This window comes from Mesoplodon mirus (assembly GCF_964341445.2).
Source record: "Mesoplodon mirus genome assembly, chromosome: 16".
In the NCBI taxonomy this organism is placed as follows: domain Eukaryota; kingdom Metazoa; phylum Chordata; class Mammalia; order Artiodactyla; family Ziphiidae; genus Mesoplodon; species Mesoplodon mirus.
The window spans coordinates 32808292-32880380 of record NC_138992.1 but is presented as its reverse complement, the minus strand read 5'-3'; the positions used below and the strand labels follow the sequence as shown (position 1 = coordinate 32880380).

Here is a 72089-nt window from a genome sequence, read left to right as displayed (position 1 = left end):
GACATCAGGACTTGGTCTCTCTACATCTCTGTCCTTTGACTCCACTTCCTCTGTGTAATTTCATTTGAACAGGCTCCTCCCACTTGGAGGTGAAATGGCCATCAGCCATTTCAGGCTCACATTCCAGTATCCCTGGGGAAGGCGGGCTTCTCTTCACAACCCTACACTGAGTCTAATTGGGCCATCTGTGGCAAGTACTCATGCCTGCGTCATCTCTTTGACTAGGGCGTACATTAGACAGCCTGTCAAGGTTTGGATTACGTGGTGGCCCATGGAGCAGAGAGGAGGCGGTGTTGGTAGCAGGGAGGTGGATTCAGCTACTCAAACCACATGCACTCAGAGTGGGGAATAAGTGATTCCCCAAGGAAAACAGGTGCTTTTTTAAAAAACTGAATGAACACAGAGTAAGCAAACATGACAAATGCCCACTACTCTCCCAATTTGTAAACTGAATGCCATTGTGTACAAGCCTGAAATAGACGTATATGGTTCAGTGCAAATGCATCATTACTCTTAGAGAGGGGAGGGCAATTTAGAGTGTAGGAAGGACCTTCTCATAGGGGTAAGGGGTCAATAACATCATCTAGGTATACAGAAATAAATTAAGTCCCATGAAGGAGAAGCTGAGGATGCTCTAGGAAATCATCCTGAATATTTACATTCAATTAGAATCTGTAATACTTAACAATCTGTCAATTTAAGGTGTAGTGTTGGACATTAATCAGACTGTCTGGTTTGATGTTTGGAGGGCATTCCAAACATCAGAAATATTAAATGAGGTCTAAGGTCCCTTTCTATTTAATGGCTATCATTGGTCATACAAATTACACAGCTCATTTGTGAAGAATGGTATGAGGTATGAGTGTTTGGGATGATTTTTGAGGTGATACTTTTGGCTTCCACTTAAATAAGGACGTTAACCTACTGGTAAATATACATTAACCTTACCAGCTGAAGAGGAGGAAGAAAAAAGAAGTCCTTTAAAGTTGGTAGTAGCCACACGGACCTGTGGGCATGTCACCAAGCAACAGCTTTAACTAGTGCCGTTGTTCATGGTTTGAGAGGAAAAGACAATTGCTAAAATGATTTGATCCCATAGATGGAAATAGTCTTCTCCATATAGTTCTATATAGTATGTGAGCATCTCACACCAACACCCTAAACTTTGCCTTTTGTATATCTTCAATTTTTCACCAGAGTATAACAAACACCCCTGCATTCTGTTACACCAGGTCCACGCACTGGCAAAGAAGAGCTCCAGTTCACAATGATATATGACTTGGATTCATTCTGGGCTTATTTCCCCAGCAAACTTCTATCTTGCCCTTGAAGATGACCCTTCTATTACTCAGCCATAAAAAAGAATGAAATAATGCCATTTGTAGCAACATGGATGGACCTAGAGATTATCATACTAAGTGAAGTCAGTCAGACAGAGAGAGACAAATATCATATGATATCACTTATATGTGGAATCTTAAAAAATGATACAAATGAACTTTTCACAAAACAAACAGACTCACAGACATAGAAAACAAACTTATGGTTACCAAAGGGGAAAGAGGATGGGGGAGGGATAAATTAGAAGTTTGGAATTAACAGATACGCACTACTATATATGAAACAGATAAACAACAAGGACCTACTATATAGCACAGGGAACTATATTCAATATCTTGTAATAACCTATAATGGTACAAATCGGAAGAAGGATATATATAGCTGAATCACTTTGCTGTCCACCTGAAACACTGTAAATCAACTACACTTCAATTAAAAAAAAAAAAAGACCCTTCTAAAAAGGACTGAGGAGTATGGAGAACTCCAACCTGCTCTCCCAGAAATGGCATGGTGGTGGGAGCCATGTATTAGGTGTGCATTCTTTGGAGGGCAAGGTTCACAATATCAAGTTCTCTGTCTCTGGTGCCTCCCCAGACATGCAACTCTGTGCCCAGCATGCGCTTTTAGTTACTGCTTCGTTGGAGAGAGAAAAACCAAGTGCATCTCACACATACTTTCTCCCTCTAAGATTCCCTGAAATTTAGGGACGTGTCATCTGCCTGGAAATGCTTAAAGGCTTCCAGGTGTCAAAGCAACACTTGAGTGGGCTGGGCACCCAGGTGTTTAGAGAGCTGTGATACTCTAAATTACTTCTCAGTGTTGTGAGTTCTCATACTGTCATATTCTTCTCTGCTTTTTACTGCATATTGATTATTGAAAAGATACATAGATCTGGCACGAAGAGGTCTTGGAAAATATCAAGAATCAAAGTTATGTATAAATAAATATATTCTTCTGCTTGAATGTCAATAATAACAATTACAGTAACTAACACATTCTGTCCCAGACACTCTGCTGATTACTTGAGATATAATATTTCATTTAATCCTCACAATAACTCAGTGAGGTACCTACCTATTATTCCCATTTTACAGATACAGAGAATGAGGCTAAAGAGGCCAAATAACTTGCCCAAGATCACATGGTAAGTGACAACACTGGGATTTGAACCCAGCCAGTTTGACTTTTCACTACTATCCAGTTCTAACCCTTACCATGTATGGGACCATACATAGTATATCAGTTTTGATTAATAATACATTCTGTTAAAATAAGGTTGAGATGCCTTCCATGATGGTTATTTCTAATAATTACAGGAAATCTCTAATTTCCATATACTTCAGGTTCCAGGAACTGGGAAGACTGGGAACAGTGAGGGATCAAGCTGAACAGAGCTCATCAGCCCAGCCCAGGGCCTCATACACCCAACAGAGGCTCTGACAGTGCAAGTTGGGTCTTGAGTTTCGGGCCCTAAGGAGCATCCCAGGCAGAGCAACAGGGGATGGGAAGGTGAAAGGACCATTCATTATCTCTGGGCCCAGGCAGCTGGGGACTGTCAGACACCCTTTCCTATCTAGATCAGGGTCAGAAATTCTCCTAAAAATTGCCAGGCTGTGCCAGCTCTGGAAGTCAACACCGCATCAAAGGTTTATTAAAGTTCACAAAACTCTGGGGCAGCCAAAGCCCTCCCTTAGGGGTCAGCAAGGAGTCCAGAAATAGTGCCTATGTTTCTTTAAAACCTATTCAAATAAGTGCCCTCCCCGGACCTTTGGGTCCAAAGTTTGATCCTTCTTGTTACATGGAGGTGGGTGGAAGAGCAGGGGAGGGTGTTCCAGCTCACTGCTCCGTCCGGAAGGAGGGGGCAGGCTGAGCCACAGGTGATGGGGACTGGCTCCAGGACTCCAGGAAGGCACCTGGTCTGCCCCCCGATCCCGGGACCATGATGTTCCAAGACAGGACTGTGGCTCTGTTCTTCCTGCCAGCAGAAACCCTGTGTCTTTGATCATTACTCATGGTTCCAGCAGTTAAAGAAAAAAAATACACTGCTAGGAAAAGAATATATAAATCTTCCAACAACAGTTTGAGCTCACATCTTTTTGTCTGCTCTCTGTTAATGGAGGTTGTAGCCTGTCATCTGCATCTCCAGGGCAAGAGGAAGTACCTGAAGCCACTTCTCACTTTCCTCCATTCTCTTTCCTCCATGATAATCTCTGATTCTCCAGGGCCTAACAGCTCAGTGAAGTGTAGACATATGCACTCACATGTGACTCTGACAAGAAGCTGTTTGGGGCTGACTATAAGAGAAGGGTGCTTCCCAAACTGCCCAAGGAATGGGTTTACTTCTTTTTTTGGCGGGTGGGGGGTAAAATATACATAACGAAATTTACCATTTTAACCACTTTGAGTACAGTCCAGTGGCACTAAGTACATTCACATTGTGCAACCATCACCACTCCTCATCTCTAGAACGTTTTCATTTCACTTCCCCCAACCCCTCGAAATCTCCTTTCTACTTTCTGTCTCTATGAATTTACTGACACTAGGTACCTCATGGAAGTGGAATTATATAGTATTTATCCTTTTGAGACTCGCTTCTTTCACTTAGCATGATGTTTTCAGGGTTTATCCATGTCTTAGCACGTGTCAGAGTCTCCTCTCTCTTTTTTTTTTTTTTTTTTTTTGCGGTACGCGGGCCTCTCACTGTTGTGGCCTCTCCCGTTGTGGAGCACAGGCTCCGGACGCGCAGGCTCAGCGGCCATGGCTCACGGGCCCAGCCGCTCCGCGGCATGTGGGATCTTCCCGGACCGGGGCACGAACCCGTGTCCCCTGCATCGGCAGGCAGACTCTCAACCACTGTGCCACGAGGGAAGCCCGAGTCTCCTCTCTTTTTTTAAGGCTGAATAATATTCCATTATATGAAACACCAGTTTTTATGTATCCATTCATCCGTCCACAGACATTTGTGTTCTTTCCACCTTTTGGCTATTGTGAATAATGCTGCTATGCGCATGGGTGTACAAATATCTGTTCGAGTACTGCTTCCAATTTATTTGGGTATATACCCACAGGTGGATCAGGTTTACTTTTAAATCATGTTATTATTGACCCAGACAGCCTGTAGTGTATGCTCATCCTTAGACTTTGCCCTTCCACTCTTGAAGACGAGACAAAGCCAGTACATAAATAGCAGCCTTACACAGCAAAGTGTGGCATAGGCCACACAAAGTGGCAAAGTGTGGCACAGGCATCTGTGATATTGTGATTTATGATAAGAAACATCTATTTGGTCTTCTGCCCTGGCACTATCTCCTAAAACCTTTGTAATTTCCTAAGTGATACGAGCTATGGGGACATTTTTTTTTCTTTTTTTTTTCTTTTTTTTGGGGGGCGGGGGGGAGTGCTGCAAGGCTTGTGGGATCTTAGTTCCCCAACCAGGGATTGAACCTGTGCCCTCAGCAGTGAAAGCACAGAGTCCTAACCACTGGACTGCCAGGGAATTCCCAAGATGTTTTCATTTGACACAATCCCATGAGACAATGGAAAAAGCTCTAAAACAGCCAAAGCAAGAATGAACTAAGCACCCAAATACTGTACGGTTGAATTATAACCACAAGTATAAAATAACTATTCAGGTGTCCACACTAGTAAAATAAATAATTACAAACACTTTTTATGAGTTGGGTTAAATAGGAATGTCCTATGCAGAACAATTCCAAATAATTGATGTAGACACATAGGCATCCATCGAGGAAGTAACCCTAACCCTCTTCTGAAGTGTGGGTTCCACATAGTGACTTCTTCCTAAATAAGACGTACAGTATGGACATGAGAAAAATAACTTCACAGCAGGGAAAACTGACAAACACGACCTCAGTCACGTGACCAAAGTTAACATAAACAGTGATAAGTTGCCTTGAGAGCCTGTTCCCTTGACATAAAATGATGAGAATGCACTTGACCTCTGTGACCTGCCTCCTCAAAACCCATAAACCCAGTCTAATCACGAGAAAAACGACAAGAAACGGTGGGATTTTTGAATTCCAATTTTCCGCATCATTCCACCAAAAAACTATTAGAAATAATAAATGAATTCAGTAAAGTTACAAAATCAGTACACAGAAATCAATTGCTTTTCTAAACACCAATCAGAAAATGAAAAAAAAAAACCTAACCCTATTTACAATTGTATCAAAAAGAACAAAATACCTAGGAATAAATTTAACCAAGGGCGTGAAAGGCCTGCACACTGAAAACTTAAAGACATTGAAGAATAAATTGAAAGACACAAATAAATGGAACGACATCTCGTTCTCGTGGAATGGAAGAATATTGTTAAAATGTCCATTCTACTCAAAGCAATGTACACAGTGAATGCAATCCCTACCAAAATTCCAATGGTGTTTTTCACAGAAATAGAGCAAATCATCCTAATATTTGTGTGGAACCAAAAGGATCCCAAATAGCCAAAGCAACCCTGAGAAAGGACAACAGGCTGGAGGCATCTTCCTCCCAACTCCACACTACATTATGAAGCTACAGTCACCAAAAAAGTGTGGAACTGGCACAAAAACAGGCTCACGGATCAGAGGAACAGAACAGAGAGCTCAGTATTCAACCCATATGGCTGGGGTCAGTTAATTTATGACAAAGGGGCCAAGAACACACCAAGGGGAAGGACAGTGCCCACAATAAACAGCGCTAGGAAAACTGGACGCCACACGCCACATAACGACACTCGACACCATCTACACTGCACACAAAACTGACTAAAAACCCAGTTTTCCACATCAAGCCCTTCCTGGGTCGCATGAAGACGGACTTCCCTCAACAGTCAGTCGCACACAGGAAGCTTCTCCCCACCTTTCCTCACTTCTCCTCACCTTTTCCTCTCGGCTTCACCTGGGTCGTCAGGAAACTCAGCTCCTGTCAGTATGGACGCAGCCCCAAGCTGTCCTGAAGCCGAAACCCTGGTGAGTCCTAAGGAGACTGAGCTCCTGTCGTTAGAGATGCTGACCTGGGGCATCCGAAGGCGAAGCCCAGTCGGTGCCTGAGGAGACATAACTCTTCTCGTCTCCGCGGAGCCAAGTCCTCAGTGGAATGCGCATGCTCTGCGGGTCAGAGAGGCGGTCTCGGCTCCCCTGTGGTCAGTGCAGGAAGTGCAGGCCGTGCCTACCTCACAGTTCCCTGGAGACAACGCCCCCTACTGGCAGAACTGCTGAATCTGTTAAACTGTGGAAATTCAAACCTAAATGGAGACAGCCTCCCATAATTTCTCCCAAAATACTTAAGGAACAACTAATTGGAAACCGTATGGAATGAAATGAATGTTTATAACTTACACCAAATCCACCCCAAATTATTCATAGACAAATCTTAAATGCAAAGCTATTCAAAATTATAGAAGAAGACATAGAGGAAAATCGACAGGAGGTTGGGTTTGGTTATGTACATCATGAGCTCTGAGTTTTAACACAGAACACAAAAAGGCAATCTACAAAGAAAAACAAGGAATACCACGGGCTTTGTAAAATTAAAGATTTCTACTCTGTGAAAGGCCTTACTCAGAAAATCAAAAGTCACAAACTGAGAGAAAAATATTTGCAAACAAATGTCTAACAAAGGATTTGTTTCAAAACATACAAAGAACTCTAACACAAACAACCCCATTAAAAATAGGAAAAGCTCTGAACAAACACCTGGTCAAAGAAGGTACACAGATAGTACACAAAACTATGCCCAGGATTGAGGGGCAGAGAAACATTGGCCCAGCTCAAATCTCTGAGTCATGTGTGACCCTGGACTAGTCCTGTCCTTCCTGGAGGCCTCAGAAAGATGGAGAGGGACAAAGGGAGTGAGGGAAGGTTATGCTTTAACCTAACTCTAATTCTAACCTATAACCCTAACACCCTAACCTATAGCCCTAAACCTAACAACCTTAGACCCTTGATCCTGACACCTCAGCTCTAATCCCTGACCCTGACCATTACCCTCTACCCTGACTATCCAACCCTGACCATAACCCTAAACCCTGACACCTAAGCCCTGACACTGACTCTGACAGCAGACCTTAATCCTAGCAAAGTGGATACCAAGGAATGACTCTATAATCTCTCAAATAAACCAAGGGAATAAATCTTCATGATCTTGCATTTAGCAACGGTTTCTTAGATCGGACATCAAAGCACAAGCAATGAAAGAAAAAATAGATATATTGGATTTCCTCAAAGTTAAAAAAATTTATTGCATCAAAACTGCTATCCAGAAAGTAAAAAGACAGCCCACAGAAGAAAATATTTGCACATTATATATCTAATGAGTCTGTTATCCAGAACATATCAAGAAACTCAACAACAAAAACACAAAGAACTCAGTTTTTAAAATGCACAAAGGACTTGACCAGACTCTTCTCCAGACAAGACATACAAATGGTCAACATACAATGGAAAAGATGTCAAACATCAGTAGTCATGATGGAAATTCATACCATAATTCAATACCCCTTCAAACACACTAGAATTGTTATAGTCAAGAAAAATAAAAAATAACTAATACTGGCAACAATGTAGAGCAAATGGAACTGTAAACATTGTTTGTGAAAATGTAAAATGATGCAACCTATGTGCACAATACTTTGACATTTCCTCAAAATGATAAGTGTACAAAATGATAAGTGTACAATATGATAGGATTCAACAACTCCACTCCTAGTGAGAATTAAAAACAGGTGTTCAAACAAAAAGTTGTACACGAATATTCATAGCAGCACTGTTCACAATAGCTAAGAGGTAGAAACAATTAAAATGTCAATCAACAGGTGAATAGATAAACAAAATGCAGCACATCCATGAACTGCCATATTATTCTAACATATAAATGAATAGAGTAAAATGGTGCAACCACTGTGAAAAAAATATGGCAGCTCCTCAAAAAGTTAAACACAGAGTTAACATATGATCCATCAATTCCACTTCAGGGTGTTTACTCAAAATATTTGAAAGCAGGGACTGGAACAGATATTTGTACACTCATATTCATAGCAGCATCATCCACAATAACAAAAGGTGGAAGCAACCCAAGTGTCCATTGATGGATAAATGGGTAAATGGAATGTGGTATATTCATAAGGAAATATTATTCAAGGAAATATTATTTCCTTGAAAACTAAGGAAATTCTGACACATGCTACAACATGGATGAACCTTGAAGTTACTATGCTAAGTGAAATAAGTTACTTACAGAAGGACAAATTATTTGATTCCACTTACATAAGGTATCCAGAGGAGTCAAATTCAAAGACAGAAAGAATGTGGTGGCAGGAGCTGAGAAGAGTTAGTGTTTAATGGATACAGTTTCACTTGGGGAAAATGAAAAAGTTTGGGAGATGAATGGTGAGGATATTTTTGTAACGATGTAAATGCAATGAATGTCACAGAACTGTATATGTAAAATGGTTTAAATGGTAAATGTTATGTTATGTGTTTTTAATCACAAAGGAAAAGATGAAGTACTGATACATGCTACAACATGGATGATCCTAAGTGAAAGAAGCCATACAGGAAAGGCCACCAGGTCACATACCCATCTTGTACTTTAAATCCATCAAGATTTTGAATATGAGGGAAAGTCTCAGTTAGGGTTCCAGAGGGGAAAAAAAAGAAAGAAAACTGGATCACAATGAAAAAAGACATTTTCATAGAGTTGGAGCAGATGGTGAAAGTTGAAGTGGACCTGTGGATTGGATTATTATAAGAAATTGTAATGATTCTCTTTTGGTAATGAAGTGCTTGTTCCCTGAGAGTGTATCTGTGTTTTGGGTAAAACACACTGGAGTGTTTTGTGTGAAGTGCCAAATGTGACTACTTTGTGCTGCTATTGAAATTTTTCTATACATTTGAAATTACTGGAAAATAAATTATATTTCAAAACAATCACGTCAATAAAAGGACAGAAAAGTAGAGAAGACATGAAACTTTGTATAGAGGCCAAGCTTTACCCAGATCCTGCTCACCCAAAGTGATGATGTAATTTGCCCTTATAAGATTTCACATGTTTTTAAGGGGCACTGTGGGAAGATTATAATAGTAGCCACTATGTCTTGGGTGTTGTGGATGACCTGGATGTGGTAGAAATAGTGGGATTTCTAATTCCAGTTTTGTACACCAAATCACCAAAAAACTATTAGAACTAATAAATGAATTCAGTAAAGCTGCAGGATACAAAATCAATACACTAAAATCAGTTGTGTTTCTATACATAAATAATGAACCATCAGAGAGAGAAATTAAGAAAACAATCCCATTTACAATAACGTCAAAAGAACCAAATAACTGGGAATGAATTTAACCCAAGGGTGTGAAAGAGTTGCACATTGAAAACCCTAAGGCATCGATGAAGAAACTGAAGAAACAAATAAATGGAAAGATATCCTGTGCTTTTGGATGGAAATAATTAATAGTGCTAAAATGTCCATTCTACCCAAAACAGTATGCACTTCAATGACATTCCAACCAAAATTCCAAAGGCATTTTTCACAGAAACTGAACAATCCTGACATGTGTATGGAACCACAAAGGACCCTGAACAGCCAAGGGGATCCTGAGAAAGGAGAACAGCAGCTGGAGGAAACTCACTCACTGACTTGAAACCATATTACAGAGCTACAGGAACCAAACAGTGTAGAAATGGCACTAAAAGAGGCACATGGGCCAGAGGAATAGAACAGAAAGCCCAGGAATAAGCCCATACATATGTTGTCAGTTAATTTATGACAAAGCTGCCAAGAACATACACCAGGGAAAGGACAGTCCCCTCCATAAATTGTGTGTGTTATAAAGAGAAGGGAGAGAATTACTGTGTTGGTGACTTAGGGACATTTGGAGGAGTTTCTCACAGCGGGGATGCAATCTGTCTGTCTTTTCCTTCCTTGGTAGAAATCTCCATATGACCTGAGCCTCTCTAAGAATCTTTTCTGAATTGGGGCCTGAAGACATCAGAGCTGAGATTCAAGTTGTCTTCACAGACAGTATCTCAAGGTTGAGTATAAGTATCATTTCAACAACGTAATTTAAAATGCTATTTTTGCCCTTTGTTCCAAACGTGTAAGAGGGGAAGTGTTGGTAAGGGCCTAGTGTTTAGAGCTATCTGATTTGACTGGACCTGTTCATTCATCCCAACTGGCCTCACACCCATTTGAGTTACTGGCAATGACCAAGCCGAATCCAGAGACTCGCTAGCGGGAAGGACACTGATGGCAACTTTCCTATTACCTGTCCTGTTGGTTTCTCTGCACTTTCTGTTCACTGTGCACTGTGTCATTTCCTATGGTGCCTGGGTATCAGGTTTTTAATATGGTTTTCACCAATTATGAGACTAGAAAGAACAGAAATCAGGCCATTCCATGAAATCTCTCTGAAACTGGAGGACAGAGTCACTTTCTTTATTCTCCTGGTTTAACAGGTCAATTAGTTGCTGCTCATTACCACCTAGCCCTGTTTTACCATCACACCAGTCAGTCAACTGAGATTTACCCATATTTATATTTACACTGGTTCTACCTCAAAGAGCCTTCTTGATCAAACATGTGAACGACTTCACCTCAATCTGGAAATACTGGAAAGGTAGAATAAATCCAGTTTAATGTAATTTATGTAAATAATTTATTACAGGGAATTCCCTTAGTGGTAAAGGTCAATATTTACCATCAAGTAAAAATAAATATAATACCGATACATGTGTTCACATGTCCAATCATGTAAGTTAGTTCACGTGTCTGGCGTACACTGTCACGTGCATGCAGCCTCTACAAGTGGTTGTGCTTTTGTGTACATTACTGTACAGTACTGTATAGAATACAGTACAGTATCTTTATTTCAAGCCCAGCATGTCCAGAAGCGAGCATAAAAGCAGTGGTGACGTAGCTGGTACTACTGTACTTTTCAAGGTACTCTACTGCAAGATTAAAAATGTTTTCTTTATTTTTTGTGCTTGTTATGTATTATTTGTGTGAAAAGTATTATAAACCTATTACAGTGCAGTACTATATAGCTGATTGTGTTAGTTGGGTACCTAGGCTAACTTTGCTGGACTTACAAACAAATTGGACTTACAAACACACTCTTGGAACAGAACTCATTCTTATGTAGGGGACTTACTCTATATGCACATACAAACACACACACAATGATGTGGGCACACACACACGTGCACACGGGCAGACACACACCCTCTGCTAAAGTTACCAATAGCTTTTGACGTCAGTGAAACCCCACAATTTTACAAGTTTACTCTGTGGAATGAGCTGGCTCTGGGTTTAAATCCTGCCTCTGGCTGTAGGACAGGGCACAGATCACTTCACCTCCTTGCACAGTTTTCCTCTTCTATTAAACAACACTCACTACAGAAGGGTTAATGTTGGGATCAGACAGAATAGTGCCTAATAAACCGGTGCTTCTCAAACTCCAAAGTGCACATGAATCATCTGGAAATCTTGTTACAGTGCAGATGCTGATTCAGATTCTTAAGTGGGGCTTGAAGTTCTAAGTTACTAGGTGACGTTATGCTGCTAGTCCATGGACCAAACTTTGCGTAGAGAGGCACATACTCAAATTTTACAAAAGGGAAACCAAATCACTATCTGGTGGTCCTGCCAGCCAAGTAAGAGAAGAAAGCTAAGAAAGGATTTTTTTGGTGCCCAGCGTAAGCTTGGCATGCACTCAGTTTCTCTAGGTGTGGAGAGGATAACATATTTGGGGCCAGGCTTTATTCTGTCCCCTCATGAGCCTCAGCATAACTTCATTTCCATTCTTCCGCCCTGGGCTAGACAGGGGCCACAGGAACCCACAGAGATGGGGAGTCTCATACCTGTCAGAGTCTTGGCAAATCTCCACCACAGCCACCAAGGCCTTCAGGTGCTCGTTGGGTTGGTAGGAGTGGATGTAGTCAGGGGACAGCTGTTCCTGGGGTCCCCATTCGAGGCCGTGGAATCTATAGCTACCTGGAAGAGAAGATAGGCAAATGGGTGAATTTAAAGTGAACACACTTCAGGACTTCCCTGGTGGTCCAGTGGTAAAGAATCCACCTTCCAATGCAAGGGATGTGAGTTAAATCCCTCATCAGGGAATGAAGATCCCACATGCCACAGCGCAACTAAGTCTGCACGCCACGACTACTGAGCTCGCGTCTCAAGGAGAGCCTGCAACTACAGAGCCACAAACTATAGAGCCCACGTGCCCTGGAGTCCGTGTGCCACAACTAGAGAGAAGCCCAAATGCCGCAATGAAGAGACCTCGTGCTGCAAGGGAAGATCCCGCATGCCTCAACTAAGACCTGACGCAGCCAAGAAAATAAAATAAAATAAATAAATAAATAAAATAAATATTAAAAAAAAAATAAAGTGAACACATCTCGTAAGAATCGTGATCAGCCCTGAGAGAGACATGGCCTGAGGGGGAGGAAAGCAGTATGTTACACACCCTGCTGATAAGCAGAGTGTGAGAAAAAAATTCATTAGCTTTAAAAACTAGTTATTAACTTGGTTGAGGCCATTTCTGTAGTCTTCAGTCTCCCTCTCCCCCATGCCCTCTCTTCTCTGTGTCCAAAATGGAATTTGAGACTGATGTACAGGTCAGAAAGCCCAGCCACTCAAATCCACGACGTCACCAGGCAGCAAGGTCAGGGCTGGAATATCATAATTCACTAAGAAAAGTCTTCTGTGCTCTCCGGGCAGGATGATTCCGTGTCTGAGGCCTAGGTAAACTCCCTTAAAACTAAAGATGTTAAAGATGCGGTCTGTATATCAAAGCTATTGTTGTTGTTTTTTTGTTTTTTTTAACATCCAACTATTACTTTGTTTATGTTACTATGCTTAATTTACATGGAAAAGACAACCAAGCAGTTCTGCCCCATATCAGGAAAAGTTTCCAATCAACACCAATTATGTGGTGACAAATAACTAGGAATGGTGACATCTTTGGATCAAGACTGACAAGGAAGAATGGGCTTTGATGCTACGGTTCATCTCCAACAAGAATATGGCACAATGGCCAGCACAAACCATACTAACACTGAACCTTTAGCGCTGGTCACAAATTCGGATCTCTTCTCCGAAGCTAGCAAATCAACTGAAACACCTGGGTTAAAAGAAGTTTTTAAATGAAGCCCGAATTAATTTAAGAACCATGCTCTCGACACATTTTCCTTTCAGAATTTACATAAAACACTTTTTCACTCTAATAGCCCAGGTTTTTTTCCTCACGTAGCCCACCATGTAGCTGCAGATAGATTGTTCTGCCTCAAGATGTAAACATAGAGAAAAAAAAATTTAACGGCATCTGCATAATATTCTCTCTACACACTGCTGTTGGATGGGAAATAGAAAATTAAAAAAAGAAAGGAAGAAAGAAAGGAAGGAAGGAAGGAAGGAAAAGAAAGAAAGAAGGAAAGAAAGGAAGAAGGGAAGAAAGAAAGAAAGAAAGAAAGAGAAAGAAAGAAAGAAAGAAAGGTTCCATTATAGATTCTCACAACCTCTTGTTCCACAGTTCATGAATCTTACACTGATGCTAAGGTGACAATGTATGTAAGTGGACTTTTGTTTTCAGTGAAGAAGACCTGGGAAAAAGATGGATTTATCTCTTTTTCTTCAAGAGTTATCAGATGGTACATGCTCCCCAAAGCCCTCACTTTCTCGAACTAGAGCACTTTCTAGGATCACACGGCCTTCCTTATAACGTTGGGTGTCTTCAGTGGCAAACTCATAAATCCATCCCAGTTTGCTATTGCAGTTTTTGCAGCTCACATCTCGAACCATGTGGCAGCAAGTGAGCATGACCGGTCTTGAACTTCACTGTACTGCAGGTTAACTACCTTGTTAAAAGGTAGTTAAAAAAGAAATGCTCGGGCCTCCCTGGTGGCGCAGTGGTTGAGAGTCCGCCTGCCGATGCAGGGGATACGGGTTCGTGCCCCGGTCTGGGAGGATCCCATATGCCGCGGAGCGGCTGGGCCCGTGAGCCATGGCCGCTGAGCCTGTGCGTCCGGAGCCTGTGCTCCGCAACGGGAGAGGCCACAACAGTGAGAGGCCCGCGTACAGCAAAAAAAAAAAAAAAAAAGAAATGCTCTGCCAGTGGCTCCTGTGAATCGAGTGGAGATGAGTTCTGAGTGGCTGGTTGGGATTGTATCGCAGCTTGCACAGGAAAACAGATGGGTACCACCGATATGATCAAGGAAAATCCTGCCCATTTTTATAGTTGAAGTTCTAAAAACCCCGAGCAGCTGCGAGATCCAAGGCCACCAGCGGCTCTTCGGTCCTTGGCTGAGATGAAGCCGCAAAGCCACTGTTACTTTCATGAGTGGCAAGTTGCAAAGAGATGCGTTGAATTGGTTATAACAAAATTTCTGCCAGAAGAAGCTCTGTGTAAGGCTCCATTCATGTAAAAACTCCTGCCCACGCCAGAGAAGATGCCTGAATGCTATGGCATTGTCAGTGGCAAGTGGAGAAGAGAAACCTCTGCAGACAGAGGTCACCAAGTTGTCATCATCTTTGAACTTCCTAAATTTTTTCTGACCCCCAACATCATCATCATCTAAATAAAAGTTGACTCACCCAACACTTCTTTTTTTAACATATATATATATATATATATTCTTTTTCATATTCTTTTCCATTATGATTTGTCACAGAATATTGAATATAGTTCCCTGTGCCATAAGTAGGATCTTGTTGTTTATCCATTCTGCACACAATAGTTTGCCTCTGTTAATCCCAAACTCCCATTCCTTTCCTCCCCTCCCCCCTACCTTGGCAACCACAGATCTGTTCTCTATGTCTGTGAGTCTGTTTTTTTTCATAGATACATTGATTTGCATTGTATTTTAGATTCCACATATATGTGCTATCATATGGTATTTGTCTTTCTCTTTCTGACTTACTTCACTTAGTATGAAAATCTTTAGGTCCATCTATGCTGCTGCAAATGACATTATTTCATTGTTTTTTATGGCTGAGTAGTATTCCACTGTACATATGTACCCCATCTTCTTTATCCATTCCTCCGTCAATGGACATTTAGGTTGTTTACATGTCTTGGCTATTGTGAATCGTGCTGCTGTGAACATAGAGGTGCATGTATCTTTTCAAATTATAGTTTTGTCTGGGTAAATGCCTAAGAGTGGGATTGCTGGATCGTGTGGCAACTCTATTTTTGGTTTTTTGAGGAACCTCCATATTGTTTTCCATAGTTCACCCAACACTTCTTAACAACAACAATGACAAAATGATTAAGCCTGGGGGGTGGGGCTAAACCGGGAAGACGCATTTCTTCTGATTTCTAACATCATCACCATTTCAATGAAAGTTAGCCCAGCAAACACCTCTCCAAAGAAATGCTTAAGCCTGGGGGTGGAGAGTAGGGAGAGAGGGATTAAAATGAAAGGAGTTGTAGAGAAAGAAAGGAGTGTTCATGGTGCATCCGGCCCAGCAGAATCCATTCACTGGCTGACTGATGACAGAAGAGCTCTATTTTCTCTTAAGATCTTTTGAATATGAAACATTATTTTGTATAATTTTTGGCAAAATTCTATTATAACAAATAACTGGAATATCCCATTGGACTTAAGGTGGGATGTTAGCTCTGGAAGGACAGTGGAAAGGGGCTACATGCTCTGTGTCTGCTTCTGAGGGACCCGATGCTAAGAGCAACGTTGATGGAAAAAAAATGCCACCATGTCTTATATTGTAAGCCTGCAATCAAACCAAAGTAACTAGAAGAGAAAAAACAATAGGCTAACAGTAATTCACTTACAACCTCTCTTTTTTTCTTTCATAAAGTTTTTTTTTTCTCATCACTGAGTTTTCCCCCTTTTCATCCTTACCCTTCCACAGGACTATGTTGAAAATAAATTTAAGCAGGATTCACATTCTATTTTCAGAATCTCCAGATGTTTTCAACAAGGTAGTGCAAACTGATAAAATGCTAGTACTAAGTGTTTCAAAAGGAAAGGTCATGTGAAGAAAAATTGTACAGTATTTCCCCAACCCTTAGACGCTCTTACTTTGGACAACAAAGGGAAGAAGGGAGGGGTAACCTCTGTTAAAACCCTACTATGTGTCAGACACCTGTGCTGACTGCTTTATAGGCACTGTGTTATTTCATTTTCATGAAAACTCTGCAAGGTAGAGATTGTTATTCCTTTTCATTAATGAAGAGCCTGATACCCAAAGGTGATGAAAATCACAAGGTCATAGGGGATGGAGCTGGGTTTAAACCCAAGTCTACATGGTTTCAAAGACTTTACTTCTCCATTGTATCATTATACACCCAAGAGAATGAGTAAGTCTGTGACCGGCATATCCAGACATCTCATGGGTATGTTTTATTCCTATAAAGAATGAGGGGATTTGGCCTGGAGGCAGGGAGACTAACCAGGAGACAACGACAGTAATTTAGGAGAGAAGAAATGTCTTGAATAAACAGCTCTTTATAACAAGTGAGACACAGTATCTTCTGAGACAGATTTTTATCCTGAAAGTGAAAGCCAATCCACTGGAAAAAAGAGAGGAAGACAACAGGTGAAGGGCCTTTTTGTCATGAACTGTGTGAAAAGCTAGTGGTGGCGGGAGCCTACATGCATTTTGTGAACAAGAAGAAGGTGGAAAGCACTCCAGGACCCACCCATGGGGCCCCAGCCAGATAGAGGTCTGGATACATGTAGACAATCCCTGGAAAACTCCAAGGAGAACACTCAAGAGGTACCCGAGAGATAGTGTTTGGAGAAATCAAACATCTCAAGGCCTCCTGGATTTACTAAGCTCCAACACAAACCCACCATTCTCTGCCTTTTTGTCCTGACGAGGCACACTTAAGAGATCATGTCACCTCACGTATGTGTACATAGTGTTTAAAAGGTAAAAATAGTGCTGGGAAGGCTAGAAGTAAAGCCCCCTCTTTCTCTCCTACTGAGGAAAGCAGTTTAAAACTCCAGAGAATTCTAGAGAATGCAAGGATGTTATTATGAAGATAACCTTGATTCTGCTCTGATTTATTAATATCGCTGCAAGTATTGCAAATCATTGACAGGTGTTGATACTTTATTATTAATAACAAGTACCTGTGACTCCTGTCACTACTGTTTATGATGCCCCTCATTGTGAGGCATCTCACTCATGTTTCTTTCTTCCTTTCCCCCTCCCTTCCTTCCTTCCTTCCTTCCTTCCTTCCTTCCTTCCTTTCTTCCTTTCTTCCTTTCTTTTCTTTCTTTCTTTCTTTCTTCTTTCTTTCTTTCGTTCGTTCATTCGTTCGTTCTTTCTTTCTTTCTTTCTTTCTCTCTTTCTCTCTTTCCCATGGCACGTTAATTCCCAGACTAAGGATTGAACCTGTGCCCCCTGCACGGGAAACGAATATACACAATATTAACTACTCACCTCCAACATGTTTACTTCCAAATGGAAAAATCCTTTCTTTATGTGAATAAAGGTGACCATGGAGGCCCAGAGTGTTCTCTTTCAGGGAACTTGTGAAGAGAAGATAGAGAAACGCATGGTGCAAACCATACATTGAGATTGATTCCAAAAGATTCAGATGCAGATGAGAATAAATATTCCACCATTAACCTATTTTTTTCTCTGTGATGATTCCTTATAGTCAGTGTAATCTAAAGGTTTTCACTCATTATGGTGGACTCCAATCATCTGATGATGGGAAGAATCAAAGCCTCTATTTCCAGGGCTTCCCTGGTGGCGCAGTGGTTGAGAATCTGCCTGCTAATGCAGGGGACACGGGTTCAAGCTCTGGTCTGGGAGGATCCCACATTCCACGGAGCAACTGGGTCCGTGAGCCACAACTACTGAGCCTGAGCGTCCAGAGCCTGTGCTCCGCAACAAGAGAGGCCGCGACAGTGAGAGGCCTGCGCACCGCGATGAAGAGTGGCCCCCGCTCACCGCAACTGGAGAAAGCCCTTGCACAGAAACGAAGACCCAACACAGCCAAAAATAAATTTTTAAAAAAGCCTCTATTTCCTGGAATACTACATAAAACTTCTCTGGAAACATAATATCTCTGCTTTCTACTAACTGGAATGTGGTATTTTAAAGTCAGAAGTCCACATGCATATCAAGAAACCCTATCATACAAGACACTTTTTAATCCAAACCTGTAAAAGCAGGATCTCCTTAAGACAAACCAAGGGTTCAAGCAAAATACCATGTTGCTACCAGAGACCTGGAGAGAAACAGGAAGTCTTTTAAGTACAATGAAAAAACAACTCACAAACCTCAGAGCAACTATTTTAAAGAAATATTTAGAAGCTCTAGGAAAGCGCTTGTCTCCTGCTGGGAAGCTCACTGGACCCCATCAGCTCCTGCTTCCAATAAATAATGCTGGGATTGTGTCTGGAAGAATAAACATGAGACTGAGCATGCACAGGAACGGTATAGGTTTGATGTCTGAGTGTTTTCACACAGTAACACGTGAGTGAGCAGACATTTGGTTCCATTCTAGGCAAGCTCTTCTCATCAGACCATTGAAAACTGCCCAGGATTCAACAGCCACTCCTACCATGGACAGATGCTTCCTTTTATGGAATGCACAGAGGAAATCACTTGGTTTGGATGCAGTTTGAGTTTGATCCTGTGAAACCATCAGAACTTCCCACCAGAGATAAATGAGGAGATTCTGGCCTTTATTAGTATGTGTGATGAACACAGGTGTCCTGGCTGTACTTGCCAACCCTTCTATTTTTATCCATCTCCCTACATGTGAGCACCTTTGACCTACTCTGAGCTCAGACCCCTGATCTGTTAGAGTGACTCTGTCAGTCTTTCTTTAAAAATGGACAGGCAATAAAATGAATTAAACCTAGAAGCAGCAGATCAGCAAGGGAAATGAAAACATCAGAAGTTATCTAATCACAGCCACAGCCATTCAGGGCTCTGTCTTATCTGCTGGGTAATAAAAATGGGATGTTCCTAAACTTGAAGGGCATCCAATCAAATAAGTAAAGTTGTTGCTTACCTCTGGCTCTTGGGGGGATTTCTATGTAGTTTAACCCATGTATATTAACTACAAAACATTGGCATGGGTTTGAAACACCTATGTTCTAGGAAAGTTTTTTTTGGCAGGGGGCAGGGGTGTGCAGGGGGAAGTTTGTCTTGACAGAAAGCAAAAAATAAAACACAAACGTCTTTGAGAACAAGGATTGTTAAGAGGGTGGTAGAAAAAAAGGAATGGGGAGAAAAGAATATCTCCTCTGAAGTCAAGGTAGCTTTTCCAGAAAAGTAGGGTTTAGTCTCAGCTTAAGAACACTTTTAAAAAGCTTGGACAGCTCAAACGTGCTGTTTAGGGAACTGAAAACCAAGTGAGCCAAGAACAACATTTCTTTAAAAAATCCTGGCAAAGGAGCAAGAGGATAAAGAGTTGGTTTTGCATAGTTTTGGAGACACGATAACGAAGCAGAGGCATCTTCTCCCCAAAGGCACTGAAATCCTAAGGCATCAGTGGGTCAGTTGCAGGGAGAGAGGGTAGGGGCGGGGGTGAGGGGTATTTCTCTCTCAAAGTCTCCCAGGGCACTCACCTCTCTCTGCTCCACCCCACTACACCATTCACCCTTCCTCCCTCCTGGAACCTCAGGGGGCAGCACTTCTTAAGAGCCCCCAGGGACCATCTCTGTAGCCCAGATTCTTCCCAGAGCCTGGCAAGTTCTGGGAGCAGAAGCTGGGCTTGCAAGGCCATGGCAGGTGCAGTGGGACCTGGGAGGATTAGTAAGTATATATCTGGTTCTGCCAAAGGGAGAGTCATTCCTCCCCCTGGAAGCCTGAGCTTCCTGGTCCTGGACAAGGACCCTCCCTCATGTGGCAGAAACTGGTAGCTCTTCCCCAAACCAGTTTTCTAGTCATCCTGGGCACAACCCGATGACATTTTCCAGCGTAATTAGGCCATGTGACTACTTTCTGGAAAGCGGGCATGAGAAGGGCACCATACCCAGGTATGTCCCTGTAGTGGAATGCAGTGTCCCCCAGAGTTCATGTCCACCCAGAACCTCAGAATGTAATTAAAAGGAAACTTTTTCTATGCCCACAGAATACTTTCGATACCAAATGTGTGTGGGATGGTGGTTCCCAAACCAACAAATTCTCCAGTTCTCAGTGGACACCAACTGGGTGTCCTCTAAGTTAACTCAATTCTAATACTAACTGCCTGGAATGAGCACAGATGCCACAGCTTAAGGGCTCAGTCCCACAAGACTGTCCCCCACTTCAGATACCAATTGCAAGTCCCAGTTGTCACCTGTACTTCTGACCAATCAGCTATAAATTGGGAGTTTCCATGACCCCCTCCTCCGGTTTGAGAATTTGTTAGAACTGCTCACAGAACTTACTTATGTATTTACTGGTTTACTGTAAAGGATATAATAAAGGATACAGGTGAACAGCCAGATGAAGTGGTACATGGGTTGAGGTCTGGACGGTCCCAAGTGCAGGAGCTTTTGCCCCCATGGAGTTGGAGTGCAACACCCTCCCAGCACATGGATGTGTTCACCAACCCGGAAGCTCTCCAAACCCTGTATTTTAGGGATTTTTATGGAGACTTCATCATGTAGGCATGATCCATTATCACCTCATCTCCAGTCCCTCTTCCCTGCCCAGAGGAAAGGGGATGGGACTGAAAACTCCAAGCTTCTAATCATGACTTGGATTTTCTGGTGACCAGCCCTCATTCGGAATCATCCAGTTGCCCAAAAAGAGTCACCTCATTAGAACAAACGATGCTCCTGTCACCCGGGAAATTCCTAGAGATTTAGGAGCTCTGTGTCAGGAACTGGGGGCAGAGACCAAATATATAGTTCTTACGTCACAGCGACCTTATTTGGAAGAAACATCTTTACAGATGTAATTAAGGCAAGGATCTTGAGATGAGATCCTCCTGGATTAGACTGAGTCCTAAATCTAATGACAAGTATCCTTGTAAGACAGCACAGGAGAAGACAGACAGACACACAGGGGAGAAGGGCATGTGAACACAGGCAGAGATTGAAGTGATGCCTCTGTAAGTCAAGGAATGTTAAGGATTGGTAGACATCCCCCGAAACTAGGAGAGGGGCATGGAAAAGATTTTTCTGCAGAGCTTCCGGAAGGAATCAACTCTGCTGACACCCTGATTTTGGATTTCAGGTCTCCAGAACTGTGAGACAATACATTTTTGTTCTTTTAAGCCGCCCAGGTTGTGGTAATTTGTTACAGCAGCTCTAGGATAAGCTCCTCCCACGTACAACTTTCCTGCTCTTTCCCCGTCAGGCTGGCTGGTGTGAAGACAATTGCTCGGGTCATCTTGCTGAGGCCAAAGGAGCCTCAAGATGGAATGAGCCTAGATTCCTGAATCACTGCTCGGAAGGGGCAGGAACACCTGTGGGGCAGAGGCCACGTTAACTGTGGTAAACGTCTGTTTTCTGGATTTAACTGTTACAGCGGCTGGCGAAAACGATCTTCAATACCCCCCGTCTGTCGCCACCATCACCACCACGCATAAAGCAATAAATTGACATGCTAGTTTGCACAGCAGTCCTGCGGAATTTATCATTCTAGTCTCTCACTGAACATGCTGATAAGTCCTGTTGTCAGAACTGGAAAGCTGAGAATCAGACCCTCTCCCTCCAGATAAAAAAAACAAAACAAAACAAAACTGGGGGCCAGGGGCCCAGCCTGCACTCTGCCAGCACCTTGCAGGTACCCCCATCAGCGCTGTCTCTCCTGGTTGCACCAGTAGAGGCCTGAAGCAGGAAGGATACGTAAACCCAGGGCGAGTTCCCCATTTCTGCCACTCCTGGGTGGAAGCACACAACATGTGGCTGAGAGGCATCCTGCACTCCAAGAGGAAACCCCTCGCCCGCTGTGGGGCTGGGTAGGGAAAGTGGCAGCCGGCTAGTCCGGAGGACAGGAGAGGAAGCACGAAGCCAGGGAGGACGGGCCCGGAGCTGGAGTATCCGAGAGGCAGGCTGGGCTCCACTGCCCAGGGCTCCAGCTGCCTCAGTTCTTGTCACCATGCACAGCATAAGTGGCCCTAGGGAGCCTGGCCAGGTAGACTTGATCTGTGGTGGTGTGACAAGGCCCCTGCCCATCCCAGCACTGAGCTCCTTGGAGGCAGGAATGCATTCTGTGGACACTCTGCCCCTGGCCTCTGTAGATTGTAGGAGCTGTGGTGGTGGATGATTCTGGAACAGGAGGCTAAGGTCAGATTGTGAAATGCCCTGGATGCCATGAGATGTTTGGACCCCGCCCTGTGGACAGTGGGGTAACTCTCAGTAGTGGGTTTTAAGATCTGCGTTTTAGAATATTATCCCTGGGAACGGTGCCTGCACAGAGTAAGACCACAATAAACACTTGTGTGTAGCCAAAGGAAAGCAAAATTCAATATTAATGCTCATCACGTAACATGTTTCAGCCTGTCTCTCTTACACACACAGGTGTCCCCGCCCCTGTCCGCCCCTAAAGGCCAGGACATTATATGGATGTCTGGTTTCCAATGGGCTCCCTAGACAGCAGGCTGGATGCAGCTTTCTGCTGCCGTAGAATCCGCCAGTGAAGACAGAGCTCACAGGTACGGATTGCAGTGCCCCCTCTGCTATCGGAAAAAGGTTACCGCAACCACACAGATAAGGCCACGTCATCCTCAGTTTGTGCTCCATGAATGTAGGCACCCACCTGTGGGCAGGGGTGCCAGCCAGGGGCACTGCCTACCAGCTAATGTGGAGTAGGTTTCAGCCCAGTGACGTTTCCCTGGAATCCAGGTGTGGGGCTCCCCCCACCCCAAGCCCGCTATCTATTTTACTTCCTTTCCTTCCTTCTCTTTTCTGGCCCTGAGAATGTTCTTGGAAGCCTGTGGTCCAGAGAAGTCTTGGAGGGTCATTTGTACCAGCAATAAATCCCTCCATTCATGCAGGGAAGTCGAGGGAGAGTCCTGGGTAGTTCACTGGGTTGAGTCCATTCCTATTGGCGCAGCCCAAAGATCTGCCCAGGGAGTGAGACAAAAATAGCATCAGATATTGTCCCTGCCCAGAGAGGTGAGAGTTCCCAGAGAAGATGACAATGGGTTATGGGTCAACGTGACAACAGGTCAGGACAGGATTTAGCTAGGGCCTGAGAAACTTAGGACAGTGGACCATCAGGAAATAGAGAGACTGGCCGGGAGGGCAGAGAAGCCTGAGAAAACGTAATGGAAAGAATGGGGCTCCAGGTAAGCATCTTAAGAACGGGTGGCAGGGCTTCCCTGGTGGCGCAGTGGTTGAGATCTGCCTGCTAATGCAGGGGACACGGGTTCGAGCCCTGGTCTGGGAGAATCCCACATTCCACGGAGCAACTGGGTCCGTGAGCCACAACTACTGAGCCTGAGCGTCCAGAGCCTGTGCTCCATAACAAGAGAGGCCGCGACAGTGAGAGGCCCGTGCACCGCGATGAAGAGTGGCCCCCGCTTGCCGCAACTAGAGAAAGCCCTCGCACAGAAACGAAGACCCAACACAGCAAAAATAAATAAATAAAGTAATAAACTCCTACCCCCAACATCTTAAAAAATAAAATAAAATAAAAAATTGAATGGGTGGCATCTAAGCTGCCCATGGTCCAACTAGAGGAGGGGTCAGAATGGGCCACATGGGGACAAAGATCCACCCTACAGAAACCCAGAATTCCTCAAATTCCAACTCCTTCCTCCGGGCGAGGCTCAGACTCTGGCCCCGCCAACCTCCCCCGAGCTTCTGCCGCCCTCTCTGCAGGCCTCACGGGCCTCAGTCCTACCTCTACACTGCCTCGGTTGCTCCGCTGGCTCCCCTCCAGCCTCTGACACCCTCGGGGAGGAACCCTCTCCCGCCGCCTGGCTGGGCCTTCAGACAGCGTGTGCCAGCAGTGTCCACACCTCAACTTCCGCTCCTAAGGCAGGCCATCCTCAGGGGAGCAGGTCTTCAGGGCCTTTTCTCCAGGCAGATCAAAAGCAGAAGGGGACTTTGATGAGCCCGGTTTCTGGAAATAAACAGGGAGCACAGGGGTTCAAACGGCCCCCAGGGACTACCTTGGGAGCAGACACGGGGCTGGAGTCAGGAGCATAGGGCAGGAAAACCAGTAACAGATCTCACTGGTAACTGCCACAAACCAGTCTAGGATACTAAGCATGCCAGGGGGTCTTTTTTTTTTTTTAAGATTTTTTTGATGTGGACCATTTTTTAAGTCTTTATTGAATTTGTTGCAATATTGCTTCTGTTTTATGTTTTGGTTTTTTGGCCACGAGGCATGTGGGATCTTAGCTCCCTGACCAGGGATCGAACTCACTCCCCCTGTATTGGAAGGCGAAGTCTTAACCACTGGACCACCAGGGAAGTCCCAGGAGGTCACGTTTTATCAGTCAAATCCAATCTATCAAGCTTCTTACCGAAGTGGGGAAAAGCCTGAAGTCAATGCTTTTGGAGGCTCCCTTCACTCATACTGTGCAAGAAACCTTGGCGCTTACTTAGTTCAGACGAAAACAGGTGAGCCGTCTATGTGATGCCTATGCTGAGTGCTGGTCAGCGAACTCGGCAGTTGCTCCTGGAGGGTCCCAGTTCCTCCAAGGGGACACCCCACACACACCCTAGAAACTTTGGCCCATTGGCCTCAAGTATCAAAACTCCAGTTTGGGGCCTGTCTTTCCCAGCAATCCCACAACCTCGACCATCCCAAGACAAAATAGCACATCATCACTTAATGGGCTTAGAAGTTCTAAACTGGCAACCACCACAATAAAAAAATGTATAAAAGATCTAGATTTCCGGCTTCTTTGAAAAATTAGAATACTGGGCAAAGTACATGAGGAATCTCTTTGTATTATTTCCTATAATTGTATGTGAATCTATAATTATCTCAAGAAACATTTCGATTAAAAAATGTGAAAAAAACCCCAAAACTATTCCACAAAACTGTCTTCCTACACAGCAACATTAGCACCTTGGCCATCTCTGCTCATTTCCTATACATGAGACTTGTTTCCTTTATAGGATCTACCCAACTCTTCGTGTAGACATTTGGGTTTGAGACCCTGGACTCACTCTTCCAAAAGAATCTTAAGGTTAAAGAAAGTATGGTTTTCAGGGTGGCCGACACACCCTCCCTATATGTTACCTCCTCCCCGGGGAAGAGAGCCTGGATGTCAGGAATGCAGGGATCCAGCAGCCTTCCTTGGATCCCTGACTTCTCCATGGGCTCAGGTCTTTCCTTATGTGGGCATCCGTCTGCTGCTCACTAGTCAATTGCATGGAAAGCCTGTCCTTTGAGTCTGTCTCAGGAGACAGCAAAGACCAGGAGTCCCAGGCAGTGGTCAGACCAAAACGAGCAGGGATAGAGGGGTACGGGATGTGCAGGAGAGGAAAGAAGGTGGGGTCCCCAGCGCCCAGAGGCTGGCCCTGGGAATCCTGGGGAGGAAACCCAGGTTTAGTAATCAGACCCTGTTCTGGGCTGAATTGTAACCCTCTCCCACACAAACCCAGTTCACATGTCCTAACCCCTAGGACTGTGAATGTGACCTGACTTGGAAATAGGGTTGTTGGAAAGGTAATAGTTAAGATAGGTCATTCCGGTAAGCCCTATTCCAGTATGACTGATGTATTTATAAAAGGGGGAAATTTGGACACAGAGACACACACACAGGGAGAACGCCACGTGATGATGAAGGCGGAAATGGGGAGATGCTTCTATAACCCAAGGAACACCAAAGATGGCCAGCAAACCAGCAGAAGCGAGGGGAGAGGCCTGGAACTGATTCTCCTTCACAGCCTTCGTTAGCAACCAATCCTGCCAACACCTTGACCTCAGACATCTGGTCTCCAGAACTGTGAGACAATACATTTCTGTTGTTTCAGCCACCCAGTCCATGGTACTTTGTTACAGCAGCCCTGGCAAACAAATACAGACTAATCCCAAGTAGTTCTGGGATGGGCCCTTCCCCTTTCCTGCCCTGAAATGACCTTTAAAAGTGAACAAGATGGTCTATGTTCAGTGGAGAGGAAAGAGATATTTCTAGACAAGAGAAGTAATGCGAGCAGAAACAGGCATTGACAGGAGGCTATTGCAATGTGGGGGAGGCGGGAGTTAAGATAATAATGCTAACTAACTTTTCTCCAGCACCCTGTGTCAAACATCCTTAAAACAAGGTGGTTTGAGGTAAGTATTAGTATCATGCTCATTTTACACGTGAGAAAATTGTGGCTCAGAGAAGTTAAAACAGTGTGCCCAAGATCTGGTAAGGGGGGGAAGCCATGATTTGAACCTAGAATCAGAATAGCTTCTTTGTAACTTTTCCAAGCAGAGGCAAGAGGAATTGATACCTTAAGGCTCACCCTGCTCTTCTAGTTGGCTTGGGATCCCTCTGGTAGTTTAGCTGGGGGGTGCTGGGCTGAGCCTCCTAGGACTAGTCTGACCTGAAGCAGTTCCTGCCTGTTAAACCCATCCCACACATGGCCACTGGGCAGATTCAGTGTTAAACCAGCCAAACCAGAAGAGAGGATCCAGGGCCAGGGCCAAGTTCTTACACCATGTCTCTCCTGCAGTGACTGCTGGTTGCTGCAGAGGCCACCCAGAGTGCCTACAACACTGGCCAAGAAACGCAGGGTGGTTTGAGCATGGCCACACTGACACCCATTGAAAAGGATTTACTTCACAGCTGCCAAAGAAAGCCTGAAAACAAACCCAAACAATCCAAAACATTTATGTTCAGAAAAAACAGTCAAAGACCTCTTTACCCAACCCACAGGCCTAGGGAGAAGAAGTCGGCCAGGTTTAGCTCATCGTATGTGATAGTCAGGGACTCAGCTGTCTTGTCAAACCTTGAAGTCTTTATGATCAAACAGCACAGATGTCACTCCAAAAACTGCCTATGACATCCTTCATGAGAACCCCCTTTTTGGTCCCTTAAGGCAGAATTCCCAAATAGGTTAATCTTATACCCAGACAGGATCCTTGTGGCTGGGGCATTTGAAATGCAGATATCATCACTCTCATAAACACTTAAATGTCACGTTCACGATGTGCCAGGCAATCCTAGTGCTTTATATATGCCAATTCATTTCATCCCCATACTTAATCCTAACTTGCTTTAAACCCCATAGCCAGTAAATGGTGGAACTAGGATCTGAAGACCAACAGTCCAGAGCTCATGCTTTTAACCACCATACCACACTGCCTTCTGAAAATATTTAGGGAAGGAGATCAACATTTTACCCTTTGAGCATTTGTGATATCCTCACCATCAAAACCAGGCATAAGGCAGCTGTGGCCAGCCCCATGCTCTTTCTTTCCTACTCCTTAAAGCCGTTAAGGACAAAATGCTGGGAGATACCTGCCCACCTTTCCCTGATTCCTTCAGCATCTCCCAGAGGATTCTAGCCTCAGTCTTCCTTCCTACACACATGATGCTTCAGGTGAAAGGAGTAGTGTACCCCCATTAAACACTTGTGAATCTCAAAATTAAGGAATTACTTCCAGAAGGTCTAGTGAGTTATCTAAGACAGCATCATCACAGTGGCTCATCACCTTTGCTTGTTTTCCACCAGTGCAACCAGGTGCTATGTGAAGGGAGAGGGCTAAGGGGCTTGCTACTCTGTCCAGGTAGACAACGTAGACACCACCAAGCACCGTGCAGCAATGCCTCCTTGTTCAGGATCCAGGACCTGGGACTTGGCTGCTCTTAGTTATGCAAATATAAGACACTCACTGTTATGGGGGAAGAAGTGTCTCAGGTCTTTTGGTCCTTTAAAGTCATCCCCCTTAACACGATATATAGAAGTGGTCCCTGGAGGGAGGTGAATAAATTCACTTGGAGCAAAGCAGTCTCAGGAAACAAAAGTGATAGTATCAGCCAGTATACCTTTATAAGTCAAGGTTATGCCGCAGCAACAAACAATCCCCCAAATCACAATGTCTTAAAACTACAGAGGTTTAGTTCTTACTCATGCTCCTTGTCATACTCTTTCCAGAGCTAAGGTTGACTAGCTGAAATATTGCTGGTCCCCACGGTAGAAGGAAAGAGAGCTCTAGAGGGCTGAACACTGTTAGTTAAATACTCTGGACCAGAAGTGACACGTCATTTCCATTCCAAGCCATTGAGCAGGCTGGACCCCACCCTGCCACAAGGGAGAAATCCAGTGCTACCATGTATCTGAAAAGCAGAGAGCCTGAAATATTGGAAGAACTACAGGGATGGGGACCAGGTTCCCTTTCTGTTTGAAAACCATTGTGATTTGAACCACACTGACAATGAATAGAATGGATGTGACGAATAGCATAAGGAGGCCTCATGGCTACGTTATATCCACAATCAGCAAGGCTGACTACAGCCTTGACTAAATTTTCCTGGTTGAACTAAATTTAAATTGGAGATGAGGGGGCTTCCCTGGTGGCGCAGTGGTTGAGAGTCCACCTGCCCATGCAGGGGACACGGGTTCATGCCCCGGTACGGGAAGATCCCACGTGCCACGGAGCAGCTAGGCCCGTGAGCCATGGCCGCTGAGCCTGCGCGTCCAGAGCCTGTGCTCTGCAACTGGAGAGGCCACAACAGTGAGAGGCCCGCATAATGAAAAAAAAAAAAATTATCATGTGACTCTGTTTACTTACATTCCCTTTAAAGCTGTAAAACACTTATTAAATCTTAAGAATGGCTTCTTGGGGCTTCCCTGGTGGCGCAGTGGTTGAGAGTCTGCCTGCCGATGCAGGGGACACGGGTTCATGCCCCGGTCCGGGAAGATCCCACGTGCCGCGGAGTGGCTGGGCCCGTGAGCCATGGCCACCGAACCTGTGCGTCCGGAGCCTGCGCTCTGCAACGGGAGAGGCCACAACAGTGAGTAGGCCTGCGTACCGCAAAAAAAAAAAAAAAAAAAAAAAAAAATTGGAGATGAGAATATATAATCCCTTAGAAAAAATCAAATTGAACAAATCTAAACATGGATAACAAAAGACCATCATGATGCCTATTCTGTTCACATTATTGTTGGGATCAGGCAGAGGATTCTGAATCTGATCTATGTCCTTTGTCACAAATAATGCTTGCAGGTATGTAATGAAGGAAAACTTTCTTTAGGATAAAGGGTATTCCATGACTAAGAAATACCTGAGTGCACAATTGAAACATATGTCTCCTGAATGGCTAGGAATCACACACTGCATTGGGCATGATGTCACTGCACCGTGTGATATGCGGTAGGCCTTCAAAGTATTTAGCTCTCATAGGAAATTTACCAGATACTAGAAATAGAAACTTAAGACTAGTTTAGAAAATACTGCTATAAGTGTATTAAGATGGACCAGTATAGACTGACATATGTTGACCAATATTATGGGCAATACTATTTGTATATATATATATATATATATATATATAATACATAGGCAATATTACTGTGTCACTTCAAAATTCATACATTGAAGTCCTAATTCCCAGTACCTCCTCAGAATGTGACTGTACTTGAAAATAGAATCTTTAAAGAGTGAATTAAGGTTAAATGAGGTCATTGGAGTGGGCCCTAATCTGACTGGTGTCCTTAAAAGGAGAGGAGATTAGGACACAGACAGACACAGAGGGAAGACCATGTGAAGACACAAGGAGAAGGGGGCCATCTACAAGCCAAGGAGCGGGACCTCAGAAGAAATCAACCCCACCAACACGTTGATCCCAGACCTCTAGCCTCCAGAACTGTGAACAATTTTGTGAACGTTTGCAGTTTGACCTTCGTCCCTAACAGGAACCACATTATGACCATTTCTAACTGACATCAGATTGCTAGCCCCACCTCTAGGGGCCTTTTCTGTCTTAATGACTGATCTGAGCGTGATAGTGCAATCCCCATCACTGGTATTGGAGTAGTCCACCTAGCATTTGTTTGCTTGTTTTTCTCAGTTTTCAGATCTAATTCTACCTTGGGAAGCAAGTCAGATAAGCATTATAATCCCCATTTTATAGATAATGAAACTGAACCATGAAATAGTCAAACTGTTTAGCTCATAATTACAGTCAGTTCAGTGCACAGGCTCCATGACCCCAGAAGTTTCCTTTCCCAAGGCCACACTGTTTTACTTTGTCCCTGGGTAATAAACACTCAATACTTTTTCTGTGTGTGTGTGGCCACGCTGCCAGCCATGCGGGATCTTAGTTGCCCGACCAGGGATTGAACCCAGGCCCCCTGAAGTGGAAGCTCAGAGTCCTAACCACTGAATCACCAGGGAATTCCCCAGTAAACACTCAATACTGGGACTTCCCTGGTGGTCCAGTGGGTAAGACTCCACTCTCCCAATGCAGGGGGCCCAGGTTTGATCCCTGGTTGGGGAACTAGATCCCACATGCACGCCACACCTAGGAGTCCACATGCAGCAACTAAGACCTGGTGCAGCATGCATGCATGCATGCATGCATATTTAAAACAGAACAAAACAAAAAACACTCAACACTTATCTGTTCAAACTAAAAGGATGCCTTTTGGAAACTGATATTCAAGGTCCAGATAATCTAATTATAGAAATAGAAAACTGCTTCTACCCCAGCCTACCCTACACTTCATGTTATTTCTTAGCTTTTCATTTTCTTCCTTGAATCTCATTCAGATTTTTACCAACCCAAGCAGTGCCTCCACTGACTAGTGGCTAAACTTAGAATTAAAAATTATTTCAAGGAAATCAAAGAAAGATAAGGTGTCACTTTCTTATATTTTGGGGTACTCCCCCCCTTTTAGCATCCCACTGCCAAGCTGGTCAATCAAGTTCAAACTGGGATTGTTGGCATCCATTGAGTACAGCACCATGAGTTTCTAAATCTCTGTCAAGATTAGGACGCCAACGGGCAGGGGAAGCTTAAAACAGCCTCATGTATCTGGCCCTATTTAGTTTTATTCCTTCCACTGTTGGGGGGGAAAAGTCAGTTGGACATCTCCAGAAGATACAGCAGTGAGCAATATCCACAGGCTGCTTATCCTTGGGGAGTTTTACAGACATTTAGCAATTTCAGTAAAGGGTAATGATTATTATGATAGCAGAAATGTCAAGGTAAAAGGGCAGGGAAACATTTCCAGCAGACAAAACAGCATATGTGACAGCTCAGAGCTTGGACAGGATGTAGAGAATAAGGTGGGGGTGGGTTGGGAGACTAGGAGCAGCTGAATGGTGCAGGGTCTTCTAGGTCTCCTTGGGACACTTCAGCAGCCACTGGCCACACCTGAAATGTGGTGAGTCCCAATTGAGAGGTGCTATAAGCATAGGATATATACTGGATTTCAAAGATTAGTACAAAAAAAGATGTGATGTATCTCATTAACAGTTTTATATTGATTATATGCTGAAATGATAATATTATGGGTTAAATAAAAACATTTAATTGCTTTTTCTGTTTTTATTTTCTGATGTAGCTCCTAGAAAATTTCAAATTCCCTATGTGGCTCACATTCTATTTCTCTCCGAGAGCACTGTTCTAGACCATGTTAGGAAATCTAGACTTCATCTTGAGAGCATTGGGAAGGGTCTGAAGCATTTTAAACAGGGAAGTGACATGGTCAGATCTGCATTTTCAAAAGACTCTGTGGTAAGGAGAGAGGGTGGTGGGGAGACAAGACCCGAGGCAGAGAGACCAGTTACAGGGGCTGCTGCAGTTGTCCAAGCGGGAGAGGGTGGATTAGACAGGGTAGTAGCAATGCAGGTAGAGACAACGTTTTAAAAGTCTGATTACTAATACCAAACAGCTCTCATTCCAGTGAGAAATGATAGGTTGAACTGTATGAAATTTCCATCTTTGTCAATCAAAAATGGTTGAGGGCTTCCCTGGTGGCGCAGTGGTTGAGAGTCCGCCTGCTGATGCAGGGGACACGGGTTCGTGCCCCGGTCCGGGAAGATCCCACATGCCGCGGGGCGGCTGGGCCCGTGAGCCATGGCCGCCGAGCCTGCGCGTCCGGAGCCTGTGCTCCGCAAATGGAGAGGCCACGACAGTGAGAGGTCTGCATACCGCAAAAAAAAAAAAAAAAAGGTTGAATATTGAAGGAGCTAATAAGGGCTAAAGTTGGAATAGTTGAGTCACGAAATAAGAATAGTATTGTATTATAACCCAAATAATGACATAAATGTCCATGAGTCCATACTGACATAAAAAAAAGGAATAAATAAATAAATGGGGGAGAAGTAACAACTCTTTCTTATAGAAAATTCAAATGAATAAATAATGGAGGAAATAGGAAATCACCATTAGTATAGCACAGTAATAACTGCCTCAGGCAAGATCCACTTAAGGATATTAAATGAGTGGGAAAAAGTTGAAATAGGTTATTTGTGTAGTCTTAAAGTATCTCCATCCAAATATTTAATAAAGCAAGAAATAGTCAATTTACAGTGGAAAATTCCAGCAGATATCACCACCTTAGCCATGTGATGAAAGTTAACATCTCCCATAATACAGAATGACATCCCATATTCCTTGATATCATGCACTGAGAACATTATCACTCTGGTATCTTCCCAGTTAATGCATAACCTCAATCTAATCATGAAAAAACATCAGACAAACCCAAACTGAGGGGCAGAAATAACTGACAAGTACTCTTCCAAAGAGATGAGGGAAGACTGAAGCATAACCACAGATTGGAGGAGACTGCGGAGATTGACAACTAAATGCAATTTGAGACACTGGATTAGGTCCCGTAATAACAAGAAGACAGTAGAAAAACCAGTGAAACCCAAGTAAGGTCTGTACTTTAGCTAGTAATATTGTACTGAGTTAATTTCTTCATTTTATTAAATGTTCTTTGGCTATGGAAGATGTTATCAAAAGGGGAAGCTAGATGAAGGGTATATGGCAACTATTTTTGCAACTTTCTCTAAGTCTACAATTATCGAAAAAGAATTAACTGTTAAGAGAGCTGAGTATCAGCAATTTCATATAGTTCAACTTAATATATAAATCAGACAAGAAACAACCAAAACTGACATGCTAAAACTACACTAAAACCACATTATCATAACATGCTACAAATGTACTTGTTTGGGGGACAACTTTTGCATCAAGATCAGAGCCTGCATCAACATTCAACTCATATATAATACTCTATTCAAATGATTTACAAGATTTCTAAGAAAAAGTGTCAGGAGTCAACTAGGACTGGGAAGAACACAGCAATGGGTGGCACAGTTCCACTGGCTTTGTCATGACAAGGGACTGGGCTTTGGAACAGGCAGAGATTACTTCAGCCACCTTCCTTTATTCCCACTTCTGAAGACCTGCCACCATGAGGAACTCTAGGGGTTAGGATGGTCCAGGTCCCAACACAGAAACTACAGAATGGCAAGGTCCCCTCCAGCATGTGTGCTGTGCTTAGGTGGTGTAAGTTTCCAAGAAAAGGATCAGCAGGTACATGGATGGCTCAGGATGCCTGTCCTACAGCTGGTGCCAAGTGAGCGCACTGCCCTTTACCATGGCACTCAACAGCTGGACACCGTGGAAGATGTTCTCTCATGACAAGGTTATCTCAGAGCAAATTAAAATACTAATCTCCAAAATTATATGCCATACACTAAGTAGCATTTACAGCTCCTAGTTCTACTGGCGAGTGACTAGCAAGTATTTCTCTTCAGAGGTGGATTAGCTTTCAGGCAGCTTAAGTACTAGTATGTTTATTGCATTTACGGTATCACTGAATGGTCTGAGTTAACCTAACTTCTAGAAGTATTTTACTCTTTAATAGGTCAGGCTTCTTTTCATTTCACAGCAGTCATTACTGTAATTACTCATGTGGTGCTCCCTTTAACTCAGTGCTACTTAAGGTTTTGCTGAGAGCCAGAACTATATTTCAACTCCACATCATCAAAACATACAAAAATGTTTTAAAAAGGTAGATATCTGGCCTTGCTTTGTGTGTGTTTTAATTAGATTTTATTTTATTATTATTTTTTTTGGCTGTGCCACATGGCTTGCAGGATATTAGTTCTTGGACCAGGGATCGAACCTGGGCCCCTGAATGAGAGTGCCAAGTCCTAACCACTGGACCACCAAGGAATTCCCTGGCCTTGCTTTGCATACTCTCTAAATTGATTACTCATGTTAAAGATATACTCCTACAGTTCTAAATTTGAATGAGGCCCTTCGAGAAATTCAGACCATAAGTCTTTGGAGAGCACCAGTGATCAACGTCAAGGTCAGAGTGAGAATGGTTTTCAACAGATACAATCAACCAATTATATATATACCAAAGGAAATTCTTTATTGTAAACAAGATATAAAGTACAACGAAAGAAATATTGTGCAAATTGTAAATCACAAGGATTTTTTTTATTAAAAGAAAATTATTTTTTGTTTTCCAAGGGTCCAAAGTTTTGATGGCAGGAATCTACACCCAATATAGAGAAAAATGTTAAATGGAAAGACATAATGACATTTTTCACTATATATTTTAAACAACTGACTTTTGTTTCACCACGGTATATATCATCCACTATACAAAACAGAATATAACAGAAATACTGTTAACAAAAGTGAATGTCCTAATTATTTTTCTACCTATCTACTTCCACATTCCCCCCCCTCAAAAAAAAACTCCTATAAATTAACAGGACATTTGTCCACTTGTGAATAATGTTCACTCACTTTCTAATTCAATAAAGCACATGTTATATCCTCATAACATAAGGGTACTTTACTGATGACCTAAGCCATCTTTTTGAAGGAATTATCTAAAATCCTTAATATCCCTTCTTTACAATATGTGTTTTCGTCTTCAATTTTTTTTCAAAACAAAGTGCAGTGTATTTTAGAGTCTACAGAAAACACATTGGTATACAATTTTCAAATCTACACAGGGAACTGCAGCCAACTAAGGTTCAAAGCATAATAAAATGCCTAGTTATAGTCATTTGTTAAACTTTTAAAACAAAAACGCAAAAAAAAAACCCTGAAGCTACACTTCAAAGCAATTAAATTAATGAGGATTCCAATTCTTTGGGACCTCTTCAGCAATATACAGTTGCTCAATTCCAAACATCAGCAACTAGTGTAAAAATGCTAGTTCTAGATATATTTAACAACTACGTCCACGAAGTTGAATGGAAAGACTAAGAATAGTAAACAAGATAACTCTAGGAAAGGATAATAATATTCGCGATAATACAAATCAATTTTACATCTCCATCTCTGTACCGTAATGTTTACTTCCAGTCTCTACACTCTTGAAACCAGTGCTTTTGAAGAATCACATTGAAAAGTTGGTCTCAAGTATAAATGGTGAAAGTAAAGTAATAAATTGTGCACACAAATTCAAAATCTGTGCTACCTGTGGTTGGGCTGACCTCACCTGAAACCTTCAAAAGATACTGAAAGGAATAAAAACTTTCTCATCTCTCTTACGTGGTAAGAAATGAGTCCTGCCACTCTTTGAGCTGCCTGAGGCCGTAGCACTTCTTACCATCTAACCCAGGCTGGGCCTTCTCCCCAGGCCGTGGGGCTTCTGCTTGCAGCCCGCACTGGAGGGCCACAGACTTGCAGTGGAAGCATTTTTGTATCACCACTGGCTTCTGGCTGTGACCAAAGTTAGTCTGATTCTTTGCCAGCCGTCTGTCACTGTGTGGGAGCAGGGGTTGGAGGTAGGGTAATGTCATTTAACTTGCTCACTTCCATCTGCCAGTTTGGTAGCTTCTTGGCTGACAGATGGCGCCGGGCATGTTTGGTCAAATGGTCGCTCCTCATGAACCGCCGGTCACACATGGGACAGGCGAATTTCTTCTCACCTGTGTGGGTTCGTCGGTGTCTGGACAGTTCATCTGAACGGGCAAACCTCCTTTCACAACCTTTCCAGCTACAGCTGAAAGGTTTTTCTCCTGAAACAAAAAAAGTCATATTATTATTATTATGCATTTATTAAGTCGCTGTAAGTTACATATTAAATCATATTTAAGACACTTTAAATATTTAAAGAATCATCATTTGAGAAATTAAAACAAAAACACCTTGATGAAATCTTTTAGAAGAACTTGCACTGGTAAATACCATCCACTGAATTGGCTAATAAGGCAAGTTCTTCCTTAACATGCCTGGTTTACATTTATGATCATTGCCAAAAAACTTTCATCCAAATTTCTAAGACTTAAATATAAATAAGAAATGGTTGGTACCTGTATGCGTTCTCATGTGGGCCTTCAGATGAGAACTTTTAAAGTACGTCTTGCCACATCCTGGATGGCTACAGATGTGACTTCTTATCCTTGATGAGTCAATCTGAGGAGTGACTTTTGCTGCTGAAGGAGAAAACCCTGGAGCAGGGGCAATGGGAGAGAGTCTGGTGCCATTTGGGCTCACCACTGGAGGCTTTGGGTTCTGAACAACGGGCTGGGGTACAACAAACATGACGGCACCTTTGGGCACCTGAGTGCCCATGAATACAACAGGTGGGCAGACGGCTGGCGGCTGACTGGGTGGAGTGCTGGGGACGACCGTTGTCACAACTGGGTTGTTTGCAGGGAGGGGAACCATCTGGCAGATGACGGGCATAGGTGGCACTCCCCCTGTTGATACTGCAGGTGGAGAGACTAAGACCGACTTTTGTTGTGGGGACATGGGGACCGGCTGAGATCTACAGATTACTGTCTCTGAGGAAGGCACAGAAAAGTCATAAAGTGCAGCACTTGCTTTCTCTTCAACACCTGCTACTGTGTCTCTCTCACGTTTGGATCTGTTTGGTGACACAGCTGCACAAGGTATGTTTTTTCTTGCAGCCTCAGCATTTAGGTGGGTTCTTCTTCGAAAAGAATTGTCCTGATAGTTAAGGATGCTGGCTGCTTTCACTGGGCAAGATCGGTGGTTACACAGCTGGGCATCAGCTGTATGACGAATCACACTTGTTGCCTGAGCCTTGGGGAGTTTGGGGGCAGGTACTGGGCTCTTCTCCTCTTTGAAAGGTGCAGCAGCAACGTGAGGCTTGGCAGTATCTGACAATGATTTGAAGTGTCCAGTAGATGGCGCTGGTGCCATCAGATTTGACACTTGAGAGGGTTCAAAGTCAGAGGGACTGTAAGGTGGAGTCAAACACTAGAGCAGAGAAATACAGGCAACAGCGTGAAGAACAGTAGAGTTCATTATATAAATTATAAGAAATTCTCATTTACACTCATCTTTAAAGCAACAATACTTACAAATGCTGGGACTGTATGAAAATCAGGTGTACCAGGAAGCAGATTCTCTTCCTCTGACATATCAGACACTGGAGTAACGGGTCTGCTTTCAATGTATTTCTTAAAATCAGACTTCCAACTGCAGCTCATTGACATAAGTGCTTCTACGGCTTCAAAGTCACTTTTCTCTGCAGTTTTGTTCCAGGAATACACACTCTCTTTTGATCTTTCAGAAATCATTTCCATTCTTTCCTCCTATAAACACAAAAGATTAAATGCTATAAGCATATTGTCATCCACATGACACGCAGAGCAATGTGCAATTTTTTTTCTTTTTACAATCTGCACAATTTTTCAAAATAAAACTTGAAATAATTTTTCTCATCCCTACTCTGATGGTAACAGTGATAAAAGTCTTCCTCATTCTTCCTCTCACACTTAGGCCTGAACACTGATACCCTTGCAAAGTAAAGAGAAAGTTATTACCATTATGAGGACCAAGACCAAAGGTATCAATGCACTTGTAACCCAAAAAAGAACTGCTTGGCTTAGAAGAAAAAAAGATTTTATATTCTTTCCAAAGTAGTCAACTGCAACAGGAGTCACACAAAATAACTGAGGGAAGGCTCTGCAAAAAAGTCATCTTTTTTCAATACTACAGGTATGGGGACCTGGTGGTCCAGTGGCTAAGGCGACGGGCTCCCAATGCCGGGGGCACGGTTTGATCTCTGGTCAGGGAACTAGATCCCACATGCATGCCTCAAGTAAAGATCCTGTGTGCGGCAACTAAGACCCAGGGCAGCCAAATAAATACACAAATGTTTTTAAAAAAATCATTAAAAGAAATACTACAGGTATGGTATGAGATTTTTTCAGGTATGAGTTCCTACTAGAAAAAAATAAAGGGCCAAAACTTTCTTTTAAAAAGGCAAAGTATAGTGGACAGAGCTGTGGTCTGTTGATTTGGGTGTGACCTTTGGAAAGAGTAATTTCAACTTCTTCTCGTTTGTGTTCTCATTCACTGGATCTTATACTTAACACAATGGTTTGCTATGCATAACTGTGACCAGCTAATGCAATAGCACAAAAAAGAGATAATCAGAAAATTTAATATTTGACTCAAATTTGCAAAAACTGATTGTAAGGAATCTTCAATAGTCAAAGTAGAATCTTATTTTAATGTTTTTAAGGAACTGCTCGATAAAAATAACAGCACATACTTTGTATTTATTTGAACAACTCCTTCTATCAGGTGTTTAATGCTTCATATTAAAGTTCCTTAAACTGCACTAGAAGTTACTACCCTCCATCTCTCCAATTTTCCACCAATGTGATCCCATTCTTTGGTCAAAGTAGAGATTGTGTAAAAATACCGAAAAATAGTCTTTACGTGGCAAGGTATTAATCTCTACACTTGAAAAAAACGCATAAACCCTTCGTGCTGAAGCCTTAAGAAGCCATCGCTCTTGAAACATCGCTAACAATGCAATTGCATAATCGCGGACCCTTTATGTAAGCTGCAACGGACAACGCATGTTGTGTAAAAGCCTCAAGACGCCAATGCAAAGGAAAAAAGAGAAAAAGGCAGGCAGCAGGGAAGGAGAGTGTGAGCTGGTAAGGGCAGGGAGAGGTCGGGAGGGGAGGAAAGGGAGTGGGCCGCGAGAGAGGCAGGAAAGGGAAGCGCGGGCGGAGGCGCGGGAGGGGAAGGCAGACGAGGGGCGGGGGCGGACGGCGGGGGAGATCCTCGCTGGCTGGGACAGACGGATGGGGCCGCCCTAGCCTCAATGAGGCTCGCGGGTGAGTCACTGGGAACATTCCTCGCCGCTCGCACGTCCCCGCGTCCCTGCCCCCGCCATTGGCCAGCAGGCCGGGCGGCCCAGGCTGGGATTGGCTGGGCCGCGAAGGGCGGGGGCGCGGAGGAGGAGAAGGAGGGGGCGAGGCATGTGAACAAAGCGTGATCAGCGGCTGCTCCGGGCGGCGCAGGAAACCTGAACTGGGAATTGCCGCGCCGTCACCTTTCACCTACTTCCTGAGCCTGCGGGCCCCCGCCCTCGCGACGGCCCGGGGGAGGGGCCGCGGACGCCGCCGCCAACCGCCCGGCAGTGCGCGCCCGAGCCCGCGGGGAGGGGCGGAGCCGCGGGCGCCGGGCTCCAGGAGCGCCCGCCCCTTCCAGCTCCGTGCGAGCCGCCGTTCCCTTAGGAACCGACAGCGGGGCCGGGCCTCCCTCCCGCCCCTGGCGGAGGCCGGGGCTGGGTCACTCAGGGACGAGAAGCTCCCCGGGCGCATCCGCTCCCGGCCCACCCCCGGCCTCCGCCTCAGCTGCCGGAGGAGGAGCCGGGTCCCCGCGGAAACCCGGCCCCCGCCCTCCTCCGGCTGCAGCCCCCGGGGACCCGGCCGAGCCCTCGGCGCTTCCCGCCCACGCCTCCCGCGGGATCTCAGACCACCCTGACTGTCCCCGAAGACGCGCGTCCCTCCCCGCGGTTTCCGGCAGCACCGGCCCCCGTCAGCCGCGCGTCTCCACGAGTTCCCAGACGTGCAGCCCCAACAGGCCCTGCTCCAGACGCTCGGCTCCACGGCCTGCGGCTCCCGCCCCGACACGCTGCCCCCGCGTCTCGCAGCCCGGTTCCCCCCGCCCACCTTCCCCGCCCCGCTGCTGGGTCCCGCTTCCCACCCTCCCATCTCCTGTCGCCGAGGCGGCTCCCTCCCCCCTCCAAGGCGTCCTCAGAAGGCGGCCACCTGCCCGCTCCCGAGATGGGGAGTCTCCTCCAGCCGTATTGGGGGGGCAACTCCCCGGTCCCCCTCGGCGGTCCCGGGCCCACGTGCCATTCCCCGCACCCACGCCGGGCGCCCCTCCCCCAGCCCCCGCTATCTGCTGAGCAGCCCCGTCCTGCAACCCTCCTTTCAGAGCCCCGAGATGGGGAGCCCCCTCTCCTCTCCAGCGGACACCCCGCCCCTCAAAAGCTCCTGGGCAGCCCCCTCCCACCCTGGGTCGCATTCCTTATCCAGACGGAGGCATCTCTCCCCGGCGCCAGGTGCAGGGTGGCCCCTTGTCCCCCTCCTCCTTCCACACCTCCTATTCTCACTGACAGGGCAGCAGCCCCCTCCTCACTCTTCCCGCCCCTCCAGTCATCCTCCCCCTCACCTGCTTCAAGTCTCCCAGCGGAGCTGCCCCTTCCCCTCATTACACCTTGAGCAAGACCCTCTCTCCGTTCGTCTCTAGATACCATCCTGATTCTCCTGAGCCCCTCCGCGACGCACACGCCCTCATTAATGCCCAGTCTGCAGGCGGGAAGCCCCTTCCTCTCCCACGACTCCGCTGCAGCCTCAGTCCTCAGGCGAGGCTGATGTCAGGGGCTCAGGGTTCGCGCCCCTGGGGGCCCCTCAGGCTCAGCGAGGCAGAGTAGGGCAGGGGCATCCTCAGGTCACTTACTGCAGCCTGCTGGAGAGAAGCGCCGAAGTTGAGCATGGTTGGCTGCCTGGCCGCCGGCGGCGAGCTGACTGGCTGCTAGGCTGCTTGGCTGCCTGGCCACAGACGGGCGACCGGAGACACTCGACGCCGCTCCCGCCACCGCCGCGCTCCGCGCCGTCTGCCCCCTCCCCATTCAGGTAGCCGCTCCGCCTGCCCCGCGCCGCGGGCGGGGGTGGGGGCGGAGCCTTCCGCCGGCCAATCAGCGACAAAGGTGTGTGAGGCTCCGGCCAATGGGCTCGCGGGGCCACGCGTGATCAGCGGCTGCCCGGCAGCGTGAAGCTTGTGTCAGTGGAGCGTGTACACAATCTCCGGCAGCGTGTTCCCTCGGCCCAGCCCGAGGGAACTCCCGCCGCCACCTGACTCAGTGACACCACCCCTACCCCTCACCCACCCCCAGCCTGCGGTCCCCTTCCCTGGCCTGGGGGGGCGGCGCGGAGGACCTAGACCGGAGGCGCGGCAGCGGCGGCGCGCCCAGGCACTGCGGAGGGCCAGCCCCACGTGGGAGGTGGGATGCCCGCTCCGCCCAGTCCCCTCGGCGCGAGGTCCCATCTCGGGCCGCAGCGGGGTAGGCGGGACGCGGGGTAGCCAAGCGGGGGAAGAGGCGGCTGCAAGCCAAGGGTCCGGAGCCAAGAGATTTGCATTTGGAAGCGCCGATCTCTTGCGCGTCTGGCGAGAAAGCGGAGCCCGGTGACCGACTGAGCTGCATTTCTGGAGCATATGCTGGGTTTTGCCTCGCTGAGCCGTGGGTAGCACGAGGGAGGGGCGGAGAGGGAAGGGTATCCTGTCATTGAGCGGACACCTGCTCCTGCGCCCCCCGCCCACGCCCGGCCCGCGGGAGCTGGCTCGCCCTCCTCAGCTGCACCGCCGGCAGCATTGCCCGCCCCCGTCCGCCCCGCCCATCCTTCCTCCCAGGCTGTGGAGAGAATGGTGTGGGGACTGCAGGAAGCCCCGAGAACTAGACCAATGGGATGATGGGGGGCCGTAGACCAGAGTTTTTATCTTTCCCGGGAGCCGACGCTCGGCTGCAGAATCGAGTTTTGAGCTCGGTGTGAAGTTTAAAGTGCACTCCACAAGCTGTCTCAAAGGCAGACCCTACCCCCACCCCCCACGCCTCCACACCGGGCCAGGGCCTCCGGAAACGCCCTGCCAGGAAACTGCTGGTGGGGATGGGGCGGGGCGGGGCGGGGTCTCCCGGGGTCACCAGGCGCCAGCCGGGGCCCGCCTGAGAGTGGGTAGCAGTGGGAATGCCCACCACGCCCAACATGGAACGCCCCGCCCCCGGGCCCGCGAAAGCACCAGCCCCCCCGCCGAAACCCCGACCTCCGACCCCGCTCAGAGGCGGTCTGCGGCCTCTGGATTGCGAGCCTATGGGTCTACTGTGGCTCCCTATTGGCCCCCTTTTGGCCATTTGGTGCCCGTTCGCAGCTGCTGTTGTTGGAAAGGAGGGTGGTGATAACGCGGCTTAAAGCAAACTGGAGATTTTATCTCCTGTGGACAGGCTGAACACGGGGCAGAAACCACTGCCCCTCCCTCGAGCTTTCTCACCGCTCTGTGTAACTGAAAGGCTAATGGAAGTGTCCTTTCTTTCCCAATAATCACAAAATGAGTGTAGACAAGGAATTAGGGAATTCCCTGAAGGTCCAGTGGTTAGGACTGGGCGCTTTCACTGCCATGGCCAGGGTTCAACCCCTCCTTGGGGAACTAAGACCCCAAAAGCTGTGCGGCACAGCCAAAAAAAGAAAAAAACAAGAAAGAAACAAAGGAAAGAAAGAAAGAGAAAGAACGGAAAGAAAGAAAGGCAATTAACTATTTGAGAAATAGGCCCAGGCTGGCCAACAACAGTAGTAGTAATAATAATAATACAATCAACCAGGGCCAGAGACACCCACCGACAGAGGGAAAGAGGACTCAGTGACCCCCTGTCACTGCCTCTCCCGAATCTGCTGGCTGGGCGCCGGCTCAACAGCTCAGGCAGCTCTTCCTGTCTCCCCTCCATCCCCTGCCCCGGCTTCTGTCTGCATCGGTGTCCCTCCCTGCAGGCTTCCTTCCGCCTGGGCTGTCCCATCCTGTTGATGTGAGCCTGAGGGTACTGGAGCAGCTGGCCCTGGGCACCTGCTGCAGCAAAGCAAGCTCCTGTCTGTGCCCAGCCGGCAAGCCAGCCTTCCTTCCTGTCAGGGAGCTGCCATCCTCAGAGGCCACAGTTGGCCCTCCAGGTCTGAACTGAATGTGGGCCCTGCTGGCATGGTGCCCCAGCACGCCGAGAAGCAGGGAGCATTTATGGCTTGTGGGAGTGATTCAAAACAGGAAAGAAAAGAGAAAAGGGGTAGGAGGAACAGTGTGGTGGTGGCACAATTCCTAGAGATTCAGAGAAAGATGTTACCCAGGCATCTCAGACTCAAAGTAACCAAAACTAAAGTCCTTGTTTTTACTTCTTCCCGTATGGGCTTCTTGTCTCCCATCCAGCCTTCACCATCTCCCCAAGAGCCCTGGATCTAGTTGGTCCCCAGGTCTGAGCAGTTTTGCCTCAGAAATGTCTCTCTTCCCTCACTTTCCATTTGTACCCAACTGTCACTCTAGGTCAGTCTGTCATCAATTCTTGCTTGGGTTAAACAATTTACACTCTCCTCACCCAACCCCCCACCCCAGCCCAGCTGGCACCCCAGTGGCAAACTCTCCACACTGAAACCAGAGTGGGTTTTTTGAAAGTCATGATCCAATCCCTACTTAAGAAATGATCCTTTGCTCCTGTTGCCTAGGAGATAAACCTCATCTCCCACCCAGATATACCCTTGCCTATGGCTACATCCTCATTCAAGAAACATTGTGTTGCTCGTTTATCCACTCCATTCAACAAACATTTGTTGAGCACCTACTATGTGTTGTAGGCACTGGGACAACAGCAATGAACAAGGCCAGGTCCCTGCTCTCAAAAGGCCTGGACGGCAAGACAAAGACAAGTAGACTATATGTATAAATAAAAGCTCCTTCAAGATGGTAGCCATGTCATAATCATCTTTGTGGTCCAGTGCAGACATTTTAGGCAGTCAAGACTCTTTAATGGAGGAAATAAAATTGTAGGTTGTCTGTGAAGATTCACTGAGGTTATAGACAGAATGTGGACAAGTGCCTAGGCAGAAGTATGGATCTTTCTAAGCCTTTCCCTTAGCTTGCATCATTACAGGGCCAGGCATGGAAAACTGTCATCTTAAACATGAGTAAAAGAAGTCCTAGGCAATAGTAAGCATTACTTCGATTGAGTGCTGACCCCCTCCTGCTAATGGTGCTGGTTTCTCCTTCAATCAGAACAGTGAAGGAAGGGGAAGTGGGGGGCGGGGGGTGACATGTAAAGATCCCTCAGTTCAGTTATATGGATATTAAAACACACTGTACCCACCAGCCATCTTCTCTTTGCTCCTTACAGCCAGTGGATATTATCACCATTCATTCGTTCATTCATTGCCCCACCTGAACACAGGAACAGCCATAAAAAAAGACCCAGCTCTTGTGTTTCAGGAGCTTCCAGGACAGTGGGAGAAGTAAATAAGTGAGCCAGCCATTACTGTAGTGTGGTAAATGCTAAGAAAAGAGTATGCACAGTGTCCCAGGTAGGCGAGGAAGGAAGGGGTAAGGGAAGGTTCCTCTGGTTGACTTCTAAGCTGGAGGAGAGAAGAGGTGGAGGTGAAGAGTAGAGAGAGTGGTGGGGATTCAGGATGCTCTGAATAGTCTGGATCACAAATTTGAGAGTTAGGATGAGGCACTTAGGGTATTAAGGGAAGCAGCCCCAAACATAAAGGGCCTTTGTGTGCCCTGCTAAGAAATGTAGATGTGGGACTTTTATCTTGGGGACAGGGGGGACCTACTGACAGGTTTTAGCAACGATAGTATAGAAAATTCATTCTGGCCCAGTTTGATAATGGACCAGAGAGGCTGGGGCCTAACACCAGTGAGAAGGTTTCATAGCAATGTAGGCAACAAAGGTGATGGTAGCTTAAACTATGGAAATGGTGGCAGGCATGGAAAAGCTGGAATCGAGACATCAAGAACCAGGAGGGTTTGGTAATTGATTGGATGTGCGCGTGAGGAAGAGGGAGGTGTGGAGGAGGACTGCTGAGGTTTTGGCTTGATTCACTGGATGAAACAGGACAAAAACAGGACACTATTGCCCAAGGAAGGGACTGTAGGGAGGTAGTAAGTTAGGGAAGAAAATGCCAAATTTGATTTAGGACATATAAAGGTGAGGTTACCTGTGGGACATCCAAATAGAGATGTCCAGGAGGCAGCTAGAATTTCAGGTCTGGAGCCCAGAAGAGAAGGATCTGGGCTGGAGATTAAAACTTGTTGTCATCAGGGTGTAGGTGGCACTGGAAACCAGGGGGTGAATGAAATCCTCTAGGAAGAGTAAGGAATGAGAGGTAAGAGAACTGAAGGTGGTCTTCTGGTGAACTGCAAGCACAGAACGGAGACTAAGAGGAAACAGCCACATGGTGAAATACTGGCAAAGAGTGACACAGTGAGGACTTCTTTCATACATGCGGCACTTAGGATTTCTTGGCCTAATGTGACATAAAGTGGAGATGAAAGGCAAACGGGATGATTCAGAAATTGAAAGGGTCAAACAAATTAGAAAAAATAATTACCCCTCTGATTGGTGAATATCATTTGTTACTTTCATTATACTAGTTACCATAGTTCTTAAGCTCTTTAAAATTTTTTTTAAATTTTTTAAAAAATATTGATATGTTGAGTAGATTGTTTCTAAAGATGGTCACGAAACCCCTCCCATTCTGCGTAATCTTTTCCAATATGACTTTGCCATTCCTGCATCAAGAGGTGAAGTTTGGGCTTCCCTGGTGGCGCAGTGGTTGAGAGTCCGCCTGCCGATGCAGGGGACACGGGTTCGTGCCCCAGTCCGGGAAGATACCATGTGCCGCGGAGCGGCTGGGCCCGTGAGCCATGGCCGCTGAGCCTGCGCATCCGGAGCCTGTGCTCCGCAACTGGAGAGGCCGCAGCAGTGAGAGGCCCGCGTACCAAAAAAAAAAAAAAAAAAAAAAGGTGAAGTTTAATTCCCCCAACCCTTGATTCTGGGCTGCCTTTGACCAGTAGGAACCTGGGTGGTGCTATGGGACTTCATGCCTAGGTTTTAAGAAGCGTTTGAATTTCCTATTTTTACCCTCTTGGAAATCAGCCACTAGGCAGAGGAGCTTAGGCTAGGCTAACTTACTGAATAAAGAGAGAACATTTGAAGGGAGAATGGCCACGTGGAGACCAAGGCATCCCAACCACCAGCCAGGAACAAGACTCCAGATGCCTGAGCAGGGCCACCGGATGTCCTCCGGCCCCAGTCAAGCAGGCCTAGCTGACACAGCCTGGAGAAGAGATAAGCTCTACTTGAATTTCTGACCCACAGAATCATGAACAATAAATGGAAGAGTAACCCAGGCAGCATTTCCTGCCTCCTCTCCACCCAGTAGCCCCTTACCCCCACTTCTGTCTGCAGGGATGTCCCTAGGTTTTGGTGTGGTTTGATATGCCGCAAGGGATAACTGAAATAGTGGCTGTGTGTTTGTTTCAGCTCTGGAGAGACAGCCACCATTTTCAAAATACTCATTTTATAAGAATACTTTTTTTTTTTTTTTTAAGAATCTAAAATGACTGGAAGAAGGTTCCAGGAAGGAGAACTAAAAAAAACTAATGAATTAGAAAAGGAAGAAAAATTGGAGCAAGCAATAAATTTTTTTTTAACTTGGAGAAGGGGGAAGTATGTAGATCTGGAAGAACCCTACCCCCAGCAGCCCCACTCCCGCTCCCACCCCCCAGCACTGTACTGAGGCTCGGAAATGGAAATAACCGTGTAATAGGAAGGAAGGGAGTTCACCTTGATCCAGCGCCTGCTCTGCACCAGCTGCTGCCTGGTTCACTAGGAATGTGGGGGACTTAATTTGACCCATTATAGAAAGTCCATGGCTTATTATAACACTTTAGGATTTTTTTGGTAAAGAATTCAATTTTTCCACTCTCCATTCCGCTTTTTATCTCCCCAGGAAGTGTGAAGCTAGTTAAGTGGTTAAGTGGTACTGCAAGGTTCCAACTAGCAGTAAAATACAGTTGTTTAACATTCTGATCCTTACAAAATGAAAACAGCCTTATTGCCTTGGGTTTTTTTTTAAAAAAAACCAAAATAATATATGCTGATCATAAAAAAAATACAAAAAGGAATAGAAGGATGAAAATCTCCTGTAATCCTGCTACCCAGAATTAACCACTATTAACATTTTGATATACATTTTTCAGACTCTTTTTCTCTGCCCTGCCTTCTCACTACCCCACCCCACCCTATAATAAGATATGCTACTTTGTAACCTGCTTTTTTGTTTATTAACTTAATCTATCACTCTGCACATCAATAATTATAGAGTTCTTACAGCCTATTTAAAAGTATGAGTTTCCATTTTCTCTGGAGAGTCTTAGTTACTACCTTTTTCCTATTGAGACTTCAGAATCCTGGAAACCTTGTCTAGTATCATGGGTATGAAAGGAGGGATGTTCCTTCACAGAGTCATCGCAGCGTCTAAGCTGAGGCACTGGCACAGCCGTTTTGCATCTGAAGTGCCCGGTGCAGTACCTCCACATGTGGCACCCTACGAGCAAGTGAAACTAGACCAAGCACAAAGGAAGAAAAAAGTCTGGTTTCTGGATTGGATGCGCTCAGATGACCAGCGTCTCCTGGCTCACTTACAACCCACAGGAGCCGTATGGCTGACGGGATCTTGGTGCTCCTGCCGGGTGTCAGGCCTGTGCCTCTGAGGTGGGAGAGCCAAGTGCTGGACACTGGTCCACCAGAGACCTCCCGGCTCCACGTGATATCAAATGGCGAAAGCTCTCCCAGAGATCTCCATCTCAACGCTGAGACCCAGCTCCACTCAACAACCAGCAGGCTACAGTGCTGGACACCCTATGCCAAACAACTAGCAAGACAGGAACACAACCCCACCCATTAGCAGAGAGGCTGCCTAAAATCATAATAAGGTCACAGACACCCCAAAACACACCACCAGACGTGGACCTGCCCACCAGAAAGACAAGATCCAGCCTCATCCTCCGGAACACAGGCACCAGTCCCCTCCACCAGGAAGCCTACACAACCCACTGAACCAACCTTAGCCACTGGGGGCAGACACCAAAAACAACAGGAACTATGAACCTGCAGCCTGCAAAAAGGAGACCCCAAACACAGTAAGTTAAGGAAAATGAGAAGACATAGAAACACACAGCAGATGAAGGAGCAAGGTAAAAACCTACCAGACCAAACAAATGAAGAGGAAATAGGAAGGCTACGTGAAAAAGAATTCACAGTAATGATAGTAAAGATAATCCAAAATCTTGGAAATAGAGTGGAGAAAATACAAGAAGCGTTTAACAAGGACCTAGAAGAAATAAAGAGCAAACAGTGATGAACAACACAATAAATGAAATTAAAAATTCTCTAGAAGTAATCAATAGCAGAATAACTGAGGCAGAAGAATGGATAAGTGACCTGGAAGATAAAATAGTGGAAATAACTACTGCAGAGCAGAATAAAGAAAAAAGAATGAAAAGAATTGAGGACAGTCTCAGAGACCTCTGGGACAACATTAAACACATCAACTCTCAAATTATAAGGGTCCCAGAAGAAGAAGAGAAAAAGAAAGGGACTGAGAAAATATTTGAAGAGATTATAGTTGAAAACTTCCCTAATATGGGAAAGGAAATAGTCAGTCAAGTCCAGGAAGCACAGAGAGTCCCATACAGAATAAATCCAAGGAGAAACACTCCAAGACACATATTAATCAAACTATCAAAAATCAAATACAAAGAAAAAATATTAAAAGCAGCAAGGGAAAAACAACAAATAACATACAAGGGAATCCCCATATGGTTAACAGCTGATCTTTCAGCAGAAACTCTACAAGCCAGAAGGGAGTGGCAGGACATATTTAAAGTGATGAAAGGGAAAAACCTACAACCAAGATTACTCTACCCAGCAAGGATCTCATTCAGATTCGATGGAGAAATTAAAGCCTTTACGGACAAGCAAAAGCTAAGAAAATTCAGCACCACCAAACCAGCTTTACAACAAATGCTAAAGGAACTTCTCTAGGCAGGAAACACAAGAGAAGGAAAAGACCTACAATAACGAACCCAAAACAATTAAGAAAATGGTAATAGGAACATACATATTGATAACCACATTAAATGTAAATAGATTAAATGCTTCAACCAAAAGACATAGACTGGCTGAATGGATACAAAAACAAGACTCATATATATGCTGTCCACAATAGACCCACTTCAGACCTAGGGACACATACAGACTGAAAGTGAGGGGATGGAAAAAGATATTCTATGCAAATGGAAATCTGAAGAAAGCTGGAGTAGCAATCTTCATATCAGAGAAAAGAGACTTTAAAACAAAGACTGTTACAAGAGACAAAGAAGGACACTACATAATGATCAAGGGATCAATCCGAGAAGAAGATATAACAATTGTAAATATTTATGCACCCAACACAGGAGCACCTAAATACATAAGGCAAATGCTAACTGCCATAAGAGGGGAAATCGACAGTAACACAACCATAGTATAGGGGACTTTAACACCCCACTTTCACCAATGGACAGATCATCCAAAATGAAAATAAATAAGGAAACACAAGCTTTAAATGATACATTAAACAAGATGGACTTAATTGATATTTATAGGACATTCCATCCAAAAACAACAGAATACACTTTCTTCTCAAGTGCTCCTGGAACATTCTCCAGGATAGATCATATTTTGGGTCACAAATCAAGCCTTGGTAAATTTAAGAAAATTGAAATTGTATCAAGTATCTTTTCTGACCACAACGCTATGCGACTAGATACCAATTACAGGAAAAAATCTGTAAGAAATACAAACACATGGAGGCTAAACAATACCTAATAAACAAGAGATGACTGAAGAAATCAAAGAGGAAATCAAAAAATACCTAGAAATAAATGACAGTGAAAACAGGACGATTCAAAAGCTATGGGATGCAGCAAGAGCAGTTCTAAGAGGGAAGTTTATAGCAATACAATCCCACCTCAAGAAATAAGAAACAACTCAAATAAACAACCTAACCTTACACCTAAATCAATTAGAGAAAGAAGAACAAAAACCCCCCAAAGTTAGCAGCAGGGAAGAAATCATAAAGAACAGAAATAAATGAAAAAATGAAGGAAACAATAGCAAAGAACAATAAAACTAAAAGCTGGTTCTTTGAGAAGATAAACAAAATTGGTAAACTATTACCCAGACTCATCAAGAAAAAAAGGGGGAAGACTCAAATCAATAGAATTAGAAATGAAAAAGGAGAAGTAACAACAGACACTGCAGAAATACACAGGATATTGAGAGATTACTACAAGCAACTATATGCCAATAAAATGGACAACCTGGAAGAAATGGACAATTTCTTAGAAAAGCACAGCTTTCTGAGAGTGAACCAGGAAGAAATACAAAATATAAACAGACCAATCACAAGCACTGAAACTGAACTGTGATTTAAAATCTTCCAACAAACAAAAGCCCAGGACCAGATGGCTTCACAGGCGAATTCTATCAAACATTTAGAGAAGAGCTAACACCTATCCTTCTCAAACTCTTCCAAAATATAGCAGAGGGAGGAACACTCCCAAACTCATTCTACGAGGCCACCATCACCCTGATACCAAAACCAGACAAAGATGTCACAAAGACAGAAGACTACAAGCCAATATCACTGATGAACATAGATGCAAAAATCCTCAACAAAATACTAGCAAACAGAATCCAACAGCACATTAAAAGGATCATACACTATGATCAAGCGGGGTTTATCCCAGGAATGCAAAGATTCTTCAATATATGCAAATCAATCAGTGTGATACACCATATTAACAGATTGAAGGATAAAAGCCATATGGTCATCTCAACAGATGCAGAAAGATCTTTCAACAAAATTCAACAACCATTCATGATAACCACCCCCCAAGAAAGTAGGCATAGAGGTAACTTACTTCAACATAATAAAGGCCATATATGACAAACCCACAGCCAACATCATTCTCAATGGTGAAAAACTGAAACCATTTCCACTAAGATCAGGAACAATACAAGGTTGCCCACTCTCACCGCTATTATTCAACATAGTTTTGGAAGTTTTAGCCACAGCAATCAGAAGAAAAAGAAATAAAAGGAATCCAAATTGGAAAAGAAGTAAAGCTGTCACTGTTTGCAGATGACATGATACTATACATAGAGAAACCTAAAGACTTTACCAGAAAACTACTAGAGCTAATCAATGAATTTGGTAAAGTAGCAGGATACAAAATTAATGCACAGAAATCTCTGGCATTCCTATACACTAATGATGAAAAATCTGAAAGAGAAATTAAGGAAACACTCCCATTTACCACTGCAACAAGAAGAATAAAATACCTAGGAATAAACCTACCTAAGGAGACAAAAGACCTGTATGCAGAAAACTATAAGACACTGATTAAAAAAAATCAAAGATGATACAAACAGATGGAGAGATATATCATGTTCTTGGATTGGAAGAATCAACATTGTGAAAATGACTCTACTACCCAAAGCAATCTACAGATTCAATGCAATCCCTATCAAACTACCACTGGCATTTTTCACAGAACTAGAACAAAAAATTTCACAGTTTGTATGGAAACACAAAAAACCCCAAATAGCCAAAGCAATCTTGAGAAAGAAAAACGGAGCTGGAGGAATCAGGCTCCCTGACCTCAGACTATACTACAAAGCTACAGTAATCAAGACAGTATGTTACTGGCACAAAAACAGAAATATAGATCAATGGAACAGGATAGAAAGCCCAGAGATAAACCCACGCACATATGGTCACCTTATCTTTGATAAAGGAGGCAAGAATATATAGTGGGGAAAAAACAGCCTCTTCAATAAGTGGTGCTGGGAAAACGGGACAGGTACATGTAAAAGTATGAGATTAGAACACACCCTAACACCATACACAAAAATAAGCTCAAAATGGATTAAAGACCTAAATGTAAGGCCACAAACTATCAAACTCTTAGAGGAAAACATAGGCAGAACACTCTATGACATAAATCACAGCAAGATCCTTTTTGACCCACCTCCTAGAGAAATGGAAATAAAAACAAAAATAAACAAATGTGACCTAATGAAACTTCAAAGCTTTTGCACAGCAAAGGAAACCATAAACTAGATCAAAAGACAACCCTCAGAATGGGAGAAAATATTTGCAAATGAGGCAACTGACAAAGAATTAATCTCCAAAATTTACAAGCAGCTCATGCAGCTCAATAACAAAAAAACAAACAACCCAATCCAAAAATGGGCAGAAGACCTAAACAGACATTTCTCCAAAGAAGATACACAGATTGCCAACAACACATGAAAGAATGCTCAACATCATTAATCATTAGAGAAATGCAAATCAAAACTACAATGAGGGGCTTCCCTGGTGGCGCAGCGGTTGGGAACCTGCCTGCTGATGCAGGGGACACGGGTTCGAGCCCTGGTCTGGGAGGATCCCACACGCCGCAGAGCGGCTGGGCCCGTGAGCCACAACTACTGAGCCTGTGCGTCTGGAGCCTGTGCTCCGCGACAAGAAAGGCCGCGATAGAGGCCCGCGCACCGCGATGAAGAGTGGCCCCTGCTTGCCACAACTAGAGAAAGCCCTCACACAGAAACGAAGACCCAACACAGCAAAAAAATAAATTAATAGACTCCTACCCCCAACATCAAAAAGAATGACCTTCTTTGCAATGAAAAAAAAAAAAAAACTACAATGAGATATCATCTCACACCAGTCAGAATGGCCATCATCAAAAAATCTAGAAACAATAAATGCTGGAGAGGGTGTGGAGAAAAGGGAACACTCTTGCACTGCTGGCGGGAATGTAAATTGATACAGCCACTATGTAGAACAGTATGGAGGTTCCTTAAAAAACTACAAATAGAACTACCATACGACCCAGCAATCCCACTACTGGGCATATACCCTGAAAAAAACATAATTCAAAAAGAGTCATGTACCAAAATGTTCATAGCAGCCCTATTTACAATAGCCCGGAGATGGAAGCAACCTAAGTGTCCACCATCGGATGAATGGATAAAGAAGATGTGACACATATATACAATGAAATATTACTCAGCCATAAAAAGAAACGAAATTGAGTTATTTGTAGTGAGGTGGATGGACCTGGAGTCTGTCATACAGAGTGAAGTAAGTCAGAAAGAGAAAAACAAATACTGTATGCTAACAGATATATATGGAATCTAAGAAAAAAAAAAAAGGTCATGAAGAACTTAGGGGTAAGACAGGAATAAAAACACAGACCTACTAGAGAATGGACTTGAGGATGTGGGGAGGGGGAAGGGTAGGCTGTGACAAAGTGAGAGAGTGGCATGGACATATATAAACTACCAAACATAGAAATAGATAGCTAGTGGGAAGCAGCCGCATAGCACAGAGAGATCAGCTCGGTGCTCTGTGACCACCTAGAGGGGTGGATAGGGAGGGTGGGAGGGAGGGAGACGCAAGAGGGAAGAGATATGGGAACATGTGTATATGTATAACTGATTTACTTTGTTATAAAGCAGAAACTAACACACCATTGTAAGCAATTATACTCCAATAAAGATGTTAAAAAAAACACAACAGTATGGTACTGGCACAAAAACAGAAATATAGATCAATGGAATAGGATAGAAAGCCCAGAGATAAACCCACGCACATATGGTCACCTTATTTTTGACAAAGGAGGCAAGAATATACAATGGAGAAAAGACAGCCTTTTCAATAAGTGGTGCTGGGAAAACTGAACAGCTACATGTAAAAGAATGAAATTAGAACACTCCCTAACACCATACACAAAAATAAACTCAAAATGGATTAGAGACCTAAATGTAAGACTGGACACTATAAAACTCTTAGAGGAAAACATAGCAGAACACTATGACATAAATCACAGCAAGATCCTTTTTGACCCACCTCCTAGAGAAGTGGAAACAAAAACAAAAATAAACAAGTGGGACCTAATGAATCTTAAAAGCTTTTGCACAGCAAAGGAAACCATAAACAGGACCAAAAGGCAACCCTCAGAATGGGAGAAAGTATTTGCAAATGAGGCAACTGACAAAGGATTAATCTCCAAAATTTACAAGCAGCTCATGCAGCTCAATAACAAAAAAACAAACAACCCAATCCAAAAATGGGCAGAAGACCTAAATAGACATTTCTCCAAAGAAGATATATAGATTGCCAACAAACACATGAAAGAATGCTCAACATCACTAATCATTAGAGAAATGCAAATCAAAACCTCAGAGAGGTATCACCTCACACCAGTCAGAATGGCCATCATCAAAAATTCTTCAAACAGGGCTTCCCTGGTGGCGCAGTTGTTGAGAGTCCACCTGCCGATGCAGGGGATACGGGTTCGTGCCCCGGTCCGGGAGGATCCCACGTGCCGCGGAGCGGCTGGGCCCGTGAGCCATGGGCACTGAGCCTGCACGTCCGGAGCCTGTTGCTCCACGGTGGGAGAGGCCACGGCGGTGAGAGTCCCGCGTACCACAAAAAAAAAATAAAAATTCTTCAAACAATAAATGCTGGAGGGCTTCCCTGGTGGCGCACTGGCTAAGAAACCACCTGCCAATGAAGGGGACACGGGTTCAAGTCCTAGTCTGGGAAGATCCCACATGCCGTGGAGCAACTAAGCCCATACGCCACAACTACTGAGCCTGAGCTCTAGAGCCCATGAGCCACAACTACTGAGACCATGCTCCACAACTACTGAAGCCCACATGCCCAGAGCCTGTGCTCTGCAACAAGAGAAGCCACTGCAATGAGAAGTCCACACACCACAAAGAAGAGTAGCCTCTGCTCGCCACAACTGGAGAAAGCCTGTGCACAGCAACGAAAGCTCAACACTGCCAAAAACAAACAAACAAACAAATAAATATTAAAAATTAAAAAGAATAATAAATAAGTGCTGGAGAGGGTGTGGAGAAAAGGGAAGCCTCTTGTACTGTTGGTGGGAATGTAAATTGATACTATGGAGAACAGTATGCAGGTTCCTTAAAAAACCACAAACAGAACTACCATACGACCCAGCAATCCCACTACTGGGCATATAACCTGAGAAAACCATAATTCAAAAAGAGTCATATACCACAATGTTCATTGAAGCTCTATTTACAATAGCCAGGACATGGAAGCAACCTAAATGTCCATTGACAGATGAATGGATAAAGAAGATGTGGCACATATATACAGTGGAATATTACTCAGCCATAAAAAGAAACGGAATTGAGTTATTTGTAGTGAGGTGGATGGACCTAGAGTCTGTCATACAGAGTGAAGTAAGTCAGAAAGAGAAAAACAAGTACCGTACACTAACACATATATATGGAATCCAAAAAAAAAAAAAAGGTCATGAAGAACCTAGGGGTAAGACAGGAATAAAGACACAGACCTACTAGAGAATGGACTTGAGGATATGGGGAGGGGGAAGGGTAAGCTGTGACAAAGTGAGAGAGTGGCATGGACATATACACACTACCAAACGTAAAATAGCTAGCTAGTGGGAAGCAGCCGCATAGCACAGGGAGATCAGCTTGGTGCTTTGTGACCACCTAGAGGGGTGGGATAGGGAGGGTGGGAGGGAGGGAGACGAAAGAGGGAAGAGATATGGGAACAGATGTATATGTATAACTGATTGACTTTGTTATAAAGCAGAAACTAACACACCCTTGTAAAGCAATTATACTTCAATAAAGATGTTTAAAAAAATAAAAAAATAAATGGTTCTGAAGAACCTAGGGGCAGGACAGGAATAAAGACGCAGACGTAGAAAATGGACTTGAAGACGCGGGGAGGGGGAAGGGTAAGCTGGGACGAAGTGAGAGAGTGGCATGGACATATATACACTACGAAACGTAAAATAGCTAGCTAGTGGGAAGCAGCCGCATAGCACAGGGAGATCAGCTCGGTGCTTTGTGACCACCTAGAGGGGTGGGATAGGGAGGGTGTGAGGCAGACACAAGAGGTAAGAGATATGGGGATATATGTATATGTATAACTGATTCACTTTGTTTTAAGCAGAAACTAACACACCATTGTCCAACAATTATACTCCAATAAAGATGCAAAAAATAAAAAGGAAGGATGTTCCTTTTCAAAGGCCGAACATCTTCCAGCTCCTTTGTGGATTATAATCGAGATTATAACACACACCTGCAGCAGGGTATATAATAGAGAAAGCTATGGTTAATGGTCTCTGTCCAGCATGTGGCACCAGCAATATTAATTGAAATCTTCTGAATGTTGAGAAGATCTTCTAGAAGAAGAGCAAGGGTCATAAATGTTCTCCCTTGGGGTTCTTCAACCTCCAATCCCACTAAGCCTGACTGCAATGGTGTGCAGTCTTCTCAGAAAATCCTTCATTTCACCCTGAAGACAAGCACATAAGCCCTTTTGGTTTTAAGTGCTATGTTGCTACCGATAACAGACATAAAACAAATATAGGGGTGACCTAACTGTCCAAAAACAGACTGGAAGATGTGATAAAGCTTCAAGAATCTGACATGGTCCTTTTACAGTTTAATGAAGCCTATGAGCTCCTTCTCAGAATAATGTTTTGAAGCTCATAAAATGCAATTTGTAGATTACAAAGGAAACCATTATACTGATATAGTTAAAATATTTAAAAAATTGTAATTTAGCAATATAGTGCACGTTCATGAACACATTCAGAAACAAGATCTAGTGTGGGTCTAATAACTGAAGTAATATTGAAGTTGTGATGAACATAAACATGATTTTGAAATGTGCAATAGTTGCAACTCGGTATAGAAATATCTGTGATTTCTGTTAGTGACAAAGTCACAGGTCCTGCTGATGCTACTGTGGTTTGTTTTCTATACATAGTTATGTTTAAGAAAATGTTAAGGTTGAAGACTCCTGAACTCTATTTACAAGTGTCTTGGGGGCCTGCGGGACCCCCAATGAAGCACCCCTGCTTAACCTGCTTTTAAGAAGGAAAAATGGACCCTGGTACTCTTCACTCAAGGGAGGGACCCGCTAGTACCTCCACCCACCTCACACTCAGTGAAGATCTGACTGCCCCTCTTAACTAAGTTGCAGTGAAGCAGGAGGACTGAGTCTGGATAGCAGTGAATGCAATTTGCATCCCAGAGGACCACCAGACTGGGCAGCCTCACCACCAATCCATTTTTGTTTGGCTCTGAAATGAGCTCTTCCTGGGTGTCTTTCTTTTGGAATGAAGAAACATGGGGCATGGGGAGAAGGGGATGTAAGTAAAGCATGACCTTGAGAGGCAGTTGCAGAGTCTGAAAATCTGGCTGCACTGGCTCTTCTGGGTATTCTTGAAATAGTCACTTTAACCGGCCCAGCCTCAGTTTTCTCACCTGTAACATGGGAGTTAAGTAACTGATACCCAAGGAAATCAGCGTGTTGGGAAGAGTGGAAATATGACAGTCTATGTAAAAAATGTTTGGCAAAGACTGAAGCACTGTTTGTTAAACTCTAATGTGCATAGAATCCCTTGGCGACCTTGCTAAAGGCAGATGCTGATTCTGCAGGTCTGGGGTGGGCACCAAGATTCTGCATTTCTAACAAGCAGAATCCCAGGTGATACCTAAGCTGTTGGTCTGAGGACCACACTTTGAGTAGCAAGTACTCTACAAATGTTCCTTGGTATCACTTAGTGTCACTTTAATATTCCATCTAATTCTCTCACACAAGGAGGATGACAGCTGAAGATAGGGAGGGAGGCACAGCTCATCAAATGGGGCCGGGCTTCTGCTCAGCAAGATACTCTGGTCTTGCAGCCCCACCTCCCCTCCCTGCCTTCCACTACCAGCCATGGTGAACAATGGCCGTGACCAAGTCAAATCATGTTTCAGGCCAGATCAGCACAAACTAACCAATCATGGGAGTGGGAAAAAACACCGAATGGGGTATTTGTGCAAAGAAAGAAGTATATGTAGAAAACGTTTTGCACTTGTAATGCTAAACATCTCCCAAACTTCCCAGGGAATACATGTTGCATCTTTTGGTTTTGCAAGTCAGATCATTCATCCCTGCACAATGCTTCTAAAGCATCCCCTTTCTCGTGGTACTCACAGGTGAAGAGCTTTAGATAGCTCCCCATGACCTATTGTATCTACTCTAAGCTTCTGTCTTAGAATGCCTAAGAATGACCAATATCAGAAGGGTGATAATGGTGCAGCTGAGAATGTGGAAGACGGAACACTAGGGCACTGTTGGAGGAAGTGTCAACTGGTACCATCACTCAGAAGAGCAATCTGGCAGCTGTTGAGATTAAGCATGCACATGCCCTATGACCTGTGGAAAAAATCTGGAATATATACTCCAAGGAAATTCCCCCACGGGTCCATAAGGATATTCATCATGGGATTTCTTGGGGTAGCTGGATGTTGGAGAGGGCCTAGATGCTTATCATTAGAGAAAGGGATTATTAGAAAATCTGGCAGATGTACACTTAAAAACTAAATAGTAGTTAAGAAATGTCAACCAGATGTACATGGCAACACTGATGGATCTTAGAAACCTAGTGTTGAGGGGAAAACACAGGAAACAGAACAGGATTTATAGCACATTATCATTTCTGTAAAGACACATTCACATAAAAGTAATATGCCTTTTGAAGAAGGTATGCATGCACGTCTAAAGATATATTAAGGGCTTCCCTGGTGGCGCAGTGGTTGAGAGTCCGCCTGCCAATGCAGGGGACACAGGTTCATGCCCCAGTCCGGGAGGAGCCCACATGCCGCGGAGTGGCTGGGCCCGTGAGCCATGGCTGCAGAGCCTGCACGTCCGGAGCCTGTGGTCCGCAACGGGAGGGGCCGCAACAGTGAGAGGCCCGCGTACCGCAAAAAAAAAAAAAAAAAAAAAGATACATTAAACATGAGAGTAGGTACTATGGGGGCAAAAGGAATATAATTAGGGGGTTTGGAGGTAAAAAGTAAAAGTAAAATAAGAGAACCTTACATGGATTAATGGTGAAGTGCTTAAAAAACTGTTTTTAATTCAAATTTCTTCACCTGGGGTGAAAAACAGATAAAAGCAAAACAACCCCCCTAAAACTTTCCTCTATAACGGCCTTCACAATCCAGCCCTACATGACCTATCCCACACGTAACTCCCCATTTCGGGTGCCATCTTCCTCATTGTTGCCTCACCACAGATCATGGACTTTCTTTCTTTGACATCTTTTTGGCTTCAGTCAGTCTTCTCATCCTGGTTTCTTGCTACACTCACTTTCAATAGGTCCCTAGCAGACAGAACCTAGGCTCCAAGGTAATGTGGACATCATTGTGCAAAGGTGCATTAGAATATGTTAGATCAGGGGTTTGCTTCCCCAGCTTTGGTGACACTACTGATTTGATAAAGAATCTAAGGAAGTCACTTAATTGTGCATCTCTCTCCTGTAGGACATACAACCCAGGATGGTCATCTTTAATTCAAGTATTTCTGTTCTTCATTAGACTTTGAGCTCATAGAGTGTGGGAACCTTATTTGCCTGTGTCCACTGCCCAGAATTAATCACATAAGAAGCCCCTCTATAATAATGTTTTAGAAATGTATTCCCCAGCCCCCTAAGCCAAATGGTGGAGCAACCTGGCCTCTAACTATTTTATATCTAATTCAAAACTTTAACTGGTAGTAGTTTCAAAGTGCCTTGTATTATGGCCCTAGAATATGCCACAAAATTAATACATGATAGCAAGGAGAGAGTTGCTCCAGTTCTTGTGACCAAAGGTATAAAGTACCATCTCTATTTTCCTTCCCTTCAAGAAACGGTGTAACATATGTCCCAGAAATGATTGGATAAAACTAATAAGAGAGTTTGGACATAGTTAAAGTGAACTCTTGGGTTCCCATGGTTTGAAAAGGAAAGCAGAATCGTATGAAACACTGGGGTAAAAGCCTTTACAAGAAAGGAGTGGGTGTTCATCACTGGAGCCTCGTATCCTTCAGAAAGATGGAAGCTACTTTCTGTGCAGCCAGATCTGGCATGCACATGACCAGAAGGGTGAGGTATTTGCCGGGTTGGTTCTTTATGGGAAAGCCAGCACTTCTGTTTCCCACGTGGTGAGAACACGAAACTCCCCCTGAGGAAGTCTGCAGCATAACAGAGCATCACGGGAATCCTCCAGCCTAGCTGGGACTACAGCGGCCAGTCCTGATTGGTGCATTCTCCAGGAGGCGGGGTCAGAACTTCTTGCGAGATCTGAGGGCCTGAAGTTGGTGGCCCTGCAGGTGGGGCGAAGAACAGCACAAGGGCATGGGCTTCTGGAACAAGTTTTTCTCCTTGTACTGATCACTTTTCTCAAAAGGAAAGAGTAATTTCTAAATTTAATTTTTCACCACTGCCCTTCTAGGACAGGGTCCAACACTCACTGTTACACACCCAACTAAATGCAATGACAAGACCCTCTCACAGCTGAGGGACAAGCAAGCAGGTGGTGAAATGGATTGGTCCAGGGCCTGTCTTCATGCTCCCATCACCACAGCAGTTGGCAGTTTTCAGCTCCAAGAGACATTTGCTGTCTGCTAGGACTCGGGGTGGTTAGCTTCTGCTGCCTGCTGCTCCAGGAGAGAATTCAAAACCCGAGCATATGGAGAATATTTAAACTTAAATTTGGGTGTATGGCATTGGTTCCCTCGTACATTCGGCTTTGAAATTCACCATCTGTTCAGTATAAGAAGGCCGGGTGGACTAGGTGCCCGCTGTTCTGTGGTTTCGTACACCTTCTGAATCACCCCCGCACTGTCCCCAGCCCTCCCACCCTCTTCCGCCCATTGGAGGTCACACAGCCTCACCTTTTCAGGCAGTGGGCTTTAATAATTGTTGGGATATGGCAACACTAGGATTAACTGTGAGGAAAAAGTGGAAGGATAGGAAGAAGGACTGTAGTGGAAAGTGATATAGGTCCCTTTGTAAGAGCAAAAATTAGGAAAGATCAGTGAATCTCTTACATGCTAGAATCACCTGGGGAACTCTTCAAAATGCCCAGTTCAGCTGCACCCAGGACCAATTAAGTCAGCAACTCTGGAGGTGGGACCGAGACATCAGTAGGATCAGGGAGTATCAGTTTTTGAAGATCCTCAGGTGATTCCAGGAGACTTGGGTCATGGTTCCAGTCAAGCCACTAATCTCCTGTTGTCTAGGGAAAATCACTTATCCACTTTCTCTTCAGTGTTCTTACCTATTAAATGAGAGGATTGCCTCCAAATGTATTTGACCAAAAGCAACACAAGTTTGACCCCCACGGACCATTTTCTAGAATGGTTTTCTAGCTCTGAAATTCTAAGAATGCATTCAAATGGCAATCAAAAGTCACGGTGAGGTTTGAACTCTGAAGTGTCTTCAAGTATCTGATCTGAATGTAGCTATCTACTTCAAACTCATGGCACAAACTCTTCCAGCAAAATTCTGGTAAAAGATCCCGGGTAAATTTCTAGGGCCTCCTCTAGTAAAGGAAATGTCATTCTGCTTCTATTTCACAAGACTTTGAAGAAAGGACAGTGGATCTGTTTGTCTCGCATTGCTACTTAGCTAGAGAATTAGGCAACAGTTGAGAAAGGTCGCTGGTGCTTGCTCATGCTCCCTCTCTTTCTCTTCCCACATCTGAGGATAATTGCTACCAGGCAAGAACATTTAATATGAATTCACTTAGAGAATCACAGTTTTGTAATCAGTGGGGAGAAAAGTTTGATTGGAACTTCATATTGAAAAATGAAACTAAATATTAAAATATGTTTTCTTAGGTTTAATAAGTCCAAGTTATCACTACAAATGTGCACTAATTCTTTTTTTACAAGCATCATTCTTTTTTTTAATTAATAAATTAATTAATTCGGTTGCGCCGGGTCTTAGTTGCGGCAGGCAGGCTCCTTAGTTGTGGCATGCATGTGGGATCTCGTTCCCTGACCAGGGATCGAACCTGGGCCCCCTGCACTGGGAGTGCAGAGTCTTAACCACTGCGCCACCAGGGAAGTCCCAAACATGCACTAATTCTTAGAGAATGAATTATATGTTATTTATCTCAGCATACATTTTCTGACAAAATTATAAATCATAACATCTTTCACTTTACTTGGACTTTTAAAGCCCTATCACAGAAGAAGTAGGGGGTAGTAGTATTAGCTGAGAAGTGATGTTTTAGTAGGGACCAATTTTATAACTTTATAAGAATATTTTCGGGCTTCCCTGGTGGCGCAGTGGTTGAGAGTCCACCTGCCGATGCAGGGGACACGGGTTCGTGCCCCGGTCTGGGAAGATCCCACATGCTGCGGAGCGGCTGGGCCCGTGAGCCATGGCCGCTGAGCCTGCGCGTCCGGAGCCTGTGCTCCATAATGGGAGAGGCCACAACAGTGAGAGGCCCGAGTACCACAAAGAAAAAGAAAAAGAAAGAAAGAAAAAAAAAGAATATTTTCACTGCTTAACTTCCTAACTTCAAGGAATTACAGTAATTATAAATATGCATATAAATACTTATGCCATATGTCCCCATCTATATTCAAAAAGGTAAATGTACACTGTAAACTGTATGCTAGGTAACGCAAGTTACTGTATTCTGTATTTGAATATGGCATTACAGATAGTTACTATCTCCTGTGATTGGAGAAGTGGGTATATTAACCAAGTTTTAGTTTCTAAACCCCAAAACCTATCTCTTCCTACTCTACCATGGGCAATATACCACAGTCAATTTTTATAGATTCCTAGTTATTTCAGTAGCCATCTAATGACTGTGTCCTCAGAAAGAAATTGACCAGCTAACTTTTATGCATTGTAAATAATCTATTAATAATCTCGAACACTTACTGAGCTAAAGCTCTGTTCCAAGCACATCCTCATATTGTCTCAGTATTTACAGCAGCCCTGTGACCGATGTGAATGACACCATCTCCATTTTGTAAATAAGTTCACATGCATGCTCTATTTTGTTAACTACCCATTGAAATAATGTTTTCTGTAACAAGTCTTCCCATGTGGAAATCCTTTCTCCTTAGTCCTGTCTGAAAAGCATTTCCCTGGCCCTGGACAGGGAGTAACTCTGTGTATATAACTTTCTAGCCCCAACATTCATTGCAGAATCCTAGACCTGAGTTGGATCTCCTTTGACATCAGCTCAAACCCTTCCCAGCATCCTGACAGGTGACCCCTCCACCCCCTGATTCAATGGTTCCAGTGGTCAGCTGCTCACCACCTCCTGGGGCACTTCATTTTTATTTTTATTTTAAAATAATTATAAATGTTCAAAAGTTTTTTCCTCATACCAAGGGGATACTTCTTCCTATAGCTTCCATCCCACAAATCCCAGTTCTGCCATTGTGGAGTTCCACCCCAACCAAATCTAATTCCTTTTCTGTGTGGATGCCATTCATATATTTGAAGCCCCTTATCACCTGAACTGTGAGGAGAATCTTCCTGTTGTGTGTTTACATATCTTCATCACTTTTTCGGCAGGCTGTAAACCTTGAACCAGAGCTTTTCCTGGAATTGAGCATCAATTAGTAAAGTAAATCAGGACCAACTAAATAAAGTTTAAACACAGGCCAGTAAATCACTTATAAAAGTGTTTGCATAATCCTCCAAAACAAAGGTATTTTTCCCCCCAGACAACTGTGTAAAGGAGGCCTAAACCCACTAACAAGAATGTGATAAAGAAAGGTCACAAGGGGGAGTTCCCTGGCGGTCCAGCAGGTCCAATCCACTTCCAGGGCCTGACTCAGGCATCCTTCCTACCACTGCTTACAGCTTGAGGTCCTCCAGGGGCTATGCTTCTGAATTGGTTCATTTTGACAACTGGCCTCTTTTTAAAGCAGAGGTTCTCTATGAGATGGCCCTTGAGTTTCAGTAGCCACCTTCTGGCCAACTCCTGCCTTTTAGGAGTATAAGAAGCTTGATGGAGTTGAAGAAGCAGCCTCATTTCATCTCCCTGGGCAAAGATGAGGGAAGCAGGTGGACAGTGTTAGAAGGGAGGAGGTAATCTTTCAGTTACCTTGTTTTTTTGTTGTTGTTTTTTTCGCCACACCACGTGGCTTGCAGGATCCTAGTTCCCCGACCAGGATTGAATGCGCGCGCTCGGCAGTAAAACTGCGGAGTCTTAACCAGTGGACCACCACCAGGGAATTCCCATCCATTCCCTTGGTTTGTAAGTTGAAGGATGCTTCTGAGTTTGGGAGTTCCAGGGTTTTCTTTGCTCAGCTGATTCCTCATCATTATCTGGGGGAAGGAATCGGCCTGAAAGAGCAACATGAAGCACGGCGCCCTCTTCTAGTGAAGGGAATCAAGGTCTGCTGAGGTTGCCCCTGCGGGCCCACAGCTTCAGACCTTCCCACAGTCACATGTCCCATCCCCCTGTGGGACACATCTAAACTTCCCAGGTATGCCAGCTGTGGGAGCAGGGCGGGAGTTTCAGTTCTGCAAGCTGAAAAGAGTTCTGGAGTCGGATGGTGATGATGGTTGTACAATGTTATGAATGTACTAATACCACTGACATGGTCAAGATGGTAAATTTTATGTCATGTGTATGTTACCACAGTACAAACTTGGGGGTATGCGGGAGGGCTGTGGCCACTCCTGGAGGTTGAGCCCACCAGGAGCTCTTGAGAAGGTGGGGTCTGGTCTCCTGATTAGAGCGATGGTCCCCAGGCCGGGTGCTCATGAACTGCACTGGGCAGTTTCAGATACAGATTCCTGAGCCCCTCCATAAAGACCCTGATTTGGCGCCTCTAGGGTAGGGCCTGGGAGTCAGTATTTTCCAAACACACCTCAGATGGTTTTGATAATCAACCAAGTGTGGGACCTGCTGGGCTGGATCGTTAGGGAGCCTTTGTTATTAATCTCAGCGAATTCCAGGCGCCTGCTGCTTTTGGACTTAGACTCAACTATAAAGGTGCACAACACACTGGGGCATGTCTCTGGACCTTTCAGGCTGTTGCTTGCCATTCAGTCATTTGACGAATGTATATTAAGTGCCCACCCTGTGCCGGGAACGGGGCTATGTCAGAGGAGGCAGGGTCTCAGCTCTCAAAGAGCACGTCGTCCAGCAGAGATCGATGAGACCCCCTCCCCCCTGCCCCTGCCCCTTCCCTTTCCAGCAGCCTTCACTCCCTTGCTTTTTTTTTTTTGGCGATACGCGGGCCTCTCACTGTTGTGGCCTCTCCCGTTGCGGAGCCCAGGCTCCGGACGCGCAGGCTCAGCGGCCATGGCTCACGGGCCCAGCCGTTCCGCGTCATGTGGGATCTTCCCGGACCGAGGCATGAACCCGTGTCCCCTGCATCGGCAGGCGGACTCTCAACCATTGCACCACCAGGGAAGCCCACTCCCTTGCATTTTTTATTTCCCAGCCTGCTCACCTTACTAGATCAAGTTTTACAAATTCTTTCAGAGCTCGATCTGTGTCCAATTCATTTCTAGGCTGTCATTTTCTCCTGGACCTGCCCCTCCCCCCACTGCCCACACCTAGTGTTATGGTTTGCACTCAGTAAATGTTTGTTAAAGAGATTCATTCATTCACCCAACAAATATTTACAGAGTGCCTACTATGCGCTAGGCATAATTGTAGGTTTCAGGGCTATGAGGAGGGCGAGATATCTAGGATGCAGAATTTAAGCAGGAGCTCCCTCTAGGAGCAACAAGAACAGGGCTGCCACCTGAGAGTGAGCGCCTCCTTAAATTTTGTGCCCTAGGTGCCTCGCTTGTCTCACCCTAGTCCCAGCCCTGCTAGGTGCTGGGGATACAGCCATGAACAAAACAGACAGAGATCAATGCACCTAAGTAAATTCTCCCTTCTCCCAGCGTCTTTGTGGGGCTCTGCATGTTGCCTGTCCTTAAGCTCTTTCATTTGTGTGCCATCTGCCTGCCCACCTAGACTGTGAAGTCTTATTCTGGTCTGCCCCTTCCTCTTCCCACCCCACCTCCACAAGCATTCTGCCTAGACAATGTTTTCCAGAATCTTGTCCTTGACCATCTGCATGGGACTTCCTCATGGCACCGTTTAAAATGCAGCTTCCCAGTCTCACCTTTTGAGTCAGGTCCTTTGAGGGTGAAACTCAGGATTCTGCATCAAGGTCCCTGGGTTGTCAAGGCAGGTTTAACGTGTGAGGATCCCCAGCCCACCGATTTGTTCAGTCAGTACTGCTGACTAATACTAGGAGGAGAAGACAGGGGAAAGGGGCATTTTGAATGTGCTTCAGTTTCTTTGTGATTCTGTTCACAAAGTCAGAAGACACAGGTGTGGGAAAGGGATGGTCTGGAGAGCTACATGCTGGCCTTGACTCTGACCCTATGGGGCTCTGCAGGGAGATCTCTCAGCTCAGCCTTGCACCTTAGCTGGGCCACTCCAGGCCCTGCCCTATCACTCCTGGAGATTTATCGGGTTGCCTGCCTTACCTCCCCAAGCAGCTAGAGGCTGGCATTTCCCGTAGCTTTGGGTCAAAAGTTTCCAGGGAGCCAGTGGAAGCGGGTGTGTAGGTAGGTGGCTGAGGGGAGAGTCTGAGGCCCCAGGGCAAATAAGGAACGTGGGAGGGTCTGTGAATCTGGTCCTCCCTGACGTCTAAGGCAGGTACCCACCATTTTCACTCGCTTCACATAGTGCCCTGCACAGATGCCCACACACTTTGGGCTGTCAGGTGCATACTGTTTAATGGTAATCATCTGAAAGAAATAAATCCATTGTGTGAGTTACCAGTAAACCCAGTTTGCAGGGTGGAGCATACGTCAGCTTTCCCAATCCGTCAACACCTTGGCAGTATCAGGTGAGATTCCTCTGCCCTCTGCCGATCCACCACACCGAGCTCCCTCAGAGAAGAGTTCAGGAGTAGATCTCATCTGCTTTTGAAAGGGTTCAGGCATGCAGATGGAGGACCTATCAAGGTCCAGCTGAGGAGGGAATTTGGGGTAGTGTCAACATCTGGATCACGGTCCCAGGGTCCCTAAATGCCAGGTTATTTATTTATTTATTTATTTTTGCGGTACGCGGGCTTCTCACTGTTGCGTCCTCTCCCATCGCGGAGCACAGGCTCCGGACGCACAGGCTCAGCGGCCATGGCTCACGGGCCCAGCCGCTCCGCGGCATGTGGGATCTTCCCCGGACCGGGGCACGACCCCGTGTCCCCTACATCGGCAGGCGGACTCTCAACCACTGCGCCACCAGGGAAGCCCAATGCCAGGTTATTGAGGACTTTCAACAGCAGGCCATTAGAGTTGAATTGATTAATAAACTATTTATTTGCTTGTAAGGTTGGTGACAGTGGTTCTCAAGCTTTATGTGCATCAGTATCCCTTACAGAGCTTGTTAAAATAGGTGCCCAGGGCTTCCCTGCTGGCGCAGTGGTTGAGAGTCCGCCTGCCGATGCAGGGGACACGGGTTCGTGCCCCGGTCTGGGAAGGTCCCATGTGCCGTGGAGCGGCTGGGCCCGTGAGCCATGGCCTCTGAGCCTGCGCGTCCGGAGCCTGTGCTCCGCAACGGGAGAGGCCACAGAAGTGAGAGGCCCGCGTACCGCAAAAAAAAAAAAAAAAAAACAGGTGCCCAGATGCGACCTCGGAATCTTGAGAGTTGGAGCTTGGGAATTTGTCTTTCAACATCTCCCCAAGCAATCCTGCTACACACACATCTCAGAACCTCAGGTGCTTTGAACTAAGGACTCTGCAGTGTTTGTGTCTTTATTCTGCACACCCCTCCCCCCCTTTCCTTCAAGTGGGGTGGTTTGTACCCTGGCAACTTGGCTAAAATGAAACTACCTCTCCCAGCTCCCCTTCCCCGTAACCCTGAGTTAGAGCTGGACAAAGGAGGAGCTCGTAAAAGATCTGGAAGATGAACATGAGGTGGCGGCCATTACTCTCGGAAGGCGGTCAGGGTTAAGTTCGGTGACAGGCAGACACAGAGATGCCAGGTCCCACTTGTCCTCACTCTCCTCCACTCCACATCCAGCTCCTCCTAACAGCAGCCCCAGACCCTCCCCCTCAGATGCTTGGTGGCAGATCCCTGGAGGAGGGACCCACACAGGGCAGAGTCCCTCTGCAAAACCTCCCTGAAGGCTTTTTTTGCGGTCCCTCCGCAGTGGTGGGGTCTACTTAGCTTATCCGACTGGAGGCTTGGTGGCTCCTTCTCTGACCCTCCAGTCCCTTCCCGGTCTTCACCTCCCCAGCTCCTCCCCCAGGGAAGTCAGGTCTCACTCCTGTAACAAATCCCTTACCTCAGAACTCACAGGGGCTTCTGCTTCCCCCAGTGAACCCCGACTGACCAGTCAAGAAACACTTCCCGTGCCCAAAATAAAGCAAGACTTGGGAATTGGCCTTCCATTTAGATCCAAGAAATGTTTGTAGGCTATGAAGATGTGTTGACATCAGTTACAAGGTAACTCAGTTAGTCCTACCATCCATGATCACAGGGTAATTGAAAAAGATGATTCCCCAGATTCTCTGCTGGCAAATAACAGCACCTTGGGCAAATGAGAAAAAGGTGCCTCCTTTGGGAAGCATTAGTAAAAATCGCCCCTTCCTTCCTCCTGCTTTCCCTTTTAATCTGGGTGCCCTTGTGCAGGCCACAACCTGCATTAACTGGATATATATAGCTGCCCTGGGTACCTATTCTGTCCATTAATGCCAAGGGGCCCTGAGTCCAGCCTCTAATTGCTTTCCTAGTATCATCAAGCATAGACAGGTCACAAAACAGTCTCACCAAAATGTTTCAGGGAAGAATAGAACTTCCTTGGTCCTTGTACAATTTTCCTGTCCCCAGTGCCATGGGCAGCCATCCTTCCCTGATCATTCATTTCAACAAGCTCTAGCAAGATTATCACAGCCCGCACTATACCGCAGTGTTACTATTTGTTTGATATCTGTCTCACCCACTAGACAGTGAGCTCCCTGAGGACAAGGGCTCTGATTTGGTTGCCTTTGGATCCCCAGTGACCAGTATAGTACCTGGCACAGAAAAGCATGCAATCAATGTCTGTGGAATGAGTTAATGGATCAAGCAGAACTAAAGGAAAACTCCTGTTTTCCTCAACTCCTCAGACTTCTGATATCAGACGGGTAGGTTTTTCTATACCCGACAACTCTCCAATTATCAGTGCACACCAACTGGGTACCTTATAATTTAACTCAACTCTAACACTAACTGCCTGGAGCTAGCACAGACCCCACAGGTTAAGGGCTCAGTCCCATAAGACTGTCCCCCACTTCAGATGCCAGCGCCAAGTCCCAAGTTGTCACCTGTACTGCTGACCAACCAGCTATGAACCAGGGGTTCCCATGACCCTCTCCTCAGCTTCGAATATTTGTTAGAATGGCTCATAGGACCTACTTATATTTACTGGTTTACTGTAAAGGGTATAATAAAGGATACAGGTGAACAGCCAGATGAAGTGGTACATAGGTTGAGGTCTGGACGGTCCCAAGTGCAGGAGCTTTTGCCTCCATGGAGTTGGAGTGCAACACCCTCCCAGCACATGGATGTGTTCACCAGCCCAGAAGATCTTTTATGGAGACTACATCATGTAGGCATGATCCATCATTAACTCATCTCCAGTCCCTCTCCCCTCCCCAGAGGAATGGTGGGGGAGGGACTGAAAACTCCAAGCTTCTAATCGTGACTTGGTCTTTCTAGTGAACAGCCCCCATCCTGAGCCATCCAGAAGCCCACCAAGAGTCAGCTCATTAGAACAAACGATGTTCCTGTCACCCAAGAAATTCCTAGGGATTTAGGAGCTCTGTGTCAGGAACTGGGGGCAGAGACCAAATATATAGTTCTTTTTAGATCACTAGAGGTCACATCTGGTTCTGGAGCTGAGTCTCTCCTATCAGGCTATGTCCTTGTTTGAAAGCGTCAGGAACCAGGGACCAGATCTTTGCCTCCCTTATAGAGTATGTGATTCACAGGCTGAGAGGCCAGATACTGGGCACCATGGACCCTTCTGGTCTGAGGTCTTCACTGGTGCTTGGTCAATCTTGGCTGATCACAAGCTATATCCAGGTTAGTAAATATGTGACATAAGGGCCCCCAATCCATTCTCCAGTGCCCATGATCACTAATCTATTTTGGCCCTCAAGTCTTCTCAAGACAACACCCTGGATAGTTACTACCAACTGATCAGAGTTGCTACACTAGATGGAAGCCATGTCTTGCCTTGGGCAGCCTCTGAGAGCTGTCTTACTGCCATCTGGGCCATCAGAGGCATCCATATTTTTGTTTGCAGGAAGGCCTTTGCCAAAGAATACCAACAAGTAAAGTAGAAATTGAGTCCTAAATAAATGGCCCCAACTTTATCCAACATAAGTAACCATTAAACCAACCACAAATAACCATTTTTTTCAATCAAATGTAAAAGGCAAAAAGATGGCTTTGTTTGTCTGATATGGTGCAACTTTAAAATGAGGGTTAGAAACTAAAAGTAGAGTTGCTGTTATGATCCAGCGATCCCACTCCTGGGCATATATCTGGAGAAAACTGTAATTTGAAAAGACACATGCATCACAATGTTCACAGCAGCACTATTTACAATAGTAAGACTTGGAAGCAACCTAAATGTCCATCAACAGAGGAATGGATACAGAAGATGTAGTATATATATACTCAATGGAATGTTACCCAGCCATAAAAAAGAATGAAATAATGCCATTTGCAGCAACACGGATGGACCTAGAGATTATCATACTAAGTGAAGTAATTCAGAGAAAGGCAAATATCATATGATATCACTTTTGTGTGGAATCATTAAAAATGATACCAATGAACATATTTACAGAACAGAAATAGACTCACAGACATAGAAAACAAACTTATGGTTGGTTACAAAAGGGGAAAGGGTGGGGAGGGAAAAATTAGTAGTATGGGATTAAAATATACACATTATGGGACTTCCCTGGTGGTCCCGTGGTAAAGAATCTGCCTTACAATGCAGGGGATGCGGGTTCGATCCCTGGTCAGGGAACTAAGATCCCACATGACATGGGGCAACTAAGCCCGCACACCACAGCTAGAGAGAGAAGCCCGCGCGCTGCAACAAAAGATCCTGCATGCCTCAACAAAGATCCCGCGTGCCGCAACTAAGACCCGACGCAGCCAAAAATAAATAGTAAAATAAATCTTATAAAAAATATATACACACTACTATATATAAAATAGATAAACAAGGACCTACTGTATAGCACAGGGCACTATACTCAATATTTTGTAATAACCTATAATGGAAAAGAATCACTTTGCTGTATACCTGAAATTCACAACATTGTAAACCAACTATATTTCAATTAAAATTTAAGAAAAATTAAGAAACAAAATGGGGGTTTGATATGGACCCAAATGCCTGGGGACAAGTCTGCCCCCACTGGGGTCTGTTTCACTGCAGAGACTTCTCTCCCTGCCCCAACACATAGTCTGGTTCATCTTGAATTCAGCAGGGTCATTAGGGGTCTCTGAATCCTGCGCATCTCCTGGCTCTGCAGTTGCCTCGCTTTAGTTGCAGAGCTTGGCATTTGGTAGGAGTGAATCTGCTGTCAGGCGTGGAGGGGAGGGGCAGGCTCTGTGGAGCAATGGAAGGAGGATGGGAGGGAGGCAACCATTTGGCTTCCTGCTCCAGTTCTGCCACTTAGTAACAATGTGACCTGGGACAAGTCAACAGTCTGAGCCTCTATTTCCTCATGTGTGAAGGACGTGGCGGGAAGAGTAATTATTCGTTGCTTATAGGTATCTCATTGGGATATTGAGAACATCAAATTAAATTGAATGGCTGATGTGAAAGTGCTTTAAGTAAGGGAGGAGAAGGTTTTGTTCTGTTCACTGCTTTATAGCACAGAGCCTGGCCCATAGGCTAGTGAGGTATTCAGTAAAATGTTTGTTGAATAAATAAATGTAAACACAAAAATCTTTCCCCTCTGTGGGGTAGAGAGGGGAATGATATCAGAAGCACACAGTGAGCTTCAGAGATGGTTGTGATAGTCTATGTCTATGGTTGCATGGAGGTTACATGCTTCATTGGTACTCTGTGTGCTTGCATGTTAAATATTCTTCTGTATGTGTTCAACATC

The 72089-nt window shown here is 44.9% G+C and overlaps 1 protein-coding gene and 1 pseudogene across 2 annotated transcripts; both read right to left on the bottom strand.

Annotated features, from left to right (window-relative positions):
- Positions 1–13978: 13978 nt before the first annotated feature.
- Positions 13979–14634, bottom strand: LOC309792104 (protein yippee-like 5; annotated as a pseudogene). The gene is made up of 2 exons: positions 14424–14634; positions 13979–14198 (listed from the first exon to the last, which is right to left on the bottom strand). The product of its transcript is annotated as a protein yippee-like 5 (transcript).
- Positions 14635–34601: 19967 nt separating this feature from the next.
- Positions 34602–41075, bottom strand: KLF10 (KLF transcription factor 10). The gene is made up of 4 exons (XM_082601130.1): positions 40896–41075; positions 37487–37720; positions 36470–37382; positions 34602–36175 (listed from the first exon to the last, which is right to left on the bottom strand). The coding sequence occupies exons 1-4, from the start codon at positions 40929–40931 to the stop codon at positions 35916–35918; spliced, it is 1443 nt and encodes a 480-aa protein (XP_082457256.1). The 5' UTR covers positions 40932–41075; the 3' UTR covers positions 34602–35915.
- Positions 41076–72089: the final 31014 nt, after the last annotated feature.

Bases quoted from the DNA above. Each gene is read 5' to 3' on its own strand.
- KLF10 (XM_082601130.1), bottom strand. From the start codon at position 40,931: ATGCTCAACTTCGGCGCTTCTCTCCAGCAGGCTGCA. The intron at 37,721-40,895 runs GTAAGTGACCTG...TTGTGTTTATAG, and splicing joins CTTCTCTCCAGCAGGCTGCA to GAGGAAAGAATGGAAATGAT. The intron at 37,383-37,486 runs GTAAGTATTGTT...TCTCTGCTCTAG, and splicing joins TTCATACAGTCCCAGCATTT to TGTTTGACTCCACCTTACAG.